Source organism: Pholcus phalangioides, unplaced genomic scaffold (genome assembly GCF_987345545.1).
Source record: "Pholcus phalangioides strain wild (caught in Gottingen) unplaced genomic scaffold, Ppha-v1.0 ptg000031l_1, whole genome shotgun sequence".
NCBI lineage: Eukaryota > Metazoa > Arthropoda > Arachnida > Araneae > Pholcidae > Pholcus > Pholcus phalangioides.
Genome location: NW_028301621.1, coordinates 7,216,576 through 7,288,664, shown reverse-complemented (window position 1 = coordinate 7,288,664; position 72,089 = coordinate 7,216,576). Strand labels below are relative to the sequence as shown.

The 72,089-nt window shown below is 38.2% G+C and overlaps 1 protein-coding gene across 1 annotated transcript; it reads right to left on the bottom strand.

Annotated features, from left to right (window-relative positions):
* Positions 1 to 46,556: 46,556 nt before the first annotated feature.
* On the bottom strand, positions 46,557 to 67,072 carry Rsph4a (Radial spoke head protein 4a). The gene is made up of 13 exons (XM_089252915.1): positions 66,939 to 67,072; positions 66,652 to 66,839; positions 63,089 to 63,284; positions 62,417 to 62,977; positions 60,750 to 60,819; positions 57,878 to 57,991; positions 55,379 to 55,476; positions 53,251 to 53,365; positions 51,943 to 52,139; positions 50,633 to 50,813; positions 50,395 to 50,512; positions 47,971 to 48,161; positions 46,557 to 46,999 (listed from the first exon to the last, which is right to left on the bottom strand). The coding sequence occupies exons 2-13, from the start codon at positions 66,798 to 66,800 to the stop codon at positions 46,851 to 46,853; spliced, it is 2,139 nt and encodes a 712-aa protein (XP_089109041.1). The 5' UTR covers positions 66,801 to 66,839; positions 66,939 to 67,072; the 3' UTR covers positions 46,557 to 46,850.
* Between the last annotated feature and the right edge of the window lie 5,017 nt (positions 67,073 to 72,089).

Here is a 72,089-nt window from a genome sequence, read left to right as displayed (position 1 = left end):
CTTTCGTGGGCCGGATGGGACCCATTGTCTAACCTGACAACGAGTCCCATATCAGTCACTGCCAAAGCGTGAAGTGCGGCCAATTCGCGAAATGGCCGAGAGGTTTGACCGCAGTATAATTTCGAGAAATGATTCAGGATTTGGCCCAAAGTGATCACAGATGCCGGGCCAAAGTTCGATGCGCTGATGATGTAAGACGATCCGGTACAGGCTCCACATTCATTTTCTTTTTAATTTTTTCTTCATCGCCAACGTGTGATACATAGCTATATATATAGTATACATATTGGATTAGAAGAGAAATTTGAGAGAAAAACATGGCTAGGAATGCATGGCAACATAACCTGGATGTGCCTATATTACATTAATAACATAGGCAAATCCAGATTTTTCCGTCAAATTTCGAAGAAAAGACAAAGATTACCGCATCATGGGTTCGATGAGGTGTCATAGCCATGGTTGCCATACCATGTGACGTAGATATAATATAATTATCACGGCAAAATACGCCAACTTGGTGATAACCCAAACCATGTCTTTTTTTTCAGATTTTGGCCAGTGATCTCCGACTACTTCCCAAACTGGCTGACCAAAAATAGAAATTAAGACATTGGCCAGTCAATATTCAAAGAAATTGGTCAGTTCGAAGGAACTGGTCAATTTCGGGCTTCGACTGTATTTATCTAAGCAGAATATTTCGAGAAGATGAAACCGGTGAGAGTCAGTAACGATTATTACATTTAGCACTGATTTTTTGAATCCTGAAATTTCCAGGCTGACCAACATATACTCAGACTTATCGGAGAAACGCGGGCTCCCCTTCAGCCAGAGATCTTTCTAAGTTTCCCAAAGTAAATGTCGTTCCTCTTTTATTCTCGAATTTATCTCCACGCGTCGGACGGACGATTCGCGAATTCCCTTGACACACCATTTCAGCGTGAAAAGGGTCTTGACCACATTGAGGAGGATTCACTGAAGGGGGCAAGAGGAAGCGAAAATCGTTTCAATGATTTCAGTTTGTTTATACGTTTGGAAATAGTTCGAAAAACACCTTAGTGTTTGCTCTTGGAGAAACTTTTTCCAAACAAATAAGGTTTCGTGCGTGTGATGTAATGATGAATAATCGCACTGTGTTCAACAATGAAATCGCATTCGACATGAAAATGATTCTGATATGCTAAACACGAATGTCACAATGAAAAAGTTTTATTCGATCTCACGTTTTTGAGATGTTAAATGTTAAAAAAGTTTATGAGCGGCATCACAGGACAACAATGAAACTGTGTCCGCCATAGAAATGTACAATTCCAAATGATTTTGACTTTTTGAATACGAATATCACCATCAAAAACCATTTATTGGCTCTTGTTTTGAAGATACTACCATGTAAACAGTTAAAATAGGCTTTATGGGCGTTATTATACGGTGTACAATAGAACAACATTACTAGGTAACCTGGTCAACGTCAATCCTGCGTGACTACTGTAGAAAAATTGTAATAGTTGCTCCTTATGTACAGTACAAGCGCAATGCGAAACGAAGTAAGTGCGTCAGACGTCGATAAATGATCTATTGTGCTGTAACACATTTGCATATTATGTATATTAATGTTGTGTGCGCTTCTACATATTGTTAAAGTTTCTACTGTATATAATAGTGTTGTTTATTCAGTACATTTATTTTGTTTTCTGTACATCTATTTTTGTTTTTAGCACATTTATTTTGTTTTCTGTACATCTATTTTTGTTTTTAGCACATTTAATATATTTTCTGTACATTTATTTTGCCTTCTGCACATTTACAGCTTTCTTTACATTTACTCTGCTTTCTGTATACTTATATTGTGTTTCAATGCATTGTATTGTTTTATTATTGTGTATTAAATTTGCAATTTCCAGAGAAACTCGTAGCCGCACAATCAAGCTTCTTAATGGTTAAATTCGTTTTCAGCACATCGAATTACATAAGAAATAACTATCTTTGTCCGGGACGCAGAAATTTTGGCAAAATTTGTTGTTCAGTGTCGTCAAAAGTGTGATACATTATGATATGTAATTTATTCATTAAATTTCGGCACAGAATGGAATCACTTTCATCAATCATAGAAAGAGAGAGGGATCCGTATCCATCTCATTCTGAGCACACAAACAATTTTTCGGCGTCTATCCAGGAAGAGAGATAGAGAGCTTCGCAATTTGCACTAATTATTTGTATCGCTTATCCCTCCCTCTCCACTTCAAACGCCCGACGCTAATTTGACGGAATCTGTCGAGATGCCAGTCCAAACTTCAGCAAGGTATAGAGAGAGAGCTGCTGATTAAATCGGTTTATTTCTGGGCATTCGCCGATCTAAGGATTCTCCTCGGCTCCCAAATTAATCTCCTAATCCGATAAGTTCCCGTTTTCTCTCCGGCACCCGTTTCTTTTTAGTTGTGTTGATACAGTTTTGTATTTGCTTGGATTTATGAGCGAATGTACACGAAATGGATCGCTTCTAAAAATGGTAGTTACTTACATTGATGGCGTTTATTTTCACCCCAAGTGGTAGGAATATGAAAAGCCGATTATCGCGTTGCACGAAATTTCTTGCTTTCGTTTTGAGACGGTGGCTATGCTTCTGATCGTGGAGCGAGATATGCGTGAATGAAGGTTCCTCGAGATATCCCATTCGTGTTTTTCCATTGACCGGCCTGTAAACCACTCCTATAAGTATGAAGATGTAAGATTTCTTCCGGTCTATTCACACGCATCACTTCAGTGAGCTTTCAGTCACCCCACACAAATTACCAACAAGTAATTCAACGACTATAGCTAGTGAGTGGGATCATGAGCAAGTTAAGATCATGAGCATGTGAGCACTAATTTGCTAACTGATTTGCTTAATCGCTCACTCTTATGCTTCCTATCTCACTGATTTGCTCATTCGCTCATTCTTATGCTCACTTGCTCATTCACTACTTCTGTGCTAAGTTGCTCGCTTACTTATTTTCTCATTCACCCTCTCCTATGCTCACTTGCTCACTTATTTACTCATTCACTCACTTATTTGGTCACTTACTCACTCCTATGAACACTTGCTTACTAACTTGCTCATTCACTACTTCTGTGCTCACTTGTTCACCAACTTGCTCATTAATTCACTTGCTCACTGATTTCCTCATTCAAGTTAGTCCTTAAGTGACCAAGTCAGTGTGAGCTCAGGAGTGAGTGAATGAGAAAGCTAGTAAGCAAGTGAGCATGGGAGTAAGTGAATATAGGAATGAATGAAGGAGCAAATCAGTGAGCGCAAGTAAGCACAGAAGTGAGTGAATGAGCAAGTTAGTGCACAAATGAGCACAAGAGTAAGTGAATGAGGAAGTTAGTGCACAAATGAGCACAAGAGTGAGTGAATGATTAAATTATCGAGCAAGTGAGCATAGGAGTGAGAGAATGACCAAATCAGTGAGCAAGTGAGCAGAGGAATTGAGTGAATGAGCAAGCAGGTGAGCAAATGAGCATAGGAGTGAGGAAAAAAACCCCATTTTATTTAAAAAGGTGGTCGTACGATTAGTCAAAAAATCGCTTCCAAAGAAACCGAAACATAACGAACCGAAACCAGACTGACGGGTCGGATTCTAAACTGCGCGTGATGAGTGGCGCTAGTAGAGGAAACAAGAATGTTTTTCACCTGAGACAAAGTGGGAGTCTCGTGGCTGTGACGGATGTGTGCAAAGAGATCTTCAGTTGGACCTACAAATAAACCATTTTCCGGCAGTTCTAAGATTATGTTTTTCAAGTTTTGACAGATTACAAACTCCTTATATCCAGGCGCGGATTGGCGATTGATTGATTAAGGCGATTTGATTTGAGGGACGATTTATTGTTTAGGTTTGTTGAATCGTTGAATGTTAGCAAACAATTTCAAATAGGATGAATATTTATTATCTGATGTTTAACAAACCATTTCCATCAACTGCACCTGGTGTGCACAACCTCCGGCGAGCAAGCCAAGTGCGGCCAGTCTGTGGATTCAATCCGGCCCGCGAAAGATTTCGGTCGAAAAGCATCAATGCAAACAACACGATAAATGCCTATCATGACCATATTTCCTTTATAAAAGTGCAATTGATCATTCATGCTTTTCAAGGTCGACCATTTCTGTCAGCCTTAACGTCAACAAGCTTCTTTTTTTCAACTTGAAAATTCAAATATTTCAATGTCATACAGGCCATATTTTCTTCACGAACCAATATTAGTGAATGAAATGCATGTTCACTGCTTCTTCATGGTTAAAATAAGTTACGTAACACATCACGAAATAAAAAAGATAATCTCGTAAATTCCATAAGAATGGCGCGTGTGTGAGCGGTGATTTCATTTATCTTATACAAGAATAAATTATCAAATATAAGACGTAAATTGCCTCTCATAACTCAATAACAAAGTTTCCGAGAAATAAATAACGTAATTTTTCTCTCCCCTTTCGGTAATGGTTCATGAAGCACACACATATTGAAATGAAAAAAAAACACACACACACACTCACAAATGATCAAGAAATAGAGAGAAAAACATTGCGTACACACACACGCAGTGGTTGAGCCTCCTCCCAATGGCAATAAAAATGCCAGAAGCAAACAAAAGAGGAAACGGAATTTCGTATGTTTTTTGGTTTTTCGGTGGAATCGCAGCATGTTTGCCTTTTTTTTTTTTCCTCTTCTCATCAAAGAAGATTCTTTCTTACATTTTCTTTATCACTTAGGTATTTTTTCGTGTAAGTCTAGTTAGGCAATTTTTTCTCCTTTTTTGTGTGTGTGTGTGTTCTCAGTAGATTTAGCGCAGCTTCTTCTTTTCTCATCACAGACTGTGACCTAAATCAAAGCCAAGTGCAAGATACTCCAGAGAGTTTTACTTCATGCAGCATTAGGATGGATCTTACTCCAGGGAAATAAGTCGCCGCTTCACTTCCCCCCACTAGCAAAAACCAATTTCGTACAAGGTTTATCATTTTCTCATGTTTGGGATTTTCGACGTTCATTATATGTGTGTGTGTGCGCGGCTCTTTTTCTTTTATATCTATATAAATACTACTGTGAGAGAGGAAAGAGAGACGGAAGGTTGGTTTTTTTTTTTGAACAAATATTTGACTGCAAAATACCATATAATTTACCTGTTACGGATCGATTTCCGCTATGTTTGGTAAACGTGATCTCTCGGGAGAATTGTGAAAAAACAAAAATTAGGAATGAAATTTTCTTCTCGCAGGGGTTTTGGAACTTCTAGTGCCTTTCGTTAGCTTCTGAAATCTGTACGCGCATGATTATGACTAAATTTTATTAAGGTATTATTTTTGCAAAGATTACTTAACCCTTTAATAACCAAGCATGGAAATAACCAGAGGGGAATAGTTTTGAGGGGTTATATTAAGCAAATGAGGCACCCTGAATGCTAATACGGGACAAAAAAAAGTTGCTGTCAATATATATAAGGGGTGTTCCACTTCAGACAACATATACAGGGTAGTAAGGAAAGTTCTCAGGTCACACTTCAATGGCGAACCGTTGACCCTAGAGTAATGCTTCCAATTTTGAAAAATGTGTCCAAATAACGTGTAGAGCTCAGATATCTCATTCATGTTGCCAAGGGTTGTATAGTTATTTAAATGCAAAACTAACTTTCTATACAGATACCGTGTGTTAAAAAGCAAATTAGAAAGTTGTTTCTTCTAAGGCAAAAAAAAGTCCACTTTTGTAAATGCAATATTCGCCGAGATATTTAAATTTTAAAACAGGGAAAGAACAGGAAAAAAACCTAACGGACAACGCTTCTTTCCCTTATTCATGCTGTTCTTTCCAAATTTTTGCATTCGAATGTACTTACAAACATGGATTTTTTTTGGTATCCTCAGAAGATACAAAACGACAACTTTATTATTGGGTTTTTAAGGACGGGTTGTCAGTATAAAAAGTTAGTTTATCTGAGGTCTATGAGTTATTTGGATACTTTTTTAATTGGATGTATGTCTCTAAAATGAACGGTTCGAAAGTGAAATCTAGATTCACGACTTTCCACACTACCCTGAATGATTTACGTAAGTTTGAATGGTATGAAAATGCCATTTATTGTTTGTCAACTTACTTTTCTATCATCGTTGAAGAATGTGCAGGAAAATGTTTCCTCCATACGTGGTATTTCCCTGCAAGGGATCAAAAATAGTACTTGCTTGGCTTGTCAAGTAATATTAGATATGGGTAATTTCTGGCCATTCCACCGGTAATTAGAGTAACTTCATGAACAGCTCACAAGTAAAAATCGAATGTTTAGGAGTGGCTTGGAAGCCTCAATGCCGAAACGAGCTCAAAATGTAAAAAGCCTTTACTTGAGGAATATAAGAAACTCATGCGTTGCTTGAGAGCAACACGACCAAATAAAGGGTAAAGATTGAAAGTAAATCATAATGAAATTTTCCTATAGGATGCACTTCACAAAACTATCATATTTTCTGACGTATTTGCCACGATATGTGCTATCAGCCACTTGAGGGTGCAAGGGGTTGTAATGTTGTAGGCTTCCCCATGGTGCAGCCTGGGCAACGCGAAATCTACTGTAAGTCATTGCGCCGCTTACCACCACAAGGATCCAGGAGGGGGGGGGGGCGATGAAGGTGACTCCTCTTCCCGAGAGCTGAATAATACGGGAAAAAAAGTTCTGCATCCTATATTTTTCAGAGCAATCAAACGAAACTACACAATAAATCGAGTCCCTGGATCCGCGACTGGCTTGTCATTGCTTCACCTCGATGGTCCACGCACGACTAGAAACCAAATTTTGGTAAAAAAAAAATGGTTTTCATTCGTGCATATGCACGAATGAATTCGGATTGGATTGGAGTTCGATTTTTATTCGCGTGAAGACAACAATCAAGATTATGCTGCGCCAATCAATGGCAAGCGGTAAATTTTGCGTTACCCAGGGTGCACCATGAGGAGGCCTACCACATTACAACTCTCCTGCACACTCGAATGGTTGGTAGCACATATCGAGACAAACACGACGGAAAATATATTTTCTTTTGGTGAAATGCCGTTGTGCACTCTAGAAACACCTTCTACCGTGTTAGCTATTGCGATTCAACCGCACACCCCACAACCAAAAATGCTTGTTCAGGTGTCTTTCATTAGCTCTTAAGGTTTGTGAAACATGAATTTAGAATCACCCTGTATAGCGCCAGTAATTGGTCGGTTGAATTCCAACTGGAATCAATACTACGGCACGTTTTTTATAATCTCTTAAAAAATTTGATTTTTACTCACACCTAAAACCGAATTTAAAATAATTCCCCCAAATTTGAAATTATAAAATTTGAATAAATTTAAATATTAGTTATTTAATTTCATTCCCATTACCTATTTTTCAAAATCAAAATTTCCTTTTCTGGTGCTTAATATAATGCTCTTCGTTCACTTTATGTAGTCATTCATAACTGAATACAAAATCTTTATTCACATTTTTTTAATGTCATAATAAATTTCGATCACGTAAATGGGGGAAAAAATTGTTTATTATTATAAAGAATAGTTTTCTGAAAAGTTTTTCACAATTATTTTTTCTAGAAAAATTTACTAACTGAGTAAAATTAACTAAATTATGAATTCGGTCAGAATACTTATTTAGAATCATGAATATTTACCGAGATTTACGAAAACTTTGCCCCCGACATTTCGCCCATAGCACGTTATGTCCCTGGTACATTTCGCCCCAGGCATATCGCCTGCCCTGACCGTATGAGCGACGAAGTGAGTGACCGTATGAGTGACCTTGTGAGTAATCACATGAGTTTGTCATTCACCCCGACATTTCATCATATGGTCACTCATATATTCACTCACTTCATCATTCACTCAACCATACTGACACACTCACGTACTCGCGCTCATGCGGTAACTCACTCATACCGTTACTTTCACTTGGTCTTACGGTACTCACTCATATAGTCAATCGCACATTCGATCACGCATAGTCACTCACTTTATACGGTCATTTACTACGCCATTTATACGGTCACTTTCTCACTCATACAGTCAATTGCAATCCCTTGGTCACTCATGCAATCGAATGAATACTCACTTGGTCATTCATACAGTTACTCATTAGTCAATCGCACACTCACTTCGTCACTCACTCATACGTTCACTCATAGCCATTCACTCATTCATATGGTCGTTCACTCATAGCCATTCGCTCATTCATATGGTCGCTCACTCATACGTTCACTCACTCACACGTTCACTCATAGCCATTCACTCATTCATATGGTCACTCACTCATACGTTCACTCATAGCCATTCACTCATTCATATGGTCACTCACTCATACGTTCACTCATAGCCATTCACTCATTCATATGGTCACTTAGTCAGTCCCTCATACGGTCGGGGCAGTAGAAATATCAGTTGTGAAATTTCCGAGGACGAAACGCACCGGGCCGAAATTTGCTGATCTCATTTGCTGTCACCTTTTCGACACAATAAAAATCATAGATTACATGGTTAAAAAAAATACCCTTTTCAGGAAAAATTCATATTTGAAATATAATAATTCGGTTCATCTCTCCAAAATTATAAATTGAAAATGCTTAAATTTAAAATTTTTGAGAACCAAACCAAAGAATGGACGGAGTTAATTAATATAAAGCTTTTTCCGAGAGTTATTTTTAATGAAGTAAAATTTACACAGCACAAAAAAAATATGCATATTTACATTAAATTTATTTCAAGGGAAAATGAACCCTTTAATGCGATCATCGTGAAGACCAAGGAGAAACAATTCATTTTCCCTCAAAACAAATAACTTTTTAAAAGCGATCATTCTTTTGATATTATTAATAAAAAAGATAAATATCCTTCGGAAAAGATACATTTGGCAGAAAAATTTGGCTTTTTTTTGAATATTGTTTGAAAAATAACAGAAGAAAAATTACATTTATATGAAATCATTCCCGTCGATGTTGAAAAACAATTTTTCTTATTTTTCGTTAGAAATTGAATTTCGGTTTTTTTTTTATCCATCTTAAGAGAAAATTTTGAAAAATTGTGGCATTTATTTTGCCAAATAAGGTTTGCTCGAGGCGCAGTTTATTTTGCTTCCTTTTGTTTCATAGAGAAGCAAACTATTCTTCATTGAATTTTTTTTTTATTGCAATGTTGGCAGCTGCCTTCAATTCTAAGAAGAAACCTGTCAATTTTAATAATTTCAATGAACTGATTAAGTGTATCGCTTTCTTTGACGTGAGCAGTTTCAGTCTGTTATGTAGGCACAGCTGAGTGGTTCTTAACCCGGGGCCCATGGACGTATTTAGGATTCTTGGAGGAGGTTTTAAGGGGCCTATACGGGGCAGATTAACCATTTTCAGCCACCTCGTTGGGCATTTTGCCTATTGTGGCCTTTTATTTGTAGTAAGCAAAATACGCTTGTGCTTATGGCATCAGGAGGAAAAAAACCACAGAAAAAATTAATCAAATTGTATTTTTTAATGTACAATTTTTCCCCACGATCACCCACTCAGTAGAAAATCGTGAAACTCTGAGAGAACTCAATTGTATAATAGAAGATATTCCATCAAAAAGGTGACACAAAAGCAAAGAAACTAATAATATTGCAAACTAGAGTTGCCGTTAATGTGGAGTTTTGGCTATTGAGAGATTTCGCACAATTTCCATAAAGTAAGCCCAAGGTCGTCTTTACAGCTATGTAGGACACGGGCAAAGTGATTTTTCTGAAGCCCCACCTAGACAGAGATACCTGCCTACAAATTTGTGCACTTACTCTGGAAAAGAAACTGTAAACAGATCTAATTGTCATGAGGGTCCCCTAGGCCGTGTCTGCTTGGGCCCGTGAGAGTAAACTAAGTAGTACAGAATAAGGGCGTGAATTTAAAAACATGCAGATCTGTACACGTAGGGCTCGAATTTTTATGACAAAAAATTCTAAACTCTTCTAAATATTTATCCAATTTCTCTTTAAAAAAATTAATCTAACCCTAGAATACTAACTAAAAAAAGCTCAAAAAAACTGCTTGTTAACTGCCTATACCTCTTGAGACGTAGAGTTAGTATTCTGGGGGTTAAAGTAAAAACCCGGAAGAAAACTACGTAGGATCTCACGACTTGTTTGTCCTTTTATTTAGTAGATCAATAAAATAGAATCCACGAATTCCGGATCCTTAATAAATAGCTCTTAATTATGTTTCATCGTGCTTTATTGAACTATAAATTGCCACATACCAGTTGGAAAATGAACGACGTAGAATAACGCCCCGAAAGGAGTTTGAATGACAGCTTAATGAAATTGCTCGACGCAAAACGCCGTATATAGTGTCAGATTCTTTCCCTTCCATTTATCACTGGGAAAAGTTCCTCAAAATCAATGTGACACGTCTCAAGAATGTGTTCCAAAGCAAATATTTGTGCCTCCAGAAAAGCGATGAACTTCAAAAATTCCTTCTCTTTTCTTCCAAACACTTTTCTTTTTTTTTTATAAATCCCACTTCTCTTTTCCAAATTCAGTGTCTTTGAGAAAATTTTCTGTAGAGGCGATAAAACGAGTTCAGTGTTCCGAAAGGTATGTATGTGTGTGTGTATATAGTTGCTCTCTCTTTCTCTAACTTTGCTCTCTGAGTTATAGAATAAAGAAGAAAGTATAGCCTTGAGTAAACAACGAGTTGGAAAAGTGTCTTGTCTTGGAGTGAGGAAAACTGACAAAAGTTTCATTCATTCAATAAAGTCTACGAGAAATAAAACCTTTTTTTTTGTTTTCAAGTTTTAAAGAACTTTTAGCAGCGAATATTATGAAATAGAGTTTTATTAGTTTTTTTAGTATAATTCATTAAATCCTTTATAACTATTGGTAGAGTCATTGGATGTATTATTTAATTGTCCGATGTTTTGTTTTTCAGTCTAAGACAAAATAAGGTGACGAAAACACGTAACCGGCCGCTATTGAAAAGCAGAATGAGAAGAACGGTTTTTTAACGAATTCATCTAAAAAAGCATAGACTTCCATGATAACACACAAAAGAATGTTTTTTTGAAGAATCCATCTCGAAAAGCACGAGTTTCCATGATGATAAGAACGTTTTTTCGACAAATCCATCTAGAAAAGCTGAAATTCTTATGAAGATGAGGTTTTTTTTTTAACCAAACCATCCATCTAGGAAACCAAGAATTTCCAAGATGATCAGAACTGTTTTTTGACGAATCCAAGAGTTAAAGTTTTCATAATGATAGTAAGAACGTTTTTTTGACAAATCCATCTAGAAAAGCCGGAGTTTTTATAATGATAAGAACGGTTTTTTAACGAAACCATCTGCAAAAGCAAGAATTTTCTAATTGATCAAAATGGTTTGCTATTCATTTCACGTTGAAGAAATTCTATCACAGCTGGTTTGTCAACTAGAGGGCCTTGAAAAAGCACAGATTTAAAAATTGAAGCAGAAATCATACAATGTACAGATATATAATCGGATAATATGTGAAGAGATGAATTTTAGGGAGGAACATTCTTCAGGTGAATGTGTGCAATCGAACCAACGTCCCCTCGCAAAAAAGACGACTGCACTAGACCACTACTTAACGTATATACAACTGGAAAACGTTCTTCTGATTGATTGGTGCATGCCGGAACGCGTTGTGCGCGTGCGTACATGTGCGTGGCTCTAACGTATTTATGTTGCCACTTACGCTGGTTTTATATTGTACTGGCGCTGCCATCGGTCTTCCATATTTTGGAGCGAAAATGACAGATGCTAGAATTTTCGTGGTACGCAAGTGGTTACGGGTTATGTAAGTGGTTATAGCCGGTCTCTTATTTGAAAATGAGTGACCGGCTGGCATTCGCACCCCGAAGTTGAGTTTGGAAATCGTAGAAAATGAATTTCAGCTGATCCCCCCCCCTCTCCCTTCTCCGCAAACGGGATTTCGTACCTTGAAACTCGCGATAAGAGTCCCGCACGATGCCCACAGCGGCAGAGCACTACGCTAAGAAAAGGATTTTCTTGCTTTCAAATGGAGCTCAAACCGCCCTGGCCAATTTACTACCGAATGAATTGTGCCGGAAGTGTTCATATATATCCTACTTCGTACCTGTTACTGTGCTTGAATATTTAATGCTGTTATACCCCTTCCATACAAGGGCGATATATGTGAGCCAAAGTAGATGGAGAAAAAATACATTCAAAGTCTGTGTTCTTTCATTTATCCGATGAGATGCTTCATTGGTGACCCTATGACAGGAAATTCATTTTTTTTCCCGCTATGGTTTGTCAAGTAAAATAAAAATTATATTACATTCATAGGAAAACGGTTACTGAAGGAAGGAAAAAAAACTGCTGAACTAGCCTGCGTTCCTTTTGACTCCTAAATGTTAAAAAATATATCAGTTTGTGAAATTCATAGCAGGTACTTCAACTACACATGTTGTTGAAAACCTATTCCTAAAGGGGTGAAACCAAAATTGGCGCGATACGCAAACTGAGATTTTGAGAGTAATATTTCTGGACTAATTTACCAGCCAAAATTATATCAATAATACTCATGATTGGTGATACCCTCGAGTGATGTTCGAAGATCGTACATTCATACGTCTTTTTCACGACATAGGGTGGTCTGCAACTAAAACCAAGAGAATAATCAATGATATCAAAATATCCAATGATGCCAAAGTCTCAACACAATTGATCTGTAATTACAATTGGCATTATTCGTATCATTGATATTCGCAAACGTAAGAGTTTAACATTCATAGCACTTCCGTCACCCACGGATGATGAGCGTAGTGGAATGCTCAATTATCTTTTGATGATTAGAAATTGTTTTTCTTTCAAGATGAAATTCTTTAAAAGAGATGTACGTACATATTCTAGTTTTTTTATTTATTTTTCATCATTATTTCTCTATTCTCTGACAGGTTTGCTTGTACTGTATTGGAGGGATTGAGTAGATGTATAGTGTCCGGAGTCAATCACTAGCGTATGGATGATTTTGGGTTCGAAACCAGATTTTCCGTTTGTATCATCCCCTTTTTTCAATTATATTGAACTCACAACATCTGGGAATTGATTGCCATCTATCTTTCAAAAAAGAAGACTGAAAAAAACTGCGGTGAGAAAAGCATTTTTTCAACTATATCAGCAGCCAAAGGGTTAAAGTGTGACGTATTTGCATTCAAATTCAATTTTTTTCCATCTGCAGTCAATTCAGTAAGGTATCAATGTCAAAAAACAAGTAAAAATTACATAGAAATCGAATGATTGTTGCCAGAAACGGAGTAAGAAAACGAGTTTTATATTCAAAATGAAAGCATTTAGGGTTGCGTTTTCAGACACCTAGTAAAAGAAGTTCGGGAATAAATTGAGAAAGAAATAGAAAAGTAATGATCGCGCAATTGTTCGGCGATCGGTTATTTGAAGATTGTTTGCTTAATGTAGATGTTCGGAGAGAGTGAACAGCCATTTGCTGAGTGACTTTTCTTGTATACACTTTTGTTATATTATCTTCTTCTTCTTCTTGGGCGAGTAATGCGACTCACTCCACGCAACGAACGCCATCGTGTTCTTTTCGACACCTACGCTCTCTTTCTGCATTTTTTCAACACTACCTTCCTCTTAGAGAAACCTTTTTTTGCTTGCATTACATGTATGCTATATTAAACATTCGGACACGTGTGCGTGTATTTCACCGAAATTTCTACAACATCGTTAGGCTGCCATCAGGAAATCTTTATATACGAACACGTCTGCGGTTCCTCAGGGGTCCAACCTTGGCCCGTCACTATTTCTCATTTCTGTAAATGATCCACTGTTGTATTTTCAAAATAGCCGTTGCCTCCGTGTTGTCAGATGACCTAAAATTTCATCGATCTATTCACACCATAGAAGACTACTTGGCTCTTTAAAATGACGTTTTTCGTCTGAATGATTGGTGGAGAGAGTGATTGAATGATTGAGATAGTGAGTAATTGAATGACTGTGAGAGTGAGTAATTGAATGACTGTGAGAGTGAGTAACTGAATGACTGTGAGAGTGAGTAATTGAATGACTGTGAGAGTGAGTAATTGAATGACTGTGAGAGTGAGTAATTGAATGACTGTGAGAGTGAGTAATTGAATGATTGAGAAAGAGATTGAATGATTGAGAAAGTGAGTTATCGAATGAGTGAATGCATGATCAAGCGGGTGAATGAATGGGGGATGGTATTATCGATAAGGCGAGGGAGCCAAAAGTTTGAGAGTGACCTCTTTATTCAGTCTAACTTGGCGGATGCGACATTAAAGGGGATTGCAAGAGTATAAAGCTACTAACTCAATCGCTAACACACTCAGTGTAACTCACTCACTAATTACTCTGTTCAGACAGTCAGTCACTCACGTGATCATTCACACTCGCTGTCAGTCACCAACTATTGCCGTTTGTTGGTGAATTGAGTGGCGGTGAATCGTTGCAGGTGAATTTTCCAGACATTGTTACGAATATCATTCGTTGAATATTTTTAGTATAACACCAACCAAGAGACCAGTTGAAATATTCTCATAGGTAACAAGGACTTTCGACGGATACTTACATCAAAAAAATAGGATGGAACTTGATAGAGTGAGTCCCGGTGCATGTCGAAGATGAGGTGAAGCATGTGTCAAATGTGTACAATATGATCGACGAGGTCGTAAGCAGCATATAATATGAGACACAAGTAAAGAAAATGGAGAAAACGTCATTCTTACAGAGAGATTCGATGGTTTCTTAGGGGAAATAAAAAGCGGGGGTGGCCTTATTTCATTCACCACAAAAGGAAAAGCACAAAACTGTCAAAGGCATCTGTTACTGCATGTGCAGTGAAGCACTCGAAAACAGGAAATTATTGGTGCTCTAATAGTGCCGCGTGTGAGAGATTGAGACAATGTGTAGCAGACAGCCATCAAATAAATTGGCTTTCTCGCCATTTAATACTGCAACAACAACCCTTCAGTGGTTTTTCCTGCTGACGTAAAAGGAAATCCCTGGGAAAAACCGGAAAAGTTCGTCTAGAGGAAAAGTGCAACGTATTTGAGGCAATAGAAAACGCGTATTTTCTTGAAGGTATTGCCAGTAAATAGCTTTACGGAAGGTCCGTGGTTCGCATTTTAATGATACAAGGGGTCCACAGCCGCATTCATTGCGAAGGCGCAAAGGGTCCGCGGCCCTAATTTTAATGACATAAGGGGTAAGTTGCCTACAATTGTACGACATAAGGGGTCCTAGACACACATTTATTGACGCAAGGCGTTCATGGCCATTCATTTTGTAGGTTTGGTCCATGGTCTTTATTTTAATGGAATATGGGATCCGTGGATTACATACTAATGGCACAAGGGGCCCGTGTCCTATATTCTAGTAACACAAGAGGTGACCCTCATTTTAAAGGCCCTCGAATACAAAACGTTAATAACCACTGGTGTATGGTCTCAAGACGGCAAATCCACTTGAACCGGACACCTGATGGACTCTCATATAATTAACACTGATAGTTAAAAAAAATGTGTTGAAGAATTTCGTTTTAAACGTAGTGTGCGGTTAATTATATACAGTCAAACCTCGTTAATGAGTCACTCTTGGGAGAGCAAAAATATGACTTATTAAGCGGAGTGACTCATTAAACGGAGTAAGCCATAGCTGTGCCAATTCCTTCCTGAGGACAATTGAGATTTCCAAAAAGTGACCCGGTAAGCGGAGTGGCGTGTTAAGCGGGTGACACACTAACGAGGTTTGACTGTATATAGATTCTTTTACTGAAATAAAGACTAAAAACATTCCGATATCTGTGCTGCACCAAAGATGCTCAACCTTCAGGAGAGTTCGGGCCACTCCGTTTGTTTGAAAACGGGTCGAGACCACTTAATTGACTAGAAATAGCGCCGCGGGTCACCGGAAATGTGATCTGGAACTGGGCCACACGTTACTCAAGCGATATGAAAATAAGCCGTGGATCGTCGTTCAAATATGATCCGTGAATATACCGTGGATTCTTCAGGTTATCTGCAAATGTGCCGAGGTTGATCGATCTGGAAATGTGTCGCGGGTCACTTGAGTGATATGTACATTTGCCGCTCAGTTAATTTTTACAAAATTAGGTTTGAGGTCACGGGCCACATCATTTGACTTCTAGGACAACATTTGGCCCGCGTGCTATTCGTTGAGCACGTATGAAATATGCACTCCAGGTTCAACTTTTACATAAATTGCGTACACTTAACATGAGAAATACTTCGGTATTTTTCGAACGAATAACTTATTTGTGAAGGACAGCAACAGCGAAAAGATGAAGAATAGAGGGGTGGGGAAGATGGGCACAACACAAAACGTGAGTAGACGTCAGACCCGCCGAAGGGAAATATAATTGTCACATGAAGCAGAACAAATTCCGTCGCCCAAAACAACGCGGGAAAAATAGCAGCAGCAAATTCATTCCATCGAAAAGTAAGTCTGACACGAAAAAGATCTCATCGGGAGACGCGTGTTCGTCTCCCGGAATTACTTTTCCCGGGGAATAGAAGCATTTTTGCCGCTCACACGAACAACATTACAACCCCAATGACGGCAGAAGTGACAAATGACTGCCATTATCAACGGGGGAATTTTTCGCTCTCGTTGCTCGAAACCCCAAAAGGCTCTTTTGCTGCTTCTAAATGAAGTTGCGAAGATTAATTGAAGAAAAGAGCTAGAAACGTTTCCCCATATTTCGGATCCAAATCATCCAACTACCGTTCCTGATGGATATCGTCATCCCAAAACACGATATCAGAGAAATATTTTTCCCGACAGCCAATGTCGCCCCCCATCCACCAATTCGGGACGTGAAAAATCATCCTGATTGGTGGAACAAATTGATTCAAATGGATTCTTTTTCCTCTAACTGAACTGCGTCAATGGAAAAATCGTGGATGTAGGGTGGCTCTTAGGTAATCAAAGATTCTATAAAATTGAATTATTTTTAAGAATTTTTTTGTGTTTTTTTGAAGGTCTACATCTTTTTGTAGTTTCGAAGAATCAAAAGGGCTGTGTCATTAAGGGGCCATTCAAGTATTACGTAAGCAGATTTTCAGCCATTTTTGACGCCCCCCGTCAGCAAAATTTCGTCAGCAGCTTAGAATATTTCATATCTTCAAAAAGGGTGGTTGATGACGTAAGCAACCTTCAAACTCCCCTCCCTCCTGTCATCAAAAGTCGGCAAATCCGAACCCCCCCCCCGATGCTGACGTAATACTTTAATGACCCCTAACAAGACCGCAAGTTCTGAAGGAATATGCAACTTTTCAACATTACTGTACAGAGGATCCGGCTTGATACTAAATCAGAGCTACCTTCACCAGACGCGGGAAAATAACCGCTGGGCACATCACCGGTCTACAAAACTTTCCGCTAAATTCTTGAAGCCTCGTACATCAGTGGTTCTCATTGTGAGGCCACATGGCCCTCTTGCTGTTATGAAATATGTTGGGGAGGGGAGCATGGGTGAAAATTAGATAAAAAGGGAGTAGAGCCATGACAAGTAGTGGGAGGGGGGGGCGCAAAGATCTGTGATGAATTAGAGTTTTCAAGTGAAATATTGGGAAACATTTTTTTACTACTTTTGGAAAAAATTATATTATGATGTGTCGGTTTTTATCGGGATCTGAACGGTTTTTAAGTCAAAGGATTCTTGCCTAGGGAAGAAGGCAAACACTTTCATGCGTCCGTTTCAACTCATAAACAAAAGTGCGAAAAAATATGCACAGACCGACAAAAATAATGAGAATGAATGAAAATCTCCTGCAATGTAGATAGTCCGTGTTTGGATAATTAGAAACATAAACATGAAATAATTGAATAAACATTGAATAATTGAATATTTAGGCATGTACTTTCGAACCACCACGAGAAGGACAATATTTGTACAATATAACTAACAATCTTTTACGTGGGAAAATGCATTGGATAGAGAACCCTGATCATAGCACAATTGAACCAACTTTTCAAAACATCATCGATTAATTCCAGTAGACAATTTTACAAAATATATAGCAATTCGAAATAAGACAACCACACACAGTCAAACGATCCCAATTTCTATAAATTGCATAAATTTGGAAGATTATGAATGAAATTTGAAGGACATTTCTAGCTGATATCACTTATTCGTATATTTTCTTGCAACTCGACACCGTAAAACTCCCAGTATCATTACGGCGATATCAACTATAAAATAAATTACCTTGTTACTTTTTAGTCGGAATGGTAAACGGATAAGCTTGTAAATTCATTAATTACAGCAATTTTATCTGGAAACGAAAAACTCAAAAAACCGCTAGTTACGTCAAATTTCACGTAAAAAAATGAAAAGTAATTTCCCTTACCGTTTGAAAGTAAAAAAAATCCAGAAACAAATTATTCGAGTATGTTTATTCAAGTTAAAAGAATGTCTTGAATTCCTAATCTCCGAGTGTAAAAAAACCATAAATTATTTGGGAATGGCTTGGGTAAAAGATTATACATATACTCAGAAAACAACGCATCTGTTATAGAAAGAAAATTAAAATCAGGAAGAAATATCGCTATAAGTAAAGTGAAACCAAATACGCGCATATGCAAAGAGTAATTATCTCTGGAAAAAAAAGCATTTAAGAATTATAATATACGCATATTTTTTTTATTATTCCAGTAATAAGAATCTTCGTTTTTCGCTTTAGAAGAAATTTATTTTTTTTATCACCTAAAAAAAATAAATTTCGTATCATTTACTTTTTAAGGGGTTCCCGATATTCTCTCCGTTGAAATGTTATGTTATTGTAAGGGAGCCTTGCTCTTTTATCTTAGATATTAAGCGTGAAAATAGCGACTTAAATTTATTATATATATAATTTTTTCTCTCTTCTATTTTATTTAAAAAAAATTTATTCTGATCCCTGAAGAAATTGCAGCCTCCCTTGTGCCCGTTTCTCCACATAATTTTATTTTTTGCTTATTCCTCCGTAAAGAAGATTCGAAGGCATAATTGCGTGCCACGAATAGATTTTGAATTCCTTTTTTTCGCCGACGGAAGAAACTGGATTTTTTCTTTCAGTCGTTCGCGTTTTACATGATTTTTATTTTGCATACAATAACGTTCGAGCTTCAAAAAAATGTTCCGACTGGAAAAAAACTACTTTCCTTTGTTTTGGGTGTATTTTATTTAAAGAAAAATGGCAAAATGGCGAGCATTGCATGTATTTGTTGATGATGATCATGATCTCGAATACGCAAATTAAGAGAAATTTGTAAAAGTTTTCTGTTTCAATATTGGTTGTCTTTGAATCATTTGTCTCTTGGGTTTTCGATGTGATCTTATTTTCCACTAGAAACTCTATTCAGGTTCATACGTAATGTTACTGATGCACGATACATTCACGAAATATTTGTCTTTCGATCATGTATGAATAATATTTTGTTTATAGTAACGACGTTTTCGTAAGTCAAAAACACGAATTTTAATTACTCAGAACTGCCTTTTTGGCTTCTAGCATCTCCTGCAGTCTAAAGACTCCATTTTCAATCATGCTTTCCCGGTTATTGAGAATTATCGCAGACTTTTTGGTCATTCGCATACTCCCGCACGCTACTTGACATGATTCCCTGCTTTCTAAATCACTCCATCGGTCACTCTTTTGATCTTTTAAAAGCTAGGTAACTATTTTATTTAGTCCCACAAACAAGGACATTTTTTTGGTCGTTCAATAACCTCGTCACTCACTTTCAATTATTCTTATGGTTGCACTCGCTCTAGGTCACTCACTGTCCTTGTCCCTCGCTCTCTGGGCACAAGGGGATCTATGATGGGCTATACAAGAAAAAATATATGTTACCGCTCTTCTCCTATTCTGCCAATTTTCACATCTCCTCATGCCTCAAATCGGCCGGACCTCCGAACTTTCCACCCTGGGCTAATGCGTCTCAATGCGTCCCTGTGAATACGGCACTAAACTGAACATAAGATACCGCACATTTCATTCACAGAATTATGAAGCTAATTCGAACTTCGAACGACATCTTTATCTAACTTCGCGATTCGTAATTACTTACAACTCGAAATCATAAAACTCCCAATACCAGCATGATGATATCAACTACAAAAAAATATCCTTGTTATTTTCTGGTCGGAGAGAGAGAGAATAGCAAACGGATAAACCGATAAATTCATTTATTACAGCAAATTAATCTCGAAACGGAAACTAAAAAAACGCGTGTTATTCCAGATTACACGTGAAAAAAAGATGGAAAGTAATTTCCCTACCTAACTTCCCTACTAAAAAAAAATATCCAGAAACAAATTATTCGAGTATGTTTATTCAAGTTAAAAGAATGTCTCGAATTCATAATCTCCGAGTGTAAAAAACCATAAATTATTTGGAAATGGCTTGGGTAAAAGATTATACATATACTAAGAAAACAACGCATCTGTTATAGAAAGAAAATTAAAATCAGGAAAGAAATATCGCTATAAGTAAAGTGAAACCAAATACGCGCATATGCAAAGAGTAATTATCTCTGGAAAAAAAAAGCATTTAAGAATTATAATATACGCATAATTTTTTTTTTTTTATTATTATTTCAGTAATAAGAATCTTCGTTTTTCGCTTTAGAAGAAAAATTACCTAAAAAAAAAATTCGTATCGTTTAATTTTTAAGGGGTTCCCGATATTCTTTCCGCTGAAATGTTATGTTATTATAAGGGAGCCTTGCTCTTTTATCTTAGATATTAAGCGTGAAAATAGCGACTTAAAATTTTTTTCCCCTCTTCTATTATACTTTAAATTTATTCTGATCGCTAAAGAAATTTCAGCCTCCCTTGTGCCCGTTTCTTTACATAATTTTATTTTTTGCTTATTCCTCCGTAAAGGAAAAAAAAAGACTCAAAGGCATAATTGCGTGCTATGAATAAATTTTGAATTTTGTTCCTCGCCGAAGAAAGAAACTGAATCTTGTTTTCAGTCTTTCGTTTTACATGATTTTTATTTTGCATGCAATAACGTTCGAGCTTTAAAAACTGTTATGACTAGAAAACTATTTTCCTTTGTTCTGGGGTGAATTTTATTTTGAAAAAAAGAAATATTGCCGGAATTGCATGCATTTGTTGTAACTGATGACGATCATGATGTCTATAATAAAAATTAACCCTTAAATGCTGAAATTTTTTTTTTCAAGCTAATAATTTTTCTATGGGTGATTATCATTTTTCAGGCTTTCTATATGCGTAAAAAAATCTATCTCAAATGGTACTGCTAATAGATCACCGAAAATCTTCCATAAACTAGATGTATTGATGTAATAAAACACTTTAAATACAGTCCATGGCATTTATTGTAATCACATCGGGTGTTTCTGATAACAATAACCGAATGACAGCTATATCCAGAAAAATCCCGTTTGCTCCATTATAATATTACTTTGTCTTCAAAAGTGAACAATTTTGTTTTTCAAATTTGGAGAACATTCTGACAGTACGGTGAGCACAGGGGTTACAGATGGCTGACCATCGTCCAGCTGAAGTTTGTTTAAAGCGTCAAAAAGCCGACAAAAATATTGAGCAGCTTAAACTTGACTTTTTCTTTCTCTCGGAAAAAACATACAAAAAGAACTGCATCTCGCCAAAAGGAAAGAAAAGTTCCCGCTGAACCATTCCCAAATAAGAAGTCGCCCAATGTTGAAAGAATCTGTCAACGCGCCTGCAGTGAAAGGGGAGGGGAGATGGGGGCTTATGCTTGAAAGACTAAGTAGATATTTGACGTAAGAGTAAAAGTTGAACATATCGTGTTTATTGTACGAACTTCCGATTTGAATGGTAATTTCCGTAAGGGTGCTTTCACAAAAGTGATTCATTAAGCGGAGTGGGTGACGCATTATCAGTAGTTTAATAACATTAGAACCCCATAGAGGAAAATTGAGATTTCAGAAAGGGACGCGTTACTCGGGTGACGCACTAACGAGATTTGACTGTATATTTTTATAACATCTTAGTAATATTATATGGTCTCAAAAATATTCGACTCAAATCCGAAATCGATTGAAACTCTTTGATAAACCAGTTAAAAATTTTAATCATTCGCAGCACTACTTTCAACTCACGCTTTTCAAGGCGGCACAGACGCTAGAACACTTCAACGCAACTCACTCACTTGGGGGAGGGACGGATTTGTGATAAACTATCCTTTGACGATAGAGAGTGGTTTTATTCGATCACGAACTCATGCTTGTAGTATTAAATGCGGGGAAACCATTTTACCCGCATTTAATGCGTTTTTTTTCTCAAATTTCCTCAGTTTTTCGCATTCGAATATCTCGGTGAATAGACTTAGAAACATGAAATTATTTTAGTTGGCATCGGGAAAGACAGAGCAACAACTTCTTAATTTTGTTCTTTGGCACACGGGGACGGTATAAAGAGTTTTTTTTTTAAATTTTATAACTATACAACCCCTTACAACATGAATGACATATCTGAGTTGGACACGTGATTTGGATACTTTTTCTAGTTTGGTAGGTCTCTAAGACTAACGGCTCGTCAGTAAAGTGCCATACGCCCTGTTACCCATGCAGCCTCCATATACACGTAAAAAAATAGTTTGAGACGAAATACAGTCAACTCTCGTTTTAACTTATACCATTATAACGGGAAAAAATATCGCTTTAATGAAAACTATTCTAATCCTCCGTATAAGTTTACATAGGAACAATATAAAAATCTGGAACTCCTTTGTAACGAAATTTCGTTATTACGAAGTGATTTCTCCGGTCTCTTGGAGTTCCCGTCTAGTGGGGTTTGACTGTATTTCCCCCAAAAAAATCTGACATTTTTGCAGTAAAGTAATTGAACTTCAGCAATTCGATCTGAAAATCGCTCATATTAAGTAAAGTCTACGCTGCTGCCCCTTACAACCTGCCACCCAGGTGTGCCGCACCCCTTGCACCCTCGCTTAAGCCACCCCTGCCCCAATATATTATCACAGCAATGTAGTTTTAAAAAATTAAATTTCGCGAATATTTTTCCTCATGTATGATTTGTCTCTTGGAGTTCGTTATAACTAAATTCGACTTTAAATCTTTCCAGCAGAGGCAACGAATTGGCACCCCCCTCAAAATTCATAAAAAATACCCCAGAGCAATCATTCTTTATTCGATTTTTTATTAATATATTCCCTATCAGACCACTCAGTGCCGGTTGAAGATAGCTTTGTGCTAAACTAGATGGCTGGCTATCCGTCTGTAATTGCATGAAAACGATGGGTTGTTTTACAAGCTTTCATTTTTCACCCATCTACTTCTTGGATTGCATTTACTATCAGCACTCAAAAGAATGTCAATGAATGGTCAACAAATCTTTGTCTGCTTTCTTTATGGCAGCCCTCTTTGAATGAAAAGACTTCGAACACACACAACTTTCTGTCTTTACAGTTACTCCATTTTGCTTAAACCTCTTCTATAGTTTGTGTCAGGGCCTACTGTCACCCCCAAGTCGTAAAACCACCGAGATTACATGAACAACTTTTTTTATTTCCTTCCTCATGTTAATGTTACTTGAATGGGGGAAAAATTGCGAAAAAGATATTCTATGCATTTGTTTGAAATTAAATTTTTTTAGTCAGAGTGGCTAAAAAAATTTAATGTCACAAATTTCTTCATGGTCCCCGTATAAGTAGCCGTGGCTCCCCTTTTGCAAGATTTTTATCCGTGGCCCCCCTGGAATATCCTAGGGCCCCCGGTTGAGAACCACTGAGCTAGACTGCACTGCTGCTGCTTTTTTGCATCAGGCTAAGGCAAATATTGGAAGCAAATATTTGCGAATGACTATTGGGCCTGGCTTGGCAGGAGTGACTTTAATCATATAAATTGAAACGTTTCCCCATATAAATCCACGTGAACAACAATGACTAAGCTTGTCTAAAGCTGTCCTGTCTTGAGTTGTCTAAAGTCATGACCACACTCGTGTCAAGGCTGGCCCGATATGTTCCATGGGCAAGTAGTGTGTGGCCGCTCCACCATTGGCAAATGATCGTGAAATATTGGAGGCTGGAAGGTATTGGAAAGCTGGTCGAACAGAATGATTAGTACCATCCACCTTCCTACAAAAGTCAAAGGAGTCGAATTCTTTCCCCCATCTTCCAATCTGTCTCACGTTACACATTGGTCGAAGAATACCAACAGTCACAACACGAAGAGGTCTCTCGAAACACCGGTTCTGTTCTTGGTAAATATCCACCAAGGAATATTGGGACAGGGTAGCCAGTTTAGGGCCGTTGCTGCTTCTTTCCATCAGTGGGAAGATAGGTATTGGAAGCAAATATTTGCGAATGACTATTAGGCCAGACTTGAAACGAGTGCGCTCAGCTTTACGTGGACGTTTAACGTCAATGAACCGTGAATTCGCCTACTATTACTTATATAACCGTACACGCTCCTCGTAAACATTCCTCTGAGGAATTTCTAACGAATTGGTGCATGCAGGAACGAGTTGTGTGTGAGTGTTGTATGCGTGAACTTACAGTATTTATGTTGTTAGAGTTATGCTTTTTTCCCCGTTATACTGGTGCCGCCATCTGTTTTCCATATTTTGAAGCGAAAATGAAAAATGCTGAAGTTTCATGTTATGTGTCATGAATATGCTTTCATGACATTGAAAAATCATGAATTTCACTTACTACTGTAGAACATCTCGTTAGCTGAAATCTCGCTTTTACAGACGGACACTTTATTGAAAAAACATTGAAAAAACGTCCTGAAATGGGTCCATTTCATATTCAGGTGATAAATATCAAGTTTGGTTTCACTCGGTTTATGATTCTCCTTGCCCAGAATATTGGCATCCCGTGAGTGGGTGCGTGATCGTATGAGCAATCAAGGCAGCGGGTGAGTGATGAAATAAGTGGTCACATGGGTGACGGGGTGAATAGGTGAATGGACGTATGAGAGTTATCGTAAGAGTGAGTGGATAAGTGCCTGTATGAGCTAGCAAGTGAGTAGGTGAGTGAACTCTCTTTGACGAGTCTACCATACAACACTGACTCAATCGTTCACTCAGTAACTCACTCGGCCGCTCAATCGAATTCTCACTAGGCTATTCATAGTCACTCATCTTCTCTTGGCCTTGTCGGGGCGAAACGTCCGGAGAAAAAATATCGGGGAAAAAATTTCCGTAAAGTCGTTTTAAGTACTGCTGAAACATTTCGCTATCCCCAAGCACGAGTATACATATTCAATACATGTTCCACGTGATGTTCTCAAAGATTCTAGTATCTTCAAAAGCCGCAGAAGAAGAAAAAAAATGCGTAAAAAAAAAAGATGTAAATACAGAGAAATGGATGTTACGTCAAGATGCGCCGCCTCGTCTTTTGCATACGATCTACGCACTCGTTGTACTTCAAAAAAAAAAAAAAAGCTAAAAATGTATATATATATATTTCCGTTTCCAATTCCATTGCGACCACCTCGTGGTATATGGGGGATCGTTGAGGCTCTCATTCAGTGATCCAAGATTGAGAAAGAGAGCACAGAATAAAAGAAAAAATAGAGCTTTTTAAAGAGCTTCTGGAATAGAAAACAACGGCTTTCTACTCTTTCTGTAGCCGCCGTTGCCTCGGCTTTCGCTTTTGTGGAAAGCATGTACAAAAAAAAAAAGAAAATGTGGAAGGAAGAGGAAAAATCTTCAAGCCTCAAGAGATAAAAGAAAATGCTGAAAGAAATGAAATGCGTGGAGGAAAAAAATGGTTATACGGAAGAGAAAAAAAAAATGAATGGAGGTATATATCAGATGAAGGCAGGCTCAAAAGCTCACAAGAATGGCGAAGGGCAGAAATAAATAAATTTGATATCGATCCTTTCATCCGGAGCCAGGTACCAAAGAAAGAGGACGAGAGATATTCATTCCTCTGAATACCTAGAAGGAAAAAAATATATAGTCCAGGGAGAGGATGGAGAAAAAAAACACGATTTTTCTTTCCGTCATATAAACCAAGGCAAGTGCAAGAAAAACGAACCTTTCTCTTGTTCTTTTTTTTTCTACTCCATTTAGTTTCGAAAAAGAGCCACCGCGAAGAATTGTTTAAAAAAAAAAATGCCCCTGTATATTTTTGAGAAATTATCCCTTGAAGCAGCCGTAAGAATATAAACGTAGTTAATGCGGTTTGTTTCGTAACCCCACTAGCGCCATAGCGGTGGGAGGCTGAAGTTGGTTTTCTGTGGTTCTCGACTTCGACTCGTGAATGCGAGCCGATTTCTCCGTTATAAGTTTCGCTTTCGCCACGGAGAGCAACAGGCCTACAAACGGTACAAATATCTAACCATTATACTTCTCTCATTTCCCGTCTGAAATATAGATGGCATCACTGAGAAATGAGACAACACTAGATACGCACTCAGACTGTTAGGTACACACACACACTTACACTTCCGGCATAACTCACTAAGTAGTAAATTGCCATGGACCTGAGTTGTGCTGGGTTTGAAAGAAAGGTTTATTTCGAAATGCAAAATTTTAAAATGAAAAAGAAAGAAAATATTACACATCGTCTCTCCTCTTGCCAGAGGCATAAATGGGCAAATTGCCATTTTTTTTAGGTTTATCGGCTGGTTGGATCCCTTATTTTGCTAGCTATTAGATTCGCCAAAAACTCGAATGTTTAACCTCTCTGGAAAAGCATGTTACAAAGCATTTTAGCGAAATGACACTCATAGACTAACATGGGTAGAGTAAACATTCCAACATCATTTCCCACGTTTTGGAAATTTGCGCATTCCATGCTTCTGGCTGAGGGGGGGGGGGGGCTGTGTGGAGATACAGTAAAATGCATGTGTATAGGAAATGCAGAGATAATGTTCACCATTTTTATTTCCGATCATCCGATTTAAAATGAAATGGACCTGAACTGCATCAAGATCGGACTCTCAACATTGCACTGACATGTATGATGCTTAAGGCGGCTGACGAATTTTGAGGATATTGTCAAAAATTATTTACTAATGTATTTGAATCAACTTTGATTCACTGTTTCATTCTCGCGTACATGCAACAAGTGGAAAGAAAGTTGTGAGACTGTTCATAGAAAATCAATAAAGACCATCATATTTTCAATTTCAAAGGTAAAAGTTTCCAACAAAAAAAATTTGCAAAAATGTCTTAACGCTTTCTTGCTTCAAGGTTATGGAACGAGTTTTTAATGATATTAACAGACAGCAGCTTTCACTTGATATGTTAAAAAAACTATAATAAATTGTGTATTTGAAATAACGCGGATATTAAACAGTACATTTTTCATTTGATAATTGACTAATCATTGTAAGAGAGGATGAGAAATTTAAACATTTAATTAGTATTCCTCAAAAATAAAAGCCAATTTGGATATTGAGTATTATTGGGGGTAAATCGAGAAGCTATTCATACTTAGAATAAGACAACCGTAAGTATTCTTTATGGGCATTGTATAATATTTTATCATGTGTATATATTGTTTATAATGTTTCTAATTACATTTTTAATTGGGTTGCTTTATTTTTGAAATATATGACATCCATATTTGTTATGAGCATCTTTTTCTCAGCCACCTCGCTGGGCATTTTGCCTGTTGTGGTGTTGTATTTGTATTGTATTTATTGTTTACTAGCTATGATACCCGACAGACCAGACACGACTCAGGCTCTGTCCCTCCCGGGATATAAGCCTTTTACCCTTGCGGGTTGGGTCGCGCTGGGGAAGCTATAATACCCGGCGCTGCCCGGGTTTTCTTCAATGAAGCTATTTTGCATCACGTGATATCACTCTCTTTCTTTGAGCAACATACAAACCGTGTCTAAGTTAACCAATATGGCGACTAATGAAAGAAACAAATCTTGATTTCAAGAAACGTAGAGATTATTATTTTTTTTCCTTTTTCCAAAGGGACGCTAGATATTCCGATCACCTTGAACTTCAAATTATCTACATCTGCCTGTTTCAGCTTCCAAAAATTCTTAGTTAAAGCTGTGGAATTTCTTCGATAACTTTATGGACCCATAACTAATTTTGAAACAACCTAAACTATATTAATTTTTGCAGTTGAAAATTAAAAGACAATACAGACACATTTTCGAGCTTGAGGAGATGTAAATAAATGGTTGAAATCAATGGTGTTGCATGGATATCCAACTCAAAAGTAGGTCCAGATAATTACTTCATTAATCATTTAATCTCCTGGGCTTCGTATCTCTCTAAGCGAACTCAATATTTCAAAAATCGAGAATTTAATACAATTTTTTAAATCATTGATGTGACAGAAAACCCCACCAAAGTTCCGCATTTATACAGTAAAATCGGCAATTTTAACACTGTTTTTTGTGGGGATCATCCTTTGCCTTACCCTCAAAGCGATGCTGATGATGACGTCTATTCAAAAGCCCCATTACAGGGAATATTGAAAATATGGTAAACCATTATAAATACATAAACTATTATACCTATACTAACAGGATTAGAGAAGTGACAAACCATTGTAAAGGCATAAAACACGTCTGAAACGCATTGCTAGGGAACCACGTTAATCAAAGTAAACGTTTCGAAAGTGATTGTTGAGACCCAAAAACCATTGTTGCTCGACAGTTTTTTGCCCTGCTCTGACGAAATTTTAAAGTAGCCTATCGTTCAAGCTGGGTCCCATTCGATATATATGCAAAATTTGGCGACGATCGATCTAAAATGATAGATTTGTATATAGCGAACATACATAACCACACACACACACACAGAAAATCAATTATATATATATAGATTGTGTACATGTTATTGTTTTCGTACACTTTCAAGGTTTCCAAGAAAATTGTCCCACTTGAGTTTATGCTTATGGACCATAGAAGGTATTTAGGTCAAATAGTGTTTGTTTTGTAGTTTTCTTTTTGTCTGTCTTGTATATTTTTGTGATGTTTTGCCCATTAAAAGAAATAGATGAGTATTATGATTATGAATTGGAATAACTAAACAATTTTTAAACTTTTTTTTTACAGTTTTTTTAATATTTTGAGAAACTATTTTTTACAAAAATGATTTCATGATACGGGGCCGTTCAAGTATTACGTCATCATCGATGGGGGGGTCAAAAATCAAAAATGGCTAAAAATTTGCTTACGTAATACATGAACGGCCCCTAATGAAAAACACCTAAAAATGCTCAAAATTATTGGCGTTCAAAAATTCAAAAACTCATGATTTTGAGGTTTTCAGACTGTATTAAGGGTTTTTTTTAACAGCTGGCTGATGCGAAGATATATTTTGGAAAGAGAAAATTCAACTGTGTGCTCCTGCGGGGAATCGAACCCAAGTTCTTTCACTTTCCGGGTGAGCGCCATAGACCACTAGACTACAGAGGCAACGAATATCTCAATCTTTCCTTGGAGCTCGTGTGCACTGAAGGGGACTGTACATGAATGTTCGGACCTAACTCAGGCCAAAGCTCACAAAATAAACCTCTTCGTGTGGATAGCGGAGAGTAACATAATCCTTGGATGTATTGAGAGATGTCATATAGTACTTATGACAATTACAAATTCATTAGGATCGTTTTCTTCGATTAAAATTCTGATGGCATTGTCCATGTGATACCAAAAGATACTCATTTTTGAGATTTGGTGAGATGGATTTGAGCGTTTCTTCCACTATGTCTCGTCTACATCAATGATTCCAACGAATTTTGGCATTTTAATTGCATCATATCCCTAATTTGCAAGCCCATTTTTCAGGACTAAAATCAAACTACAGACCCAAATTTCTTCGTTTCGCAATTTCTAAAGTGAACTCTTTTGGAAATCGCGTTACATCGAAATAACGTAAAGCGAGGCCCTATTAAATCGCGATAGATAGCTTTGCGAATATTGGTATCGTTGCAATATCGATCGTTCCCCCCTCCCCCAGATAAAAATTTATAAAAATGCTGTTACCTACAAGTAATTAATCCGTTCAAAACGAAAAAAAATATATGTTTAAAGATCATATTCTCGCTTGACATTATGTAATTACTTCGTCAAAAAAGTCAGCGTTCATTTCACAGATTGATTTCGTGAGGAAAGTTCTCCGACGTCAAAAGGCGATGTCTTTTAATCTTGGACCTCTCCTTCAATTAATTTTCTTAGTGAATAAAATTCTCTTTTCTCCCTTTTCGGTGCCTACCCGTTTTCTCCATGAGAGAGAGAGAAATGAAATCTCATTTTACCATTTTTATCAGAGAGAGAGAAACTCGAGGTCGAATTTCTATTTCTGATTTTTATTATTTAAAAAAAAAAAGAAATTATCGGATATTCTTTCTCTCGATTCTGTAAAGCTACGGGAACTGTTAATGAAACAAGATACAGATTTAATGAAATTCCTTTGAGGACACGAGCTTTTCGGAAAAGTATTTTTCCCACCCTGGTGCCTTTTCACCAGTTAAAAATTGAATAACTTGTTTCCCCGAAACTAATATTGAAGCGGGGAACTTTATTCTTTATTGGATACGAGTGTTTTCGAAATACCGTCATTTTCTGAGAGAGATACAAGCACATATTTTCATTTACTCTCTTGGTTCTATCTATCCTTTTACTCATATTAACGATACATGTAATAAATTCAGTTTGTTTCGTGGAACGGTTTCTTGGGAAATACAGGAATGTTTGGTCTAGTCTCCTTCACGATTTCAAAAATATATAATCAACGAGTCGATGGCCGGCTTTCCTTTGAATTTGTACGGAACAAGAAAAATAAAATTATTTGATACGCGCACTTTAACGTAACTTCTTTGCATCTCGACTTTTGCAATTGAAATTTTCTGGTGCGTAGCGAAAGAGAAGAATAAATATAACAAGTTTTGCGGAAAGAGAATGTGTGGCAATATGTGATTTCGATGAAATCGAAAATTTCTAATTCCTATTCCATAGAAATTTATATGGTGATACATTTTAAGGCTTATTCTTCTTGGCAGGAATTATTAGCGTGCGATCCACGAGATCACTCAAGAAAATAACTGACTTATTTTTATAAAATGAATACATTGAAAATTCATAAAAAAATGAAGGAATTGGTATGAAAATGAAGTTATTTTGAAGAAAAGTTTTTTTTTTCTGAACGAAAAAAACATTCTATGTTCAAATTTATGACAATAGAGGGCGTCGTACGGGAACATGTCATAAATTAATCGAAGAAATTCCACAGCTTTAACTAAGCATTTTTGGGAGCTAAAACAGGCAGATGTGGATAATTTGATGTTCGGGGGGGGGGGGGGGATCGAAATAACTAGCGCCCCTTGAAAAAGGAAAAAAATATTTTCATTTCTACGTTTCTTTAAATCTAGATTTGTTTCTTTCATCAGTCGCGCAGGAAGGCGCCATATTGGCTAACTTGGAACGGTTTGTATGTCCCTCAAAGAAAGAGGGAGATATCACGTGATCCAAAAAGCTTCATTGAAGGAAACCCGGGCAGCGCCGGGTATTATAGCTAGTAGTATATATATACTGTATTTTATTTAGTTTTTAATCTAAAACTGTATAACAGTTATATGAACTGGGCGAAGTGTTTTGCAACCGGCATCCGTCCATAGACCTGCGTCTGAAGAACACTAGCCTATATGATGTCGAGTTCAATAACCATCGCAAATAGTTTATGTACGAAGACTACTAATACTTACATTTTATTCCATGTTCGAGGTTCAGTACATCCACAAAAAAATAATAATAATGATGGAGCTGAATGGAAAGCAATATACATTCTAGTCTTTTGTTTATTTGCAAGCTACCTCCAGGGAGAGTGCAATCAGCGTCAGATAAGATACCTTATATTCTAGATGATTAGGGAAAAAAATCGTAGAAATAATGACGCGATATAAAACAGTAACGAATATATATATATATATATAAAGAATTTTTCATTTGTCGTCGAGAATGAAATCCGAGGCTTGTGGATTCCTTTTTATTTTTTCACTTTTTGGTCGAACTGCAATATCATATCTCCAGTAATGGTTAAAACCGGGGAACGAAAAAGTAACGGGAAGGACGATGCAGAGATAGAAAAAAAGAATATATACTCATATAATATGGCACACTCAGTAGCTCGAATTACGGTATCGAGTCTTTTATTTTCCACATTTAGAAAAGGATCGCTTTCTATCTTCCTCTGCATTATACAAAAGAGAATCAAGTACATCCTGGAATAGGACGAGGAAGAATATCCGACACAATATTTTTCCAAAGAATATCCTGCCTATACGCCATTATATCCAACGTGAATTTATTATTATTTTGACTATGGAGATCATCCGTTCTTTGTTTCTTATATGAGAGCGGGGCAATTGGAATTAAACTGGGATTGAAATCTGTATTATTCCAATGAGGTATCTTTTGTATTATTTGAGTTATATCTGGTAAAGCGCAAAGCTTTGAACTACGGAGACTCCAGGAGACATTTGAGTCCCCATTTCAATTCGAAGTACATACAGTACAGGCTTCTCAACGTGAATATTTGAAAATTTAGAAAAAAAAATGGAAGTCAATAGGAATGTACTGTGCTCAGGAAAAAAAAAGTTTTCATCCAGGGTATAAATAATTAAATAGGAGGGATAATTTGCAGAGAGGAAAAAAAATACATGAATAGCAGCAATAATTTACGGACAGACAAAAATATACAAATAGGACAAATATTTTGCGAAAAAAACAATAAATAAATAAGAATTATTTGTGTTCCGGAAAATATTTAAATAAGGGAAGTAATTTGTGTACCAGTGAAAAATGCAGTCAAAACTCAACGAGTCGAATGAGCAATGGCTGACAAAAAAACTTTGGATTATCGTAAGTTCGAGTGATCGGAAATTCTGATTTCAGAGTGGGAAACAGAAAGATTTGTAAAAATAGCGCTATTTACTAACATCGCATTAGTAAAATCTGCCGAGCTATTGGAGATGAAGAAATTCGAAAAGATAAGTTATTCCAAGTTAATCGTGTTTAATTATTGAATGATAACTTTTTAGAAATAAACTAGACGTACATCTAATGCATTATATGGGAACGGACCTATACATGATACTCGTACAAGTGAAACGAATTATAAATAAAGTGTATGCAAGATTATTTCCTGTCAAAATATTCAGTGATTTCTGACTCGTTTTGTCTTTCTTTCGTGACAAAGTCAATCACTTTTTGCGAGCAGACAAATGTATCTGCTGAATGTTAAATTCTATTATTAAATTTCAATTTTATTAATATGTTAAATGAATGATAACAATACATTAGGTTAGTGAAAACCACCAAGGTCCCATACTGGTTGTTACAATGAAGTTAATTCAATGACATTTCAGTTATCATACAGTGTAAAATAGTCACTATGTACTGATTTTTGAGATTGAAAACAAAAAATTATGAAAAAACATCAAAATAGGAAGAGGGGTTGGGGGAATGTGATTACACAAACACATATAATACATAAAATACAAATATATATAAATAATGCAACGGTCACAGGGGGGTGCTTTAGTGATTATAAAAAAAAAAACTATAAATCAACATATGATTATGTATGAATTGGACTGGCAGAGCAGAGTTGACAGCAAGGGTATTTCAATGAATAATTCGACAGCTGGAGGTGAAAAGACAGTAATACACACACAACAGGGAGTGATTGAGAAACTGAGGATGAAATCAGAAATAATTTTCAATATTGAAAATTTGTGGCAAGTGTTTTTTGAGGTTTTTTCTGAAAATTGAAAATGAGGGGGACTGTATGAGATCATTTGGAAGGCTATTAAAAAATTTAGGAATGAGAAAGCTAAAATGTTTTTTGAGGATAGTTTTATGAACTAAAGGCATTAAGTAATTAACATTGTGTCTATTACATGTATAGATCGGTAAAAGTATAGATGTCTTAAAGGAAGGATGTTTAATTGAAGAAAAAGTTCATTTGTTGGAGTGATGTAATTGCTTGCCAAATTTCTAATACCTTTTTTTTGTAAAGAAATAATGGGTGCAATATTGGTGACATAATCACTTCCCCAGAGTGGCAGACCATCAAGTAAGTGTGAATGAAACATTGAATAATAATAGGTTAACAAGAAAGATCGGTTTACATATGATTTCAAATTGAAAAATTTGTATAAAATGAAACGAAGTTTTGATTTTAAATGATTACAATGAGATATCCATTTTAGATTTTGATCAATATAAATACCTAGATATTTTATAGAGGATATTTGTTCTATACGTTGACAGTCACGTGAATTATTACTAGTACAATTTGGTTCATGGAAAATTATGTCATAGTCAATATGGAATATTGTGTAAGGAAAAGTTGATAAATTTACTTTTGGAAATATTGATATGAAGATCATTAGCGAACCAATTACGAACTATTAACAGATCGGTATTTATATTGTTGGTAAGTGTTGGGTAGGCATCTCCTGAATAAAGAATTACAGTATCATATGCAAACGTGATGATTTTACCATTGATATTTAAATTACATAGATCATTGATAAAAATTATAAATAATAATGGTCCTAAATTAGGTCCTTGTGGGACTCCTTTGATTATCTTCATGGCCTTACTTAAACAATTATTGCATTTAACTTTTTGAGTTCTATTAGTGAGGTAAGAATGGATAAAATTAAAAGTATTTCCTCTAATTCCATAGGAGTACAATATTGAGAGCAAGATTTCATGATTCACGCTATGAAGGCGAAATCATATTATATTACTAATTGTTTCTTTTTAAATTGCTCTCATTTACAAAAACTTCGACTAAAGGGAAGAAAACTTTGAGTTAAGCGAAAATTTTAACAATAAAATACGGAAAAGTTCTGGGGTTGAGTGAAGACTTTATGGCATGTCACTGGTGTAGAAAGTGGTGTGCTGACAGTTAGATTGAAGTAGTGACTTATCCATAGATAGCATAAATTTGACTCTCAATAATTACTTAAATTACTAAGAATGACTAAATATGAAGTTTATTAATTTGAAGAAACACATTGTACATTACACACATAAAAAGAAACGAGTATAAACATACACGGACACATAGAAAATAACATCTTGCAAGAAACGAAAGTCTTTTTTCTCGAACAGCGAAAGACATAACAAAAAAAGGTGCTCACACACGAAAACAATGTGTTAGCAGATACACTCTTGTGGAAAATTAAGAGAATTACCACAATATGTCGAATTTCTGAAAAACTATTACAGATTTCAATGAAATTTTGTACGAATACATAGTTATAACAGAGAAAGATGTACTATACAAAGGTCATAGTACGCACGCATGATTGTAAGTAAAGCTTATCATTGCAGGAATGTCCAAAATCCACGTTGCGAGATCGAACCGAAAATGAGTCTAATATGGGGTATGGTCTCCTCTCACAGTCAGACAGGTCGCACAGCGCAAGGCATAATGGACACGAGGCAGTTGAGGAGTCCCTGTGGCAATCGGTTCCACTTCTACAGCAACGCAGTTTTCAGTTCCGTGGTGGTTCTCGGAGGGGGATGGCGAGATGCAATTGCCCTCCCAAGAACGTCTCAGACATGTTCTACAGGGATTAGGTCAGGAGATCTGGCTGGCCAATCCATACGCCAAATATCCTCACTTTCCAGATAATCGTTGATCAGGTGAGACTGATGTGGACGAGCGTTGTCGTCCATGAATAGGAACTGAGGGCCAACTGCGCCCCTGAAAAGTCGAACATAAGACTCTAAGATCTTCTTTCTATACCTCCTTGCCAAACACATGGAGGGGAGTGCGGCTGTCCAACATGATACCTATCCAGACCATGACACCTCCATCACGATAGTGGTCTATTTGCCTGATGTGGGAGGGGTGGTATCGGGTACCAGCTCTCTCCAGATGAGTGTACGTGGAGAATGATTGTCCAGGCTGAATTTCGACTCATCTGTGAAGAGCACGGTGCTCCAATCATGTCTGGTCCAAGGCTGATGTTGCCTGCACCATCTAAACGCGCTCTCTTGTGTGCTGCAAATATAGGAGAAATATCTTGCGAACCGGAAAAGTAATGCATAAACAAGAAAAATAATTTGAGATTCGGTGAGAAAATACATAAACAGAAGATACAAATTGCGGACTGACAAAAACAAATAAATTTGATAAATAACTTGAAGTTCGGGCAAAAAATAAAAAAATAGGATAAATAACTTGCAGACCAGCAGTAAATATAAAAACAGGAAAAATAATGTGGGGATCGGCAAAAATATATAAACTGGAGAAATAATTTGTGAAATGTCAATAATTAAAAAAAAGTAATAATTAGCGGACTAGAAAAAAATATACATTGACAGCATTTAGACTTGATATATTAAATTTAAAATTATGTAGCGGCTGCATGAAAGCTGAAGAACACTGGTCTATAGGATGACATGAGTTCGATAACCATCGCAAATAGTTTATATGTACGAAGGCTTCTGATACGTATATTTTCTCTCATGCTGTGACAGGTTCGATACATCCGGAAAAAAAAAACCAAAAAACAATAAAACTGAATGGAAAGCAATATACATTCCAGTCTTCCTTTTATTTGCAAGCTACGTCCGCAGAAAGTGTCATCAGCGTCAGATAAGATACCTTATATTCTGGATGATTGGGGGGAAAAAAAATCGCGAAAATAATGACGCGATATAAAACAGTAAAGAATATAGATAGATATATAAAAAGACCTTTTCGTTTGTCGTCGAGAATGAAATCCGAGGCTTGGATTCCTTTTTATTTTCAGTTTTTAGTCGAACTGCTATATCATATCTCCAGTAATGGTTAAAAACGGGGAACGAAAAAGTAACGGAAAGGACGATGCAGAGATAGAAAAAAGAATGTATTCTCACATAATATGGCACATTCTGTAGCTCGAATTACGGTATAGTCTTTTATTTTCCACATTAAAAAAAGTACCGTTTCTATCGACCTCTACATATACTGTATATAAAAAAGAATGAGGCACTTCTCCTGGAATAAGACGCCACACAACGAATATCCCTCACAATATTTTTCCAAAGAATGTACTGCCTACTTCCATTTCTACGGCATTACATACAACGTGCATTTGTCTTTTAGTTATTTTTCCTCTTACGATTCCCTTCATGTCGTTCTTGAGTATGGAGATCACTCATTCTTTGTGTCTCGTATAAGAAAGGCTCTCGGAATTAAAATGGGATCGAAATCTGTATTATTCGTTCGAGGTATGTATTACTTGAGTTATATCTGGAACAAGGAGCGAAGATCTCAACTATCGAGACCACAAGGGATATTTTAGACACCATTTAAACTTGAAGTATAGTACAGGTCACTAAATGTGACTTGTGTATTTAAAAAATTATTTTTGAAAAAAAATGGGAGGCGATAGAAATGCACTCTCTGTACTCAGAAAATAATGTTTTCTTCCAGGCGAATTTTGGACCGGCAATAAATAATTACACAGGAGGAATAATTCGCTGACCGAGAAAAAATACATAAATAGGAAAAATAATTTGCAGACCAGCAGAAATACATAATCGGGACAAATGATTTATGGACCGGCAATAAATAAATAGGAATAATTTGTGTTCATGATACTATATAAACAGGCGAAATGATTTGCTGACCAGCGAAATATAAATAATTAGGGGAAATACAAATGAGATAAATAATTCACTGGCCAAATTTGGCCCGTCAAGGGATTCCATCCTGCCTGAGAAAGTTCCCAATATGCATGCACGAAGAATACCTAGACTGCCCATATTTCTTTCATGAAAATACGGGATATCACCCCATTAAGAGTTGGCAAGTATACTTTGGCAGTCACTGCAGAAAAAACAGTCAAGGGCGAGTCAAGTTGCCTGTTATATGCGAAAAAATTTTCATAGACAAGTCAAAATGCAAGTTTCAGACGAAAAATTTGTCAAAGCCGATTGAAGTTGCAATTTACAGCCGAAAAATATGTCAAATGAGAATTAAGTTGCAATTTCCAGAAAAAGTTATCAAAGACAAGTGAAGTTGCCACTTATCGCTAAAATTTGGTCTCGGTCGCATGTCCTCAAAATGGAAGAGTCTGAATTTTCAACGTGTTCTTACAATAGGTCGATTGCCTCTCCCCCCCCCCCCCCCGATTCTGATTTTCGTCATTATAAGTAATGATGGCAGGGATTCTGACACTTCTCAGGCATATTATTTAAGTAACCTGTAACCCATATGCAAAAATTATTAACCATTTGATTAAGAAATAGTATATTGATCAAAAATGTGTTAATGCGCGTGCCAGGAATTTTTTTTTTGCTACCATTCTCTGCTGGTGACTTAAGAAACTAATTTCTGACTTTTGATGTATATTATGGCCAATATGTCGATTTTTTTTGGAAGAAATTGCTTTGTAAATTATTTCGATGAAATTTATTGTAATTAAGCCTAATTATATTGAAATTTTTCTATTTGGTTCTCGTGTACATTGAAATTATCTCGAAAATTTGATATTATTCAATAATGAAAAAAAAAGGTTTTAGTTATTGGAAAGCAGAATATATCAAAAAAGAACCAAATAAAATCCATGCAATACAGAGAATACAGTGTGAAATTATAATTTTTTAGAGCTGACAGTTCGATTCTACTGAAGCAGATGAAAAACAATAAATACTTACACCCGGTAATAACTATTGATTTTTTTCTATAATACACATCTTTTCAATTAATATTTTTTCTTCTTTCTTTCAAAAAAAAATTTTTTTTTTTAATGCAGGGATTTTCTTTCTTTCACGGGTGATAATTTATCAGTTTTCACGCCTTTCTGCTAATTGAAGCCCCCGCCCTTTCTTCCACTGATTTCAAAACAGATAATAATAATAATATAATGCCTTGATTTAAATACTTTGAATAAAAAAAGGAGAAAGAAAAGATTGTTTTCGGGTCTTTTGTGTGTGAAGCTCGATTAATAAACGCTTCTAGAGTCTATTTCAAACAGAGACGTGACTTAACGCCGCTAATTGCCAAACTTCTCTAGTGAAATCCGAATAAAGCTGATTAAATTTATCGGCTATGAAAGTGTCTTCTGAATGTATTTTCGAAACAAAAGATTCTCTGTTGTGTTGAGGGGAAAGCTTTAAAGTCTAGAATTAAGATCGTAAAATAAAAAAAAAAGTTTTTATTTGATTATATAAATAAATTTAAGTGAATCTGTTCATGCTCTAGACATTTCTCATTCTGGTATTTTGTCAAAATAATATTAATTTACAAACTCTATATATATCAGATTTCTATCGTGTAGCAAGAATATGGGAAACCAAATGAATCTTATTTTACCTTCGTAATGTTCAAAACAGTAATAGTGTGTATGTTACTGCCGAAGCCCGAAATCGGCAAGTTCGCGAATTAGTCAATTTCGTAGACCCGGCGAATGACTTAATTTCGAGCCTTGGCCAGCCAGTTTGTGAAGTGTCCCGAGATCCCTGGCCAAAGTCCGATAATAAAACACGTGATTCGGGGTCGTCACCAAGTTGGACTACGGAGCTGTGTCGGATTCCTATCGTAATATCGACCTTGAGAGTTATGTACGCCCTAAGTGGCAGGTTCATCGCCAAGTTGGTGTGGTTTTTTCGTGATAATTATGCAACCCATCATATCGCGGTCACGATGCGGCAATCTTTTTTTTTGCAAAATTTGACAAAGAAAAAATATAATTGTATAGTTATATAAATAGAATTTTATAATCATATAATATAATTTTAAACCCTTAGTTTAACTTTAGAATAAAATTTCTCTTTTTTTTCTCCTCTTGTCACATACAGCTACTATATATACAGCCATGTATACACTTTGGCGATGAAAAAAATGGATTTGGCACCTACCGGACCTTGGACAGACACCGGACCTACCCAGTACATTGGACTTTGGCCTGGGTCCTCCGGCTTCTTCGCGAATTGGCTGGCCGAAGTTCGATTTTCAGAAACGATTCGGGTTTTGACAGTACCATATGCAGTGGATCCAATTTATTATGACTTTCAAAATACCGTCATGAAAAAAAAAAAAACATTGTGAGCGGGAAAAACGCTTTGAGAACAGTAAATTTTAAAGAGGATTAGTTGGAGTAGTGTTGGGAAAACGAAAATAAGTCGTAATAAACGGGAAAACGTTATAAGCCAGATCAACTGTAATATGATTCTAATTACAGTTATTCCGACGTGACTCAAGCCCTTTGCGGGTAATTTTGGGAATTTTTTAAAACTGAGGCACCTATAAAGGAGAGCGGACTCATCTTCCATTCAAAATAAACTGGTCTTTCTACTCTAAGTGCAGCCTAATCGTGGGGAAAAAGGCCTTGATATAGGAAACAGCAATTAGCTATAACGAAAATACTGACGCCGTTCTTTCCCTCAAAGATAGCCGTGAATCGGCATGATTTTTCAGAGCTCTAATATTTTATTTTTCTCACCCCCCAATTCATCCTGTTCATAATTCAAAGGAAAACATTTTATTATTTTTGTAAACAATGTTGCTTGCAAGAGAAATTGTTTGTTTCGCTTCGGGTTAAATGAAGACATGACCACGTTAGACTACACAGGGTGAATAGCAAAGTGTCCTTGCCGCAAATTACTGACGAATCGTTGATCTAGAGACCTATTAAAAAAAGTATCCAAATAACGGGTGGGACTTAGAATCGTCATTCATATTGCAAGGTGTATAGTTATTGAAATATAAATGGAAATAACAAATGCTTGCATTTTCATGGTATGTAAAGTCTGAAAGCTATCTGCGGAGAGACTTTCTCGCACGCGCTCCTCGAAGTTCGTTAAACTCAGGAAAACAACTTCAGCTGACCACCACTGGGGCGCCAACGAAGGGTTCGAAGCTGGATCTTCGAGGTAAGGGTATCATGATGCTCATACGTTCGCAAAACGGTCGCCTACAGACCGAGGTCATATAGCAAGGGCTGTCTCATGTGGAATTGGAGTCAATACCAGCTGACGTCACGCGTAACGACATTCCCTTGCAAAACCAAGTGTGCCTGCTTTGTTACTTTGTTGATAACGGTAGTTTGAACAATCGCTGTACTACCCATTTCTCAAAATTGTCTTTTCGATTATTTTCATTAGCATCGGTTCTTTTATTGTCTTGCTTCATTCAGCCATTTAAACATTTAAAATAAGAAGTTTTGCATTTGTTTATGAGGTAACTTCCACCAAGGATACTTTTCTCGGATCCATTTCAGTTGAATCACGTATGCCAATTTTTAATGTAATGTCGATTCAAGACAGATATAATTTCAATTATATTCTGAACATTCCAACAATTATTTCCTTTTTGTTTTCACTTGAACTAGGTGTAGATTTTTAAAAGCTTTGGACTTCGTTACCAATACAACTGTACCATAAAAAAATGGGAAGAAAATGAGTCGTCCAGTTGCAAAACTCGTTCAGTGTCAGCTAGGTTTGTTTTACAGGAAGAGAAACAAACTTTTCTAGAGTGTATTTTTTGAGCTGATTGCTTGCTTTGAAATGCCAATGTTATGCCGTTAAAATGTTAAATTTCACCAGCCAGGTCGAAAGATGCACTCTAAAAAAGTTCCTTTTCCTACATTTGGACACACATTATTTTGGAAGTCTCGGAGTATTTAAGAATGTATAAGTGATTGCTGTTGAATCCCAAGTTTCTTTGTCTTCCGAGAACAGTTCTTGCACGTTACAATCGCACAAGAACTCATGAACTCGTATTTGTTTGTCATTGATTTATACAAGAATCATACAAAAATATAAAAATACTCAACTGGGCATATCAGTGACACTAAAACCCCACCATGAACAGCAGTTCACTTAAAATAGTAAAATAAGCAACGAAAATTTAAAATGAACTTTTTCAATACAGTACGTTTTGTAAGCTGATGTCGTTTGCGAGAAAAAAAAGGATCGAGACGTCACCCGGCAGCTCTGAGACCACGACCACTGAGCCAAGGCGACAAGCGCAACGTAAAAGACGCGAAATAGCCCTTACTATATAGCTCTGCTACAGACTGCATGGTCCACAAGCTTGTACAAAGTGAAACGAATAAGAGTTTTCTTTTTGCTCCAGTTGTCAAAATAAGAACAAAAAAAAAAAACCTGAAAGATGCATAAAACAAAGTGGTCGAGGAATTGATAGAAAATGAACACACGAAAAGAAAAAAAGAAGAGATGGAACAAAGAGAGAGAGAGAGAAAGTGAGTGGATGGTTATTTCACAAATGAAACCGAATGGCGCATTTTCTCTTCTAATTCTGGTTCGGTTTCTGTCCATTAGCCGCAGCAAATGCTTAACTGAGATGGGCGTTTATCCCCGGGAGAGGCTGCAGTACCCCCTCGAATATCGTGGATGTGCCTTCGGGGAAATCTAATATCCTCATCTGCCACAAGGAAGAAAAAAAACCCAATTTTCTTTTAGTTGCATTTTCGAAGCAGGCTCTCATCCTACGCGAGCCTTAATTGTAATCTTTTCTCTTTCTCTCTTTCCGAAATCTAAGTCCTTTCCTATTTGGGTTTTTACAACAATTTTTTTTTTATCTTACATTGAAATCTCCAAGAAGCATATAAATGGCCAAAAGATTCAGCCACTTTTGGAGTCCGACATATTGTTATTATAGTTTTCGACCAATAACACTCATGAGGTATTACCGTGGAAACAAACTCCATATCTTTCACTCATAAAAAGCTGTATGTAACGTTCATGTGGAATTTTTTCTCTTGATTTTCATGGAAAGTCATTGGTTATTGGAAACGGCTTAACAGTTACCGGATATAAACGTTAATGGAAACTATCATTCATTTTATGTGCGGAGAGATTTTATGGCATAGCGTATGTATTTATGTTTTTCTGATTTATTAGTACGTACTTTGCTTGTAGTGGGGAATTAAGGCATTTGTGTTGCAGACATTGCTGAGCATTTCCCAATGTATAGTACGCGCAGTCATACAAGAAACAAAACTTACAAGGTAACAAAAACTGCTATTACCATTTTTGGTAGACTAGAATAGGTATACCCAACGAACGTCGCATACCGTAGGTTCTTTTCGGTATCCAAGAACTTTTTGTCCAACATACCCAACAGTTCCAGATCCCTCAAGTGACCCGCGGCATATTTACAGTTCATTTAAGTGACTAGCGACACACTTACAGACAAATTAAGAGACCTGCGGCACGTTTTAAAACCGAAGTAGTCCACATTTTACTAAAGGTTGATCACCCTTGTCCTAAACTAGTTCGGGGTGCCGCAGATGAAGCATGAACGAGGCAAGGGAGACGCGGGTGACAAAGGTAAGAGAACTCCTGGTGTAAAGTATGCTGGAAACTGTGGTGGTTATTTTGAGATGATATGAATGGGAAAGAAAAAAATTCACATCTGCTTCCACTCTGGGACTCGAACCATAGCCCTATCGCAGTCCGGTGAGTGCGCTACTACTATGCTATAGAAGCAATGGGAAAGTTCTTTCTTAGAGCGTATATGCTGAACCGTACCGTGCAACGGACGGCGACAAGCAATTTACGACTTCAAGGCTAACCGAGGGCAACTATTGTTTCTACAGCGTAGTGGTAGAGCACCCGCCCGGCCTACGAGAGGGCTACGGTTCGGGTCCCAGTGGAGGCAAAGTTTTCTTCCCTAGTCATCATCTTTGCATAATAACCAGTTTCCTGCATATCTTTTGTTAACAAGTGCAGAGGACATCTTTCGCTACATGCCTGTAAGAACCTGCCCAGGGAAAGGTGGTTTCATATAAGAAGGAATCCCTCTTGGGTTGAACGAAGCTGGAAGAATATTTCCTATCGGTGAACTTTCCGTAAATCGATTGATCGTGCGAAGTGCGTATAACTAATACGCTATACACACAATTTATACGCGTATTCAAGTCACTAAAAACTATAAATACCATCACGTCCTTTTCATATTGGATCCTATTTTTAATAGAGTCTCTCTGAAGTTTCACTATTCTCATTATTTAAGCTTTTTGAAGAAAAAAACATTACGAGTTTATAATGCACTATAGGTCATTAAGTTCGTCAGTGATGAATTCTTAAATTCCGGCAAAATGCCAATTCTGATTTCTTTCACGCTCACGGTTATTATTATCGTCTCGACAATCGACTAACTTTCACCTTATATGAAAAGCCTGCAAAAATAGCTCATTAAATTATCGTTATTGCCAGACATTCTTCTGTTGCTGATGAAAAAAGAAGACATATTATAAGTTCAATGAATTATTTTCTCGTTTCTTCCCTGGCTTCTGACACTTTAGCTAATAAAACTGAATACCAAAGAATCAAGACGATTAATCTAAGACAGTGGTTGCATAACCTTTCGAGTCCGCGGGCTAGATATGCGTAGCCTGACCTTATTTCTTCAAGGGAAATAGGGGAAATTGGGATTCAAAATACGGGATATTGCAAATTACTACCAAAAATGACGCCAAAAGTAAACAAAGCTGGAAAATATTGCTGAAATTGTGGAAAATGAAGTATTACCGCCAACTGCAGTGGAATGAATTCCACGAAATGAAGCGTTCACCAAGACAAATGGGGAAAGATTAATATTCTTATTTATAGTTGTAATTATATTATAATTTATGAGTTGAAAATAATTTCAATCTTTGATTTCAATAAAGAATAAAAAATTGAAGTAGGATTCGTGTAAAAACCGGGACTGTAACGGGAAATACGGGACGTATGGCCACCCTGGATATTTTGTAATTCTGCCACTCGCGGGGCCGGACATTTGTATATATGGGCTGACCACGTGACCAGTTGTTTTATGGGATATTACATAATTTTCGTCGTCCCACCATTTCCATGAAATGTTTCGTTTTAACGTTATTTTCAATGAAGCTTACTTGAAGTATTGAAAACAATTATTTCCATGATTAATCCCCCTTTACGAGATCATAGACGAAATATTTCGTCCAAACGCCAGCGGAATAAATTCAATCCAATTCTGTTTTCTTTGCTCTCTCTTCACCATCGCGAAACTTAGGTCGCGATCATAGTGGAGCAAGGAGATACGAGTTCCAAGGATAGCGGACAGGAAGAAAATAATGCATAAGTAGAGGACGAAGAGATGGCTGCACATCCACTAAAAAAGGGTAGGTTGGACCTAAACCTTTCTTATATAAATCTAAAAAAAATATATACATTATATATGCACCAATCTACCAACGTCAAAATATCAGAATGAAAACCTGTAAAATGCAACAGGAGTATTCAGAAATGAGGGCATATTGCACCCAATCAAATCACCGGAAATATGCAAATCATAGTCCTATAAAATGCAGGGTGTACGATCAACAGCTGATTTCCGAGTTTTCTTGTCACTGACGCTTACGCAAGGTTTCCAAAAGATGTTTACATCGGTGGTGGATTCTTTTGGTGAAGTTGTTTGGCCTCAGTCATGAATCGCCGGCTTAAGCTTTACGAACATTCCAAACAGAAGAAATTGAAAAGTTCAGATCCAATCATTCCTGTTATTTTTTCCTGATTTCCCCATTCGTGAGAATAAATTTTTCGCTAAGAACACATTTAAATACTGTATATATACTGTACACCCATTCCTTCACTTTCATAAAATTTGAATTACAGTCACGACGTCGCTTATTATAATCATGGATAATGTTATCATTCAGGTATTGTTATCACTTTTGCAAAGAACGGAACAGACCAATATCATAAGACGGGAAAAATTCCTTTTTTGCTATCAGGACTCCAGATAATGCTATCAAGTTTGTTTTTCGTCGGAAATTATTTTTCATGCATTCTGAAGCTATGATTTCTAACCTTATTTTCTTTACGGGTTTTTTGTTATCATTTTCAGTTTATGCCTGCACCATTTCAGTTTAGCAACTTTACGATCAAATGCGATTACCAAATGCTAGTGGAATAAGTTCGAACAAATTCTCTGTTTTGTCTCCTCATCATCGCGAAGCATTGTTGCAATCCTGTGAAGAGAAAAGTAGTTCTTTTTACCTCCGTTATGTACCGATTACGGATAAGAGAGAAAGAATAAAATAATAAATAATTATATCTATTATACTGTTTTCCATTCATTTGTGTTTTTTTTCTTCTTATTTTCTATTTTCTCCCTTCCCTCTCTGTCCTTTTTCTAACATGCGGTTGGGTCAAGACAATGTTACCATATTCATCGCCGATTCATCAACCGGATATCACCCGAATTTCTTGCCAATTGCTTGTAAGCGAAAAGGCTAAAGGTAAAAAAAGTCTCGTTTTAGAAAAAAAAAAAATGGAGCGGTTGAACATTTGGCAACCAATTAAGCGGGAAAGAAAAAATCCCGTTTTACCAATATATGTTTACCACACATTCTGTTCGACCAAACGGGATATATAAACACCGTACTTGTAAATGGGACTTTTTCTGTTATACTTATCACATTCTATTATAATGAGTAACACCGACTCCCGATGTGATCGCATCGAGCTGGGCTGGATTTACAAATTTACGGAATGCCCCGTATTTACTGTATGTACAAGTCACATACACTGAAAAAAAAAAATCTGTTCTCATGAAACGCGAGAAAATAACTTAAAAACTTTATTGCAATATTTTCTTCAGAAGAAAAAAGATACCGATCAAGTGACTAAAACTGTCAAAGTCACAACTTGCGAATGAAAACATTTCTTGATGTCCTTCATTTATGAGAGATTCCCCCGTAATAACAGTGACTGAGTATTTACGACAATTACCGTGTTTCCATTTTCGAAAAAAAAAGGAAAACAATGTTAAGGAACCTCCGAAACATTTGTTTATAAGAATAGAAAAAAAAAAACATGGAAAATAAAAGTCATCTTCACTAGCCCACGATACACGAGTTCACGAAGCCGCCGACGACGACGCGGTACTGCCTGCATCAGTGTCCGCGGTACCCGCCGTGGCACTACCCGCGGTACTCGTGTCAGCACTCGTATCGCTGCCCGAAGTCTGAGTGCTTTTGCTCCTGCCCGCGATCTCTTCATTGAAATCTAGAGGAAGAGAGACAAGCAACACAAAACTGAATCTGGAGACAACTGTTTACACGAAGCCGAAGAAACTTAATTGTCATCGAATAGAAACATATATATCAACTTTCTTCTTATTTTTTCTATTTACAGCGATCCGAAATTCAACAACTGGATCAACTTCGAGACCCCGTGGGTCTGTTTGATTTTCGAAATAGATGAAACCAGTGGTGCATTTGTAAGCGTGTGTGGAAACTTCATTGCTAACATTTCGTCGCCATGCGATTCACCTGAAGGAAAACTCACGAACGAGCAAGCAATTCATCGACAAAGTGGCATTGTGAGAAAATGGGTGAGCAAGTGAGTGATTGATCAAGTGAGTCAGGGTAAAATGAGTGATTGAAGGAGTCGTTCAGTGTGTAAGTGAAGGAGTTGGTTACTGAGCAAGTGAGTGAGTGTGAGAGTTGGTTACTGAGTGAGTGCAGGAGTTGGTCACTGAGCAAGTGAGTGCAGGAGTTGGTCACTGAGCAAGTGAGTGCAGGAGTTGGTCACTGAGCAAGTGAGTGGATGAGTAAACAAGTGATAAAGCAGTTAAGCAAATGAGTGAGTAAGTGAGCATTTAGTCAGTGAATCAGTCAGGGAACTGATGAGTGACTAGGTTAATAAGCAGGTGAGTGAGTGAGCGGGCACTCATTAGGTCATTCATAGAGTTGTGATGAATTGTCGGAGAATTTTCCCAGCGCTGATTTTTCCGTCGGTAAGGTATTAGCAAAGTATTTTCCTAACGATGAATTGGTTGTCGGTGAATTTTCCGTCGGTTCATCGATATTTATTCAAATCATGAATAGACGGTTCAGCAACAAGCTTTGCTCGTCTTCTATTAGCGATGGGAGTAGTTTAAGGGTCGTTTTTAAATTCTTGTTTTCGGTGAGTATGGCCAAAATCGCACTTCCTAAACAACATGTATGTGCATTAAGACGGGGAAAAACACTCACCTGTTCCGGTTCCTTCAGAAGTTGTTTCTGAAGTTGTTTCAGGGATTGGTAGCGATGGCTCATAGGGTTCTTCAGGTTCTATCAAGGTCTCGTCGAAGACGTACTCCCGCTGCCATTCTTCCCCTATCACCGGCGCGTAATGCAGTGCAGTGTATTTGTATCCTTCTCCGATGTAAACATTCTCGAAATGCCTGAAAGATTCATTGTTTTGTAAAACCAAAGATAAACATCAGATACATAAGAAAAAAACGCGTCTATACATGCTCCATCCATGGCCCCATGGCCCACGGGCCAAATGTAGCCTTCGGAATCATCTGAAGTGGTCCGCGACCTTGAATCTAATTTTGTGAAAATGAACAAATCGGCGAATTCGGCGATCACTGAAGTGACCCACGACATATTTACAGATTATCTAAAAATAATAAAGTGGAGCCTGGCACATCTACACATAACTTAAGTGATCTGGGGTGCTGTCCCAGATCACCAAAATTACACGCGACGCATTCTCACTGCATTAAAGTGACCCGTGGCACAGTTACAGCCAATTCAAGTTTTCTGTAAATGTGCTGCGAATCACTTAAGTGACTCTAATGGTGACCAGGTGCCTGGTTTGAAAGAGCTGTTCCATTGTTCCGGCAAATTTTTGAATTGTCTCAGTATAGACAGTAGAAATACAGACTAAAATTAATCGTAAATTGAACGATATCCGACGAAAATTTTATACATATGCAGATTTCATCGAATCGCAATCTGATCACCCAACCAATATATAGGGTGGATACTATCTTGATCACCCAAAAAAACTACATCGTGTGGTTTGTTTCCAAAAACAAGTACGAAGAAAAGGTTTATAGTTATTAGATATGACCAATAATAATGGAGTTACAACGATTTAAAAATAGTTTACGTGATTTCGGAATCCTGCCAAATTCCCCGAACGTACACCAGACGTATAACTTTTCTGAAGCTGAAAAAACAATGGTATTAACACTCAGATATGGAGACAGCTAAAAGATGAGCAAACCAGTATTTGATAAGTGGTACCCGAGTGGCGTGTTAGTAAGATGCTCGTTTACCATCGTGAAGTTTTGCCGTCAGATCCCAGGTTCGTACTGGATGAAGAATATGGATAAAAATATATTTTTAGAGTTTGAGGCGACCACCGATAGATGGAGTCTCAATTTCCTAACAAGCGCGTTGATGGCAGCAAATTGCAGCATAGCGATATGATCGATGCGTGGTGAAATAGTCTTTGATTTCGGTTGATTTTGAAGAAGCTGTTGTACTAAACCTCACATGCACCTCGTCCAGGTAAGTAAATGGAATTTCAAACCAATTTGGTTCACGCTGGAATGTGCTTGTAGGTGATGTTGAATCTAACATGTGTTATAGTGCTGTCATCTGCTACTTACTTTTTCGAACTATGAGTGAAGTGTAATGATCGAACATTTGTACCATGGAGAGAATTTTTAAAGGGGAACTCGACTCGTATCTACGCCTCGAAGTTCGCAACCACAGAAAATCATTAAATACATCTTCATTCAGAATATATATGTTGCCCTTAAGGGCAGCATATATAACCAAAAATAAATGCCGAATATGATATACCTTTACAAGACATTCAGCTAAGAAATAAGACGATCGCTTCAGCGGACCATCACAGTGGCACCGGTGGGATTCGAAACCGTGTCCTCACGATGAAAGTGTCAACCTTGGGTCATGGCTCATATTTGATTCCAACAAGAGGGGGAACAAATTTACTTCCGTTGATTGTTTGGCGCGTGACCGACTGGCAACGAGTCACAAAACTTGAAAACGTTATAAACCGAGTATCACATCCGTATTCACACGATCCTAAAACGGAAAATACTTTTCCATATTAGAGGCCATTAAAGTATTACGTAAGTAGATTTTTTGTCATTTTTGACCCCCCCCCCCCGTCAGCAAAATTTCGTCAGCAGCTTAAAATATTTCAATATTTCATATCTTCAAAAAGGGTGGTTAATGACGTAAGCAATCTCCAAACACCTCCTCCCTCTTCTCATCAAAAGTTAGCAAATCCGAAAACCCCTTCCCACCTCGATGCTTACGTAATACTTGAATGACCCCTTAGTTTTGACAAGGAATCACGTTGTATAATTTTTGAGCGGTCGAAAACACAAAGTTTGAAAACACACGGAAATTCCAGTACTAGGGCGTCCCCGTTAAATTGCCTCGCCACAGAGAGCAACGACCCTACAAACGGTACAAATATTCAATCATTACACTTCACTTCTGAAATATAGATGGCAGCACTGAAAAATCAGAAAACACTAGATACACACATTCACACTTCCGGCACAACTCTCTACGTAGTAAGTTGCCTATGGCGTTAGATCCAAGTTGTACTGAGTATGAGAAGAAAAGAGGTACTAGGACACTTACTTCCCGTCGTAATACATATAGGCTCCTGGCCAGTTGCTGGATTTCACTAAGAGTATGGCTGACTCGGTCGCTAGAATCGAGCTGCTCCTAAGTATCCACGGCTGGATCCCATCAGTACCTGTTTAGATACAAAATGAAGTATGTCTACTACTTCTGTGTATTACTTCATTTTTCATAGTCCGAAGAAAAGAATTTCAAGTTTTTTTGACTGCGATGTTGAAGATCCTCCATGACTCACTTAGATCTTGGCTGAGCGGTTTCAGAAGTGGGACTGGCGGTTCCTTCGGGACCTCCTCCTCTTTCTTCTCTGGTTCAGTGACCGCTGCTGGTGCTGGAGTGGGTTCTTGTTTTGCTCCTGCATCAGTTTGTGTCTGGGCGCCGTCAGCGGCAATCTCAGTCTGTGTCCATTTGCAGTAACCCTTGGAAGATTTATACGTAACGGTGAAAATCCGGTTATTGCGCATAATCACCGATCATTTTAATAAGATTTATGAATTTATCTTTTTCACCGTTGATTATAAATAATACCCAAGGGTAGTTGGTGAAAATGATATTAAATTCATAACGTTTGTCGGTTATTATGCGTAATCGCCAATTCGTATTGGTAAAAATGAGAAATTGGTCCCATTGCCGCGATAAGATTTATTATTTAAATGACCAAACTTGTGAGCCAGATATGTTTTTAAATAATAACGTATCAGCATGATCCGTCCAGGGAATGTTAGATTTAATATACACACATTCATGCCCGAACCGGGATTCGAACCCAGACATGCGCAGTCAGAGGATAGCTCCCTAACCACTGGACTGCTAGGCGGCTCTAGATGAACTAGATGATTTAACGATTTTTTTCAAACACTCGAGAAATAACTCCTACAATGAACTTTTATTTGATTGATTCTGAAATCGGGCACTGATATAACAAACCCATGTTTGTCAAATTTTATGATAGTACCCCCGATATAACACACTCCCATTTAACAAAATTTCCAGTCACAGCCCTACATAATGGACTATTATTCAACAATTTTTACGATCGTACCCCGATATAACGAACTCTCATTTGTAAAAATCTGATAAATCAGAGAATTTTTCAAGTTTTTGTGCGTATGCAATCAAACCTTATTTGACGAATTCTACTGTTACACCCCGGAAACAAAATCCTATTGGACGAATTCTACAACCAAGCCTCGTTATAAAGAACCCCCTTTTTGACAAATTTTATGATTGTACCCCGATATAATGAACTCTCTCTTTACAACCTCAACTGCAACCAACGACGCTGGGGTTTTATGTATAGTCATCGCGAAAAATAATTATTTTTTCAGCATTTATCAAATTTACCAACAACACACGTTATTATGAATAATCACCGGTAAAAGTGACAAATATATCAAACTTACCGAGACGACTAGCGATTTATGCATACATAATAACCGACTCATATCACTTTCACCGTAATATATTTAAAGTAAGAAGCACTTGCGATGGAACCTGAGGAAGTTATTAGCCCTGTAAGAGTGCTAGTAAAATATTTTAAAGCGGTACCTCCGTTAGAATAGCCTGTCGAGCGTGAACAAGACCTTCCAGTCCGAGAGCCTGCATTTCACTTGCAAGTACAGGCTGGTACTCGGGATTCTCTTCTATTTCTTCACTGTCCCGCATTTCGATTATCGGTTCGGGTGGCGCTGCGTGTTTGGATGGCTTCGTTGGTGGGGCCACGGGCGGTGGGAGTTCTACAGCGACTGAAAAATAAAAATTGAACCGACCTGCATCTCCCATCCAAAGAAAACAGAATTGAGACTGATTAATATACAGCTTAAAGGTCTGTTCACACACATCAGTGCAGTCTTGGTTCAAATGCCGATGCATCCGACCCGTTACAGTGTAGGCTATTCAAACGCATCAGTTCATGTCGGCCATGTTCCATTCACCGCCACGCAATTCACCAACAAGCAGCTCAACGACTACAGTTAGTGAGTGGGATAATGAGAAAATCAGTGAGGAATTCAGCACTACTTTGCTAACTGATTTGCTCAACCACTCATTTCTATGCTCACTACCCCTCACTGATTTGCTCATTCATATATTCCCACTTGCTCATTTATTTGGCCACTTAGTAACTTGCTCGTTCATTCACTCTTATGCTGGCTTGATATTTCCTATGGTCACTTCGTCACTAATTTTCTCATTCAGTCACTCCTGAGCTCTCTAGCTCTCTGATTCGGCCACTTAATGACTCACTAGAATGAGCAAATGAGTGAACAAGTGAGCAAAGTAGTAGTGAATTAGAAATTTAGTGAACAAGCGAGCATAGGAGTGAGCAAATGAGTGAAAATCAGTGAGAATAGGAGTAGCGATTGAGCAAATAAAGTTAGGAAAAATCACGTTGGACACATAGGAAATATCAAGTGAGCATGAGAGTAAGCGAACGATAAGGTGAGCATAGGAGTGAGTTAAAAATAGTAGTGATTAGCATAGTAGTGAGAAAAAAATATATCTATTACTTAAAATTCGGAAAAAAATTGGCCCAGGGGTTCGTCCGATTTGTCGAAAATTTCCTTCCAAAGAAACGTGACGGCAACCAGACTGACGGGCCGGATTCTTCACTGACGAGTGTGAATGAAAAGCCTATACAAGAGGCAACGAGGATATTTTTATTCAACTGAGACGAGCCGTGACGGATGCGTGTGAATAGGCCGTAAGTGTACAAAACGGAAAATGGTAGAAAAAAATTTTTTTTTTTTTGATTGAATCTAACAAATACATAGTGAAACTCTCACAAGAACAAATTTTCTCGTTGATGTTTCAAGCGGTGCTAAATTATAACAGGATAGTCTTGGAGGAATCACTTACTTTGCTTGAACCTATAGTACCCTGTCGGGGCGATGTAGGTCGATGCAGTGATTCTTGCTATCTGCGCTCTCAAGTAATGCGCTTCAGTCCCTTCGAATGCCAAGCACCCTCTCACCTAAAACCACAAAAGGAAAATAATATTATATGCATTCGTTTTCGGCCCACGTCACCTACTTTGCTCTCTCATATGAACTATTTACACTAACTTTCTCAAGTGATCTGGCGGAAATGTACCAAGGGGTACTTGAGTGATATGGAATTGTGTAACCGATAATATAAGCGATGTGGAACTGCACGGAGGACCGCTCGATCATTTGATCATTTTTGTCGCACCACGGTCATTTTCTGCACACGAGGGATAATTAGACCGGGATCTACAATTCATTGCCAATTCCGAACGGCAAGCTTGTTTCTTATACTCATCGAGAGGTTGGTGCGCTAACCCAGTATTTCTTAACTTTTCTCAGCTCACGGCCCCCCATGGATCACACTTTTTTCTCGTGGCCCCCTGTCCTATCCAGGGCTCCCCTCTACCCTCATCCAAGAGTGCGATTTTTTATTATAAATGAAATTTTAATAAATCAGATCAATCTCTGGAATCCTGGCTAGGCACCGATTCAAATGGTGGATTATCATCTCTCCCAGGAGTCAAATTATATTGTAAAAAACGGTCTGTGTGAAATACGGGACGATTCAACGAACATGCACGATAAATCGACCCTACCAACACATCAACCGTTGTTCTGGCGGCCCTCCATACTTTGCTGGAAGTAACAGCTTACATATGAAAATCATAGTACCAGATTCCATATAGTGCAGTCCCCCCTCCCTCCATTATAGACATGAAGATCCGGGTCATGCCCACATAGACCCAAGGGTTAAGACGCCCCCTTCTATGGACGAATCTGATGGATTCTGAAAGTAGTAATATTTTTCAACTTTGTTTCACTTTTAAAGCTTTTCTCTTCACAGCTCTCTATGACTCCCTTCACCACCTGTCGTGTATCACCTTTCTTTTCATTTTCTCCCGTGGCCCCCCTAGAACATCCCAGGACAGCAAGGGGGGCCATACGGGCCCAGGTTGAGAACCACTGCGCTAACCCCTCGATTGGGGGGGGGGGATTCTCTGCGGTCAAGTCCCCTTTTTTTGTTGTACCCCTGTGTCAGGAAAGTTTTCTGACAAGGACGAACCGGGTATCGAACTCACGACACCTCTAAACATTCTTTGGTACTTCAAGCGAGTATCTTATCGACCGGGCTACCGCGCTCGAAGGGAGGACCGCTCGAATGCTCTGGAGCTGAACTGTGCTGCAGTTCACTTAAGTGATCGATAAATTTGCCGCGGGTTACTATAAGCCGTGCACATAGTGCGGTGACCAAGAGGTTCTGGGTTGTATAATAGAGACTAACGATGAATACACAATTGTATTGTTTTATTCTGCATCGCGCATACCTGAGATGAAGGAGAGGCCGCGCGACTTAAACATGTTTGTTTTCACCTCACGTTTGTTTTCTTCTTCCTGGTCGCAATTCTCGCATCGCATACTTCTTCGTCCCAGTATGTGCACTGCTTAAGAGAACTGTAAATGTGATCTGGACACGGGTAACTTTAGCGATGTTGCAGAGCACCAATGGTAGCAGTGATCTGTAACTGTGGCGTGGGTTATTCAAGTAATCTGTAAACATACTGCGGGTCACTTAAATGATCTGGGAATGTGTCGCGGGCCACTCAAGTGATCTGGAACTGCACCGTGAGTCACCTGAGTGTGGGACCAGGACCCTTGAGCTATGGGTCACGAGCCAAAATGAATTCGCAGTGGCCTCCGAGATGGGTCGTACAAATCCACTTACACTCCTGCTATAAATGCACATATCGCTTCCCTAGTTTCACTAATTTCGAATAACAACCACTCCCATAGGTCGCAAAGCTAATGATGTGGTTGATTTTGGGTCACGGATGACAAAAAAAGGTTAAGAACTCCTGACGTAGATAAAAGGTAATACGAGAATAGTAACTAAAGACAGACGCCTTAACAAGGTGCAACTTGTGACCTTCTTTGACCTTCACAGGATTTTAAAATGGAACATAGAATTTAAATTCGATATTTTGAGATGAACTAAAACTCACCCGCTCTTGTAAATGGCCGGTGAAGAACCTTTTGAGTTTCTTCGCATCTACTATATGCTGAGAATTCAACTGCGGCAGACAAACCCAGGGGCTGATGGCTGTCATGAGGGAAAAAATGGAATAAAATATTACGATTTAGAAAAAAATCACTCATTAAATTTTAAAAATTTGAACTGCAGAATGAGCTACCTACACGAGAACGTCCACCAACACCTGCTGGACCTACAACGAGATTTGACAAGAGGCTAGACATTTAGACCTCGATTAACGCGTTGCTCGGGTGGTTCCGGGCCAGATTGGCCACTGCAATTATTACATGACAATAAAATTATTTTTGTGCGCTAATCCGCTTTTTTTTCTGCACCACGTTTCTTAATGAATTTATTTCTATTATGAACCAAGAAAATGGTCCGCTCCCTACGGTCTCCTCCCAATGATAGGTGTCCCCACAACCCGTCTCGCCACGTTTGCGGTTTCGGACAAACATCCCAACCCTGTGTAACTAGTGGTTGATAGTGTTATATAATTAAATTTATTAAAAACGATTTTTGTACTTCTTTTCAGATCTTTATAATAGAGGAGGGACAAATACATACACCGTAACCAGCGAGATTCGAACCATCAACCTTCAAATTGACAGTCTTACATCCTGTCCACTGGTATTGCAACGGATGTTAATTACTTCCCAAATTTAATGTAGGCCTATATCGATTCTTGAACATCCACTCATAGCTAATGCACATGCGCACCAAGCATGTAGACCTGCTAGAAATTTTCACTGCTGGTCACTACTCTAGATTTGAGATTCGGAAAGAATAATAATTTTGTCGCGTGGAGAATTCTCAGAGTTGGCCAAAAGATTTTGTTTGCGAAGACGTTCTTCCGTTCATGTCTTCAGGATCGTTCTTGTTTGGCGCCGAAACCCAATTTTATAGGATGCCAAAATAGCGGTGGAAAAGCCAAACGAGAAAAACTTTGAAACACGGTTGTTAAACTAGCTCTAAAGAGTCGCTTTAACTTTTTAAATGTGATGTCTCGCGACATTGACGTATCCAAGTCCATTTACGTTTTTGGAAAATTGACTATTCACAGAATCGTATTTACAGGGCAGCAATTAAGAGGAGGCGGAAAATTTGAGGAATGAGTGGTCAAGAAAATTTTTACAAACACAAAGGCCACAACAGGCAAATTGTCCAGCGAGGAGGTAACTGAAATACAGATATACAATATAAAAGGCATATCACGAAAGAAAAAACTAATAATAATATAATACGCTTATAAAGAAAATTATGGTTGCCTCATCTAAGTATGGATAGCTTATCGATCTACCCCAACATGCTTATCGTATTTCTTTTTAAATCAGTCAATTGTGTTAGAATTCATGAGCCCTGGAGGTAAGATATTCCAACACCCCTATTAGAGGAAAATTCCCTACGACACCACAACCTGAAATTGTCCCTTACTAAATGATACTCTTGTTCCCTTGACGAAGCAGTTGATTGACGATGTGTTAATACCTCATGGTCCATCCTACACATCCCGTTGAAAATTTTAAATACTTCGATCATACCCCCTCCCCACGACATTTAATCTCTTCAATATGTTTGCATTGGAGGAACGCAAGTCATTCTTCATAGCTCAAGCCTTGTGTGCCAACAAGAGAGCGCGTAGCTCTTACTGCACTCCCTAAACCAAGTCTATGTTCCTTTGAAGGTCTCCAAAATCTTACGGCATACTCCGGTCCAGGACGAATTAAGCCTCGGAAAAACGGAAGAATGACTTTCGGAGAACCCGAAGAGACCCTTCTGAGAATGAAACTGAACATTCTGTACGCTTTTATAACCACCGCTGAAGAATGTTCAGAAAAAATAAGCTGCGAGTCAATGAGAATTCCCAAATCGGTGATCCTAGTTGCATCTGGAGTAACAACACCGTTCAACTCGCAAGTGAAACGTGTGTTGTTAGAACTGAACTGAGCGACCATGCACTTGTCAACGCTCAACGTTGTGCTCTATTCATTTTCCTACACTGCAATCCGGTTTAGAACTGTCTGAAGCAACTGCCTATCGCTTTGATTCCCGACAACCGCGAATTTGCTAACGATTTCATCGACACCTGATCTAGTTTATCAATAAAAAGTGAAAAAAGCGTGGGCCCAAGAGAAGCATAGGCGGAGATAGACTTGGAAGTCTGGGGGGGGGGCACGGTCCATTATTGCTGGGGGGGGCAAGATGATGGTGATGTCAATTCGTATATACATTCATACATTAGATCAGTCGATTCCACCTTTGACCCCCCCCCGCACCCCCGCATCTCCGCCCATGGCCACCTCATTGAGGGACTTCACTTGTGACACCTGTTAAATCAGAGAATTTCCCGTTGATCATAACCAAGGTTTACGTGCTGTGACTTTTCTTTCAACCACGATTATATTCAGTTCAATAAGTTGCTCTAAGTGCGTCTGAGATAATTGTAATTGAATACTCATTGATGACTCACGATTGGTTGCAACGAAGTACATGTACATGTTGACACCTTCGCCATTCTTCTCGGTGTAGCGCTCGACCGGTTTGATCTGAGGTATCGGCAGTGGCGGAATCGACGGTTTTCTTTCTGAAAATTAGAGAAATATGATTTAAGGCGAAATTTCCTCCATTAAAAAATAAAAACTAGACTGGTTCTGGGAAAGGGTTTTTCTATATTTTATAAATTTAATAACACCATCTTAAAGGTGCACCCAGCTCTAACACCACTTATCATCTAAAACAGCGTTCTTCAAACGTTTCACACTTGCGGACAGGTGAAAGTGGTTGAAAATGTTCAGGGATCGATCAAAAATTAATGAAGTGGAAAGATAATTTTCGGACCGGCAAAAAAATAATTATTAAAACAATACGTAGTTTGATGACTGTTGAAAAAGTAAATGGAAGAAATAATTTGAGGATTGGCGGAAAAAAAAGCACTAAAATCCCCCTTAAAGGACGGGCCCCCACCCCCTTCAGATGTGATCACTTTTCTTTTCTTTCAGACCAAACACTGCCCAGGCTCTATCGATTTTAGCCATTGCCCGTGAAGGGGCGGGACCGTATCATACACATAGAAATAGAATTTGCCTTCGAGAGGGAAGCAAATTTGACAAGGGACAAGACAGCGCTGTAACGACTAATTCCTAAATTGAGGCATTATATATTCCTCATCCTCAGCATATGAAAGAACCGGCCGTCTGATTTTTGAGGATCTTCGGGGACTTATCGTCACAGTGCTTGGTTTGACTGTTATGGTCAATGGGGCTTCTTCGTATCAGATTTGCATTTGCTTCCATAAATTTCTCCAAGTTTGTGATCTGCATTATTAGAGTTTGCATTACTGGCATCCGTCAACTCCAACTGTCAATATTTCTAATTGCTGGAGCATCTTAGTGGTATGGTGCAGTTGTTGGACATATGGTGGCGTAATGCAACTCGTTCTCTATTTCTCCGCATCTACAGTCAGGGCTTTTGAGGATTTCGAAGAGGTGGGGATGCGGTCACATTTCTTTTAAACCGTACACAACTCAGGTGTATCACTATTATCGGGCGATTTACTACCTAATGAGTTGCGCCGAAAGTCTAACTGTGTGTGTGTACCTAATAGTCTGAGTGCGTATGTAGTGTGTTGAATTTTTTCAGTGCTGCCATCTACATTTCAGAATTGAAGTGAGTGATGTATTATGATTGAATTACATTTGTACTGTTTGTAGGGCTGTTGCTCTCTGTGGCGAGACTTTTTAAAGGGGAGATCGGCTATCATTCGCGCCTTGAAGTTGGAAACCACAGAAAACCAACTTCAGCCGACCACCACTGTGGCGCCGGTGGGGCTTGAACCCGGATCCTCGCGACGGGAGTCCGTCACTATGACCACTTGACCACCACAGCGACCACCACGCTCTTTTACGGTCAAATAATAATTCCTTCTTGTATAACGAAAATATGCATTTCAAACACCGGATTAACGGTCACCCCTCTTTTAAGGACGAATAAATGGGAGGAATAATTCACGGACCTGCAAAAAGTGATTGCCAGAAATAATTTGCGAACTATCAAAAATAAATAAATAAATGGGAGAAATAATTCAGATGAATAATAAAAAGAAGATAAATAACATAGGGACTGGCAAAAAAATTAAAATGGCAGAAATAATTTACGTACTACCGGCAGAAAATAAATAAATGTTAGAAATATTCTGCTTACCACCGAACATGAGAAATAATTTGCTGACCGGTAAAAAATGGATAAATAGCAGAAATAATTTACGGAGTCACAAAAAATAAAATATAGAATGACTATGCGAAGCGGAAAGAAATAAACGTGGCAATAATTTATGGGTTAGTCACAAATTACCAAAGGGGAGAGATAGTTCGAGCATCGCCAAAAAATATTTAAATGAGAGAAATAAGTTACAGCCGGCGAAAAATTAATAAATACGAGGAATGACTCGGGGATCGGAATTAAATAAATAAATGCTAGAACTAATTTACTGGTTTGGCAAATCACAAATAAATGTGAGGAAATAATTAGCGGGTCAGCTAAAAATATTATATAAGAGAAATAATTTACGGACCGGAAAAAAAAAGGAAATAATTTGCTAATCGGCAAAAGAAATTAATCAAGAAGAGAAATAATTTAGTGAGTGGTAAATGATGAAAACAATGTGTGGACCGAAAAAAAGATTTAAATAAGGGAAATAATTTATTGACTAGGAAAACAAATTAATAAATGGTGAAAATTTTATGCGTACCGGTAGAAAATAAATAAATGGGAGAAATAGTTTCCGGACCGGCGGAAAATAAATGGGCGAAATAATTTGCGCGTGACGGCAAAATACAAAAAAAAAATTGTATAAGTAAATGGGAAGAATAAATCAAGGATCTGAAGAAAATAAATGGTAGATGTAATTGGCGGACTGGCAAAAAAATTAATATATAAGAAAAATAATTTGAGGACTTACAAAAAAGTAAATGGGAGAAAAAGAGTTTACGGACTGGTAGAAAACGTAAGGAAGAAAAAAATTGCTAATGGGAAAAAATAGATAAATGGGAGAAATGATTTGTGCACCCGCAAGAAATAAATACAATAAATGGGAGAAATGATTAGCGGGCCCAGGAAGTAACAATCAGGAACGATTTATAAAAATAATGACCTCCAATTAGATTTTATTCTATCGAAGATTTTGTGTTTATTTTTGCATGACGTCAAAAATCGGACGGAATCTTTCAAATCGGGAAAGATTCATATGTATGGAGTTTTTATTTCTCTTAAAAAGTGGATCGTGTTGCGAAGATTAGCATCTAATCATGTTGCAGAAATAAGGTGAGAAAAAAAAAAGTTCTCACCTTGTTCAGGTACAGCTACTGGCGGTATTTCAGCTTCTCCTTCGACAGCCCCTTCTGGGCTCACTTGATCCTTTAGAGAAGGGGAGAAAAATACATATGTTATTAGACGGCTGTATATTTCCACCTCTTTTTGTTATGAGTATGGGTAAAATATACACGGCAAATTGTAAAAATTTTCTCGAATGTTAGTGAAAGGTACTCTCTTGTCATCGGCAGTTCGTAAATGCCGAGTGTAAGGATGGAGCAAAGGCACTTCCTGCATTTTCCCTATTGGGTAACGGAAACTTAGGCCTCGACATTTCATCTCTAGTTTATTTATCCCCGACGGGGCCAAGTGAGTGATCGTGAGTGACCAGGTGAGTGTGTGAGTAACAGTATTAATGGCCGAGTTGATGAGTGACTAAATGAGTGTGTGAGTAACAATATAAATGACCGAGTGAGTATGCGATTGTACGAGTAGGTGAGTGAGCGATTGAGTGAGTGCCCGTATTCACCAACTGAGTCATTCATTCGATCAGTCACCTGGCCACTCATACGTTCACTCAACCACTCACTTGGTCACTCATACGGTCACTCAGCCACTCATTTGCCTCTGTCCGGGGCGAAATGTCAGAAGTGAAACGTCGGGGGGGGGGGGGGTTTGAAACAACGATAGTGAATTTTTCGGATCCCTCCTACGCTTATTCCCTGTGCCAATAATAGGTTATAGATTACAGATGCCTTGAAAAAATAATATTCTCTCGAAAAGCAATGTGTAAATTCTTTTCCCACCGAAGCTCGTGCGGACCCTTTGAAATCTCTTTAACGACCCCTAGAATTAAGAACCACCTGCCCTATTTTGGAGAATTGGTCAACGAAACTGAGGAAAATATGCTGAACTGAACCCAAGTGGGGTAAATTTTTGTCTTCTTTGCCCTTTCCAGCTTCCAGCATACCTGGCAAAGTGAACGAAACAAATGTACAGGGATTTCATAAAATAGCTTTGACGATACACGAGCATCCAGAGTCTACAAAAATCAACGAATGCGATGGAAATTCAAGATATAGGTGTTTACAGAATATACGCTCGATAACGAAGAGAAAAACGAAACCCTAGCCCTCGCGGTTACGGTCACAGCAACAAAAGTTTCGAAAAAGTTCACATGACAATACTCATTTTTACACATTGCCAAGTGTGATCGGCGAAGTCAAAAAACCATTAATTGCGTTGGAACGGCATCTGTAGCCCCTACATATGCCGGCGCAGGATATAAAGATGATCTCACCATGGAGTTGGTGCACTAACCACTCAATGGGGGAACTACCTGCTGCAGCTATTTAAACTGCATTGGTTAGTTCCACGTTTCTTTGTCTCGTCCATCGCCGGCGTTTCTCACGCTACAGCTACCGTTTAAACGACATTTGTGGTTATTAGCTGTGCCGATCACCTTGGAACGCATAAATATGCATTGCCATTTGAATTTTTCGAAATGTTGTTTCTGTGACAGTAACTGTGAGAGCTCTAGGTTTCCGTTTCTCTATTCATTCTCGAGCGCATGCTCTGAAATACCTATATCCCGAATCTCGTTCGCCTTCGTCTGTTTTTACGGCCGCTGGGGGCTCGTATATTAACAAAGATATTCTGTAACCGCCTTGTACTCTTCTGAATATTGAAGTATTGCGGGTACCTGTTTTCCTTGGATTTCGTCAGCTACAGCGGCATCAGCAACGGGTTTATCGGCGCTCTCTTGCGGCACAGGCTGAGGTTCCGGAGCTTTGTCGATGATAGGAACCGGTGCAACTTCTGCCGCCTCGGGTTTCACTTCGGGCACCGGAGGTCGGTCTTCAACAGGCGGTGGGGGGAAGAAGGCACCCTCGGTGAAGGGAGCCTCGGCGACATAATAGGTTCCGTGGATTCCGAAGACTTTCCCCCAGAAGCGCACGCTGTCAAGCTTGTACCGTTTGGCCAAGGCTTTGATCGACAATCCTACCATGAAGCTCTCTTCGAAGCTGAGGCCGACGCCACACTGGCGGAATCGGAACATGTGGTGGTCTAGCTGGTAGAGCTGCGCCGGCGGCGGTCTGGGGATCGCCGGTTCGGGTGGTTTCTCCTCGACGACGGGTGGTGGTGGCTCTTTCTTGCCCTTGCCTCCCTTACCGCCTTTCTTCTTCGGCTTCTCTACGGGGATCTCGTCCTCTTCGGGTTTCTTCACCTCGGGGTTGACGTCTTTTTTCAGGGTAAATAAATCCTACAACAGAAGAATAATTAATAATTGGTTATTACCAGCTACCAGCTGTATTGAGTTGAAACTGAAGAAATAATGGACAATGAATACACAGTGATGTGAAAACCTAGTCACCTCTAGGAACTCCTTCAGCGCAGTCACGTACACGCTCGTTTCACGCTCGATATCTGGCGTCACCGAGCGTAGTCCGGCGTCCGGCTCCTGGAATCGCTCCTTCATGACCTCTTGGCTGATGTCCCCGAAGATGTCGACGGCATCTTCAATCTTCAACCGAAGGACTCGTTCAATAAGGTCCCTCAAGTAGTCATACCTACAACATGGAAAACATTGGATTATTTGAAGATGACGGCAAACGGTCTATTCGACAAGGGATATCATCTGCAGTAGGGGTGCGCCACCTCCTGCCCGCGAGCAAATTGCGACGTGTCCAAGGGTTTCATCCGGGCCTCGACATGTCTTCTGCTTGAAAAGTTATCAATACACATACATACCAATACACTTCATAAAAATACGGAGAATTAGGATCCATACGGAACTTATCGATTACTGTCAAAAGAATTCTCAGAAGTAAATAAAGTTGTCAATTACCTAACGTCCAAAAAAAAAAATAAATAAATAAATAAAGGGCAATAAAATTTGCCAATGACGGCTGGAAAAGTTTTTAAAAACAAATTAAGTCGATAATGACGGCCAAACAATTGTCAAAAGCAAGTTAAATTGCAAATGACCACCAAAAAATTGACAAATGCAAACAAAGTTGCCAATTACCGCCAAAAAATTGTCAAATGCAAATAAATTTTTTAATTATCTTACATCCAAAAAAGTGAAAGGCAAATGAATTTGACTATCACAGCCGGAAATGTTTTCAAAAGCAAGTTAAATTGCTAATGACGGCCTAAAAATCGTCAAAGGCATGTGAAGTTACAGAAAGACTAAAATATTGCTGAAAAATCGCCAATGGCGAAGAATAAATAGCGTCTAACAGTCGCAACGGGTAAAAATATGATTCTCCCAAAGAAAAGTCCGTCAAACATGCGAAATGAATATAGCCTATATATATCTGACTATAATTAATCCATAAGCTTTTTGCAGTTAAAACGCGGGAGTGTAGAAAGAGGGTGGTCGTTGCACCAGTTGTGGTGCACTCGTCATTCTTCTGGTCGCGTGGGAAAAAAAAGCGCCTGCAGATACTGATATGTGCTGCCATCCATCTTATATCTTTTAAATTAGAGAACGAAATATAACACGGGGAGAGAAAGGCAGTGTCCATTTAAATTCCGCCCTGTATAATTCACGTCATCATTGATCACTATCTACAGCCAGCAAGGTTTGTATTGAGTATATAATGACGCTGAATCCTACCGGGAACTGCATCACCTCCCATTCGCTGTCATCTAATACCCGACATCGGTACAGAATACAGATACTGCATTACAGTAATATACGAGCGTATGAAATACCTGTTTACGAGATTTCACATGAACGTTGCCTAAACGAATATTAGCTGCTATGCGTCCGCTTGCACATCTCTCTGCATATATACTTCGCCCGAATCACTGTGTAGATGTCATGCTCTCAACTCAGGCTCACGTTTAGTTTAATGTAGAGTGAGAGAGAGACGGATGTGCCCGGATAACCTTCAGCTGACGAAAGCTACAGTGAGCTGGTGTTTTCATCTTACAAAATCAAAGATTCCGAATTCCCTATTCGTGGGTACCTTGACCCAGAAATCTACTCGCGGCTCCTTTAAGTAGGGCATTACTTACTCTTGCCTCCTTCATTTCCCCTCCCTCATCTTTTGCTTAAGGATCCCTTACCATAATATTAATATTTATCTGCAAGTCTCTTGCCCTGATTGTCTCATAACTCTGCGAAGATTTCGACAGTTGGCCAATGAGGAGATACATCCAAAAAAGAAAATTCGTCTTTGCGGAGAATCGAACCCATGTCCTCTCACTTGCCGGGTAAGCGCACTAGACTTTATAGTCTAGTGCTTTCACCCGGCAAGTAACGAATCCTCTACGCTGAGAGCTCTTGCACGCTGAATTGAGCAGTACAATGTACAGCCAAAGCTAACTCAGGCAAAAGCTGACATTACTGATATTGCCACGGGATGGCGACTTATCCGAAGGCGATGTCACTCTCCGCTATTAATACGAATTGATGATTTTTTGAGTTGAGTGAATTGATGAATTGAGTGAATTTTCTTTCCTGGATGGATCTTCGCATCAGTCAGGTGTCGAAACCTTCGTATTAATAGCGGAGTGACATCATCTCCGCATATAAATCTGGTGGCATGTAACACCCTGGCTCCTAGGCCGTAGCCAAGAAAAAAGGGAGCCTGGAGGGGGGCATTCCGACCCCATCCGCCGAAACGAGGGAAAATGACTGCTTTCCATTGATATGAACTCCATAGGTTTATACGGGGTAGGGATCGCAAATCCAACCGGGTTGTGACTGTTGACGTTCTTCGATCAATGTATGACCAGTTGGAATAGAAGATTGGGAGGGAAGGCGAGTTCTTTGATTTGAGATGGCTACTGATACTACTTAAATGTACATGCTCCTCACACGAATTCCTTTGCGAAATTTCAAACGAATCGGCACATGCCGGTATGTGTGAGGCCGTAACGTGTTTATGCTGTCGAGTCGCGCTTGTTTTGTGTTTGTGCCGCCATCTGTTTTCTATTTTCTGAATGACATTTTTTGATGGAAATGCTATGCTTTTCATATGTCAGTATCGCGTTGTTGGTCTGCATGCTCTCTGCGGAAATATTTTTTTCAAATGGGAGACCGGCTCGCATTCGCTCCCCCAACGCTAAAAAAACACAGAAAACCAACTTCAGCCGACCACCACGGTGCCGTCAACGGGGGTTCGAACCTGGAATGTGGGTTGAAATGTCATGGTCGTTCTCTTCGACCAGCCTTCCAATACCTTCCAGCTCTCAACGTTTGACGATCGTTGCCAATGGTGGAGTTACTCGTCCATGGAACGTATTGTGCTGGACACAAGTATGGGCTCGGCTGTAAACATTCCCCCCACAGGAATGCTCGCAAGGTGTGGAAGTATCAGCGGAATAGTATCTCGAAGCCATGTCGGTGATAGAGTTTCTCGACGCTCCTGGGAGTCGCTGAGAATCATTGACATAAATACATAAAATCAAGACAACTCAGCACACATAAATGCCTAAATTTCCCTCCGGAAACAATCTAACTACCGACGGCTCATGTAGCGAAAACAACAATACCAGAAGTTATGTATGAAACTGTAAAATTACGGTAAACTCTACACCTGTGGCTGAACGGACTCGAGCTTCAATTTTTTGTATTATGATTTCATTGTAAGATGGGATATAAGGATCGATCAAATGTTTTTTGCCCAGGACAGTGTTTCCCAATCTTATTGATTTCATGGACCCCAATCCATGGTCAATCCTTCGCGGACATCCCCTCCCCCTTTCCCCAGTAACATCAGAAGGTTCATTTCACATCCGCTCTCAAATGAAATTCAAAATTTATTATTTTTGATTAAAAAAATAAATAAATTAGAATCCCACAGCACATAATTGCGATAGAAAATGGAAATTGTTCGCGGGCCACAGGGTGAAGAACATTGATCCTATCTCGCTCTATATACAGGTACAACGGAAGGTACTCGGAAAGATAAAAAAACTCACATGGACATGTTTGATTTGGCGCTGACTTTGCTGAGGAAAGCCTTGGCCTGTCCTGCTTCCCAAACTGCGGGTTTAGTGTATCCCAACTTGATCTTGTATAGGCCATGCTCACCGAGTAATGGAGTCTCTGCGAGTTTCTCGTAATTCATGCTCCCCGTCTGTTCTTTCTCTTATGCACACAATGGGTTCTGCAACATACGAATACAGACGATGTGATGCGTGTATACCTAGGTAGATCATAAAATAATCCTTAGGCAAATTAACTAGAAAACAAAAAAAAACTTTACTTGTTTTTGCGGGTGAAAATCAGTCTGAAAAGAAGCGAACTCAAATGTTTAGATCATGAACAAAGATGTGTGTATTTTTAGAAAACAGCGACAATAATATATGGGTAGAAATGAGTACGTGGACCATCCGTCTCACTCGATAATTTCCCGTTGGGGCCTAATAATAGGGCACGTTAGCATGACGTCACGACCGGCAGCACTGATTCCAAACAAACATGAGCTGAGCGAGATTAGAAAGGAAAACGCCATAGGACGTAGGTTGAGCCGCTGTTTAAATTAATTTTCTAAAAAAAACATGATCGTCTTATTTTTAATCATATTTTTTTAGGAAAATATTTTAAACAAAGAATAGCCTACGCATCCTATGGCGTTTCCCTTTATAATCTGGTGCAGTTTGTTTGGAATCAGCGCTGCCGGCCCTTTAATACGCCCTATTGCTGACATTTCTTGTATATGACACGAATTTAGGTTTAGGTATGAAAATATCAGAAATCCCAAACATTTTTGTGGACACTATTCACTAAATGAAAATTCGCAAAGTTACAAGAGTGCGTAAGTACAGTCCGCGTGCCAGATATGCGGTATTTCCGCGAGTTCGGGAGCCCGTAACTTGTATATATGGGGTGATAATATTGCACACACACACACACACACACCTTTTTTTTCCGGAGCATTCCCGTAATTTTCAACGTCCCAACTCTTTTAATTATTAATAACGTGATCTTTATTTTTTATTTCCCTCTATTTCCGTCACTAGCAATTTTTCAGTAATATCAGCGGTAATTGGCGACTTTGACGATTTTTAAGCAACTTTAGAGGCAGATGGCAAATTTATTTGTCTTAGACAATTTTTTGGCTGTAATTAACAGCTTTACTTGCCTTTGACAGTTGTTTTTGTTGTAACTGGCAAACTTTATTTTGCCTTTGTCAATTTTTTTGGCTGTAACTTTACTTGCCTGGACTAATGTTTGCTGGTAATTGGCAACTTTAATTGTTTTTGGTAAATTTTCCGTCGGTAGTTATACTAAACACATGTTTTATTTGGTGAATTAAATTTTTTATACCCTATTGGGGCGATATTTTCAGCAATATACCGATAATTGGCAACTCCGATTGCCTTTGATAATTTTTTTTTGCTATAACTGCGGTCAACTTTACTTGCATTTGTTAATTTTTTTGGCTTTCACTTGAAAACTTACGCATGCATTTGGCACTTTTTCGGTGTCCCGTAGGGATCTCGATTTATCCCATTTTGATGAAAGAAATATGGTCAGCCTATACATTTACCATATAGTGTATACTATAACGCTACATATATACATAATTTTCTACCATAAACACCTTGCGCGGATAGGATTGGACCCCTTGCCGCGCAGAATTTGTTGAACACCGATGAGGTTGTGCACACACAACGTTATTCTGAACTCATGGTAAATCATCACAGAGAAATATCAAGAAAAAATTTATTGGAATGCCTGGCTGCAAGGTGACGCGTTTAGTCTCTAGCGGAGTGCACTTTTGAAGACGGCACAAAGCTTTTTATCTAGACAACGTGCTCTTAAATTTTTTTAGGAGTAACTCACAAAACAAGATCAATTTCGCGACCCATCATAGGGCACCAGAACCAGGAGGCTGAGACTACTACTACTAAACCATACAGGTACCTGATCCATATTCCTCTGCGGAACCTGTAATGCATTGGTACATGTTGGAGTGTGCGTGCCCGTGCAGTGAAACCTGACGTGAAGTTTGTTTCTGTGTAATGCTTGTTAGGTGTAGTGCGTGCTGCCATCTGCCACCAGTTTTTTCTGACTATGAATGAAGTGTAATGATTGAACAATTGGGGGCTGAGACTGTTCGACGCAGTTATTAATTGTAATTAATGCATATACAATGCAACACACGGTCTAAAATGACCTTCTGACGATATGTGGACCGTGGAATCTCGCGTTGACCTTCAGTACAGCGAGGTCCACCACATAAAAATATAAGGGCTGGGAAACACTGCCTAAATCTATTACAAGTTCAGAACCTCCCAGTGTATTTGTATAACCAGTTTCAGATTGCCGAGAGTTCAATACAAGTGTCATATTTGTTTTCGTAGGTACATATTAGTACAGTATTATGAAGTATGAAGTTTTATAATGCAAATTAGTTTAAAAACATTCTTCACAATTGATACAAATACGTATGTCAGAGTAGAGAAAATATTCGTATTCATTCAACCATTGGGCAAATAAAGATTCTATTACATATATCAGAAGAATCTTCAAATATACGTTGCCCTCAATATATTAAGTATAATGGTGTTTATCTTCGGCGATCTACTTCGAGGCTCTCTCTCTCTCTTTCTCACGAAGTTCATTCGAATACCGTCGAAAGTTTGTTTATTGAAATCTTATGGTATATACTCGCGTATATTATATGAAAATATATGTACTTCAGATGAAATATTTCGTTTATTGCTCAGATCTCGGTTCTGAGATTCTATTTATACCTACACTAATGCCGTTCACACACACGCTTCGAAAATATGGATTTTTCGGATGTCGGTATATTCTCTTGGTGAAACTGGTCGGCGTATCAAAGTGTGATTATGAAGATATAAAGCGTTTTATAAATACAGTAAAACCTCGATACGTCGTCTCGTGTTATCGGAAAATTATGACGGCTTAAGTGGAGTGACGATTTAAGCGATATGCCGTCAGTTTCAATTTGGAAAATCTTACAAATTTGAAGTAATATAACATTTATTAAAGTATGAATTAAAATTAAAAGTCTGATTTTTATAAATCATTTTTAAAATTAAAAGTCAAAATTTATCTGTTGTATCTGTGGGTAGATTTCGTTTAAGACAAATCTAATGATACCTTTCTGGTTTTAATACCATCTTCTGGTCTGGACAACAGGCTTGCGACCCGCTTTCGTGATAAAATTGTTTTACGCTATCTCTAGAGAGGTTCGCCACTTCAATAAAACCCAATGGTGTCGTCTAATAGGCACTTGCAAGACAAATCCAATGATGTTACTCTGGCTTTAATACGTCTTCCGGTCTAGACACCAGGCAAGCGACTCGCACGCGTAAGGAAACTGTGTGCGTTTTACGCAAAATCGCAAGATATTCACAACGCAAATAGGCAAAATTGGTATCACCTGTTAGCTGCTTCGAAGGCAAATCCTGTGTGACACCAATTTAACCCTATAATACTAACTAAAAAAAAGATAAAAATTGCATGTTAACTGCCTATACCCCAACGTCTCTGAGACGTAGATTTAGTATTTAGGGTTAATTATGTCAGTATCTACCACGCAAAGGTAGGCACAAAGAGCGTATTCACGTCAATATACGTTGGGCCGCGTCTATGACATAGCCTACCCCAATTTCTTTTGAACTAGAATACCCCAAGTGGGTCAATAACAACCTGCCAAACAGGGCCGTCATTTCAACTTTTTCCAGGAGGGGGGGGGGGAGGCAAAAACATGTACTCAATATATTTGTAATTTTATATATATGTATTTGTATACAAATATATACCATTTTTAGTGTATTTTCAAAAGCCGGGGGGGGGGGGGCAAATGACGGGCCTGCTGCCAAATGACTTTTGCAGGCTCTTAAGTTTATACTTTCCACAGTTTTTTCCGAGATTTCCTATTAATTCCCAACATGAACTTGGAAAAATGTTCAAATCAAGAAAAAAAAAGTGATATAAAGTATTTGAAAGAGAAATAAATGCATTTTTAGTTTAGTGTCTGTCAAAGGAGCCTCTTTCTTCTTTGCAGGTATTTTCGATGTTTTATTTTTAAATATAATGAAATGAAATAAAACGAAAATAGGGTTTTATTTTTTGTGTAACGAGAAGATGCCTTCGGACAGAGACGGAAGACGATCGTTCGTTTGAGTTCGTAACACAATAACTTCAAAACAGAACTGAACAGAAACTTTCTCCCAAAGAAACTTTCTTTTCCCCTCCTCGTACTGTATAAAAAACGGTATCGTCATAAAGTTTATTTCTTTTCTCTTCCCCATTCTCTTTGAAAATGTCTTTTTCTTTTCTTGTCCGTATCGTCATCTTTGGTAGTTTTTCGCTACTTCTTGTCGGCGCTTCTTTATGTTTCGGGCAATTTGTCAAGATAAGAACCGAAAAGAAAAAAAAAGAAACGATGCGTATAAAACGTTCATTGGGAGTCTGACATTTTTTTCTTTTTGGTCTATTCTTATTTTATTTTCTCGGCCAGCCTCCAATGCTGAGGCCGCAGCTGAATGATGGGGAAAAACACCAGGAAAGAAAAGTGTTCCTGAAAGTGGTGGCTCTGGCACGATCCCGAGACACATTCCAGAAAATGTGTACGTGGAAATGGCGATCGAGAGAGAAAAGAATTATGTATTGTATTCTTCGTAACGCGTGTGCCAAGTTTGAAATATCAACTTCCTTCGAAAATGGGTCTATATATTACTTTGCGCCATTTGACGGTCATTTTATTATGAAGACTACAGTTTCCATCCCATACCGAAGTCTCGTAACGGGAAACCATTTTGAATCGTCCGACCTTACGCTAACTACTCGGTTGTGAGATATTTTTACTATTATACCAGTGGTTCTTGACCAGCGGGTCCATGTGAGCTTGGGTGGCACAGCCATGAACTTATTTTTTTGAAATGTTATGAGCTGAATATTATTGCGAAAAGAGGCCCGTGCTCTCTCGGACATCACAAATCTTTCTCATTTCAATATACGTGTAGCATTTTGTCAGTGCAAAGTATTTTAATACCTGAATAGGCACGATATTTTGGATGCATAAACAATTTTTGTGTAATGTCCTCAACGTAATTGTAGCGAGCAATTTTTATGTTATCCTTTATGTCAGCGGCTACCAAATACTTTTAGTCGTGGACCCAAAGAATTCTCGATATCTGCTATTGATCCCCTTTTATAGTAGCTGAAACTACAGCCATCTAACAGCGATAATTTTCTCGAACAATGGAGGACATTCTATCGAGTACTCATAAATATAGCACCCGAGTGACGTGGTGGTAAGATGCTCGTCTACTACCTTGAAGGTTGCCGCCAGGTCCCAGGTTGGAACCGTGGAGAGGAAGAAGGATATAAATAACGAGATATTTCCCCTAACGAGCTTGAGGTGACCACCGAT

Bases quoted from the DNA above. Each gene is read 5' to 3' on its own strand.
- Rsph4a (XM_089252915.1), bottom strand. From the start codon at position 66,800: ATGAATTACGAGAAACTCGCAGAGACTCCATTACTCGGTGAGCATGGC. The intron at 48,162-50,394 runs GTAAGTGTCCTA...TGAATCTTTCAG, and splicing joins TATATGTATTACGACGGGAA to GCATTTCGAGAATGTTTACA. The intron at 47,000-47,970 runs GTGAGTGTTTTT...CTCTTCCTCTAG, and splicing joins TTCTGAAGGAACCGGAACAG to ATTTCAATGAAGAGATCGCG.